Source organism: Lycorma delicatula, chromosome 1, assembly GCF_047948215.1.
Source record: "Lycorma delicatula isolate Av1 chromosome 1, ASM4794821v1, whole genome shotgun sequence".
NCBI classification, from domain to species: domain Eukaryota; kingdom Metazoa; phylum Arthropoda; class Insecta; order Hemiptera; family Fulgoridae; genus Lycorma; species Lycorma delicatula.
The window spans coordinates 27,657,903-27,729,991 of record NC_134455.1 but is presented as its reverse complement, the minus strand read 5'-3'; the positions used below and the strand labels follow the sequence as shown (position 1 = coordinate 27,729,991).

General features: G+C 33.1%; 1 protein-coding gene across 1 annotated transcript; it reads right to left on the bottom strand.

The window, feature by feature from the left end:
• Positions 1-14,960: 14,960 nt before the first annotated feature.
• LOC142334184 (uncharacterized) lies at positions 14,961-53,111 on the bottom strand. The gene is made up of 3 exons (XM_075382001.1): positions 52,945-53,111; positions 29,321-29,551; positions 14,961-15,849 (listed from the first exon to the last, which is right to left on the bottom strand). Exons 1-3 carry the CDS (start codon positions 52,997-52,999, stop codon positions 15,632-15,634), a joined length of 504 nt encoding a protein of 167 aa, XP_075238116.1. The 5' UTR covers positions 53,000-53,111; the 3' UTR covers positions 14,961-15,631.
• Between the last annotated feature and the right edge of the window lie 18,978 nt (positions 53,112-72,089).

The following is a 72,089-nucleotide window of genomic DNA, read 5'->3' as shown; positions in this document are numbered from 1 at the left end:
ATTTATCAATAAACAAAATTTTTTAGTATGCCTAGCAGAAGCCTTATGTGTCAGGATACATTGCATAACAAAAAGGTCACTGTGTGGTGTCTTTGTCATTTTATAGCATAACTGACCAAAACTTCCTTTGAATGAGGATGGTCTTGCAATTGCTGCATTGTTGGCTAAGTATGTCATCATGCTGGAATCCTTTGTTGAGCAAAACCTACAAACATTTTCACAAATGACTGAAAACCCCTAGTTTCAACAAAATAGATCAACATATCAAATTACATGAATATTGGATAGCAACTGTACTCCAGTTTCTTTTTAGATGGAAACAAATCATATCTTCCATGATACTCGATCTTACCACATCACCCTAATGCAAGCTGTTAACCAGCAGTTGGGTTGACCAACCCAAGCACACATTGGGTTGGCCTAGTGAACTTGTCATCGCAAATCAGCTGATTTCAAAGTGGATAGTTCTAAGGTTCAAATCCTAGTAAAGGCAACTGCCTTTAGTAACTACTTTCATATGGATTTGAATATTAGATTATTGGTGTTCTTTGGTGGTTGGGTTTCAATTAACCACACATCTCATGAACGGTCGACCTGAGACTGAACAAGACTTCACTTCATTTACATTCACACATGTCATCCTCACTCATCCTCTGAAGTAATACCTTACAGTGATTCTGGAGCCTAAACAGAAAAAGAAAGTTAACCTGCTATGACGAAAGGGGAGAAATTTAAGGTTAGAGGGGAAATTGCCTACATCCTTTCTGATTATTTCAGTATCTTTGTAATTTAAACTGGTTGCCCTTTTAATACTTATCACTTTCCAAACCTTACAAGGTTTTTGATCAAAGAAAAAAGTCTGTAGACATTTTTTTTTGCACTATTAACAATCAAATTATACCTTTTAAGGGGGGATTGTACATCTCATATAAATAATGCTAATTTTTGTCTTGTTCATGCACATTTTTCTCAGCTCCTGAAACAGATAGAGCTATGGGTTTTTTTTATTGTTTTCACTGCACTTTTTTCTATCTACTTAAACAGAATTATTTATTTTAATAGTACCTCACTATTTTATTGTATTTTTGAAAATTTTCTAAAATTGAACTATTTTTTTTTAACACAAAATATTTTGTTTAGATCTTTCAATACAGTTATATGCAAAAGTCTGTTTATGTAATGTTAAAATAGAGCTGTGAATACCTGGTAAAAATTTCAAGTCTTTATCATTTATAGTTTTGAGAAAAAGGTATGTGAAGATTGAAAAATGAGGTTTCCTAGAAATGGCATTAAAAGTTAGAATAACTATTCAGAAAGAAGTTCTTTGTATTTCAATTTCTTAAAACAATCCTGGCCAAATGTTTTATCATCTTGCATCTTCTTTTTTCCTCTTCTCTTTTTTCTTCTGAAGAATGCATTTTAATTTCTGCAGCAGCTATTCTTTTGCGATCAATGTCTTTTAGAACAGCAACAGTATTTTCACTAACTTTTAATTTCATATCATTTAGCACATCAATTTTCCCTAAGCCCCTATGTTAAATGCAATCACAGCATCATACACACCAATCTTTAGAATCACTAATCCTACATAAGCAGTTTTTAGAATTCTCTTCTAAATCAACGGATTGAATGACTCGCATTGCATTCTGAGTTTTTCTTGGAATGCATTTCCATAACAAAACTTCATTAGCTAGATCTGCAAAAACTGGCTTTACTCTATGACTGCCTTTGGAAGTGAATGCTTGTGAATAAGTCTTATCGATTACTAGAGCTCTGAAACTGAAGAGTTTAATTTAAACGAAAAAGATTAAATTCCAGAATTATTCGGGTCAGTCACATTATCACATTCATTGCTGGTCAAATTATGTTCTGTTGTAGCATTTGAAACTAAAATTTTTATGTTGGTTTCCAAGAAATTTCCTTTCTTAAATGATTTTGAACTGCTACATATCTCTTTATATATAACTAGCAGACCTGACAATGCTTAGCTATTGCTAGATTTAAGTATATATATAGATTAAATGAACACAATTGAAAGTTTGATAAAACATTAAAAAACTGAAAAATCTACAGATCTTCACAAAATTTAATCTTTCACTTTATAAAAGTCAGAATGTAAATAAATCCAATTGTCAAAACAGCACTACATATTGGATTTAATTCAAACTACTCTCTAAACACAGTAGTTGATTCAAAATACCCTAACTTTCTTTCTAATAGTCAGATCGAGGTTTTCAATACCTTCTCTGGACAATGTAGACCATTTTGCAAAAACCCGCATGTAAATCTGTGTATAGCATTTTTTTAGTCTATAGTGGACACACATATGAACATTGCCTTTTACATAAATAGAAGAAAGTCTGTTTGTATATTTGTTTGTTTTTTTTCATAAATATCTGAACAGATGTAATACAAATAAAAAACTAAATACTATAATATTATAGTATATCTGTTCATGGATGGGGATATTTCTTTGGTTGGTTAAGATTCATGCTGCTTTTAACTTTCTTGCAATGAGCTTTATCCAACCTTCAAAAGAGGAATACACTAAATTGTAACAGTGAGTAAATTGTAAGTCTGGAGTAGGGATTTAAATGATGGTTTAGGAATTTTTAAGCTAAATTTGAGCTTAGTACCAGGATTAATCAGGAATAAGTTTTTTTCCAAAAAAGCCAGTTACAAATATTAGTTTTGTAGTGTTCTGTAAATACTGTTTGTCAATATTTTTTATTACTTTGTTTTTATTTATTTATTTTTTTCTTTCCGTAGCGCAGGGAAAAGCTCTGCCAGCTGGCGGCAATGCGGGGCTCTCAACCGCTAAAAAACCTCCCCTTCTACCATGCAGGGGTCGGATCTAAGCCATATGGTATGTACAGCCCCTGCATGATCACCCAGGCACTCTACTATCCGAATCCCGTGTGACTGGAAGGCGTCCCCAGGGGGCGATCGACGAACGATGACTCCGAGGAGCCCCCGCCGCCCACCCCCAGAAGCTGGCCTCCCTTGATCACCAGTCATCGAACTCCAAGCCTCCATAGATTCGCATCAACTCAGCCTGCCGTCGCCTCTCTTCATTGGCCTTCTCTCGTATCATTGATGTGATCGTAGTCGAGACACACCCCCACTTGTTGCCATTGCTGAGCATAACCTCGATTATATTGTTGGCCCCCACCACACCCTGACCCTCGAGCACTATGCGGAAGTTGCACCATCTAGTTTTTATTTCTGCTTACTTTTTTTATGGATATATTTTTTACATACACTTTTCTATAGCATAGTGTCTACTGATTACGATTGTTTAACAACTGGTTACGATTGTTTAACAACTGATTACGATTGTTTAACAACTGAAATTGAAATAGTTATCTAAATTTTAATAATCTTTTTGTAAATGTTTTTTGAAGGATAATTTTGTTTTTCAGTTTACTTTTAAAATCTAAAAATAACTTAAGAGAAAGATCTTTGTAGTCCTTAAATCCATTCTTCGTACAACAGGTGTAAATGTGCATAATTATATACTCATACATATATCAGGCACTATATTAATATATAACAATTATAAAAACTAATAACATACAAACATTAAACATATCTTCTATGTATAAAAAAAATATATATATATATATAATACAATATATATATATTATATATATATAATATATCTTACATTAATTACATTTTATATATATATTTTTTTTAGGTCCAAAAAGATAATTAGGATATATTTTTGAAATTACTTAAAAGTCTTAACAGTTTACTGAAATATTAAACTTTATTTATTCAGTTGTATTTTTCACTAGACATAGCTTTTTTCAGAAATGATCTGTTTGTTTTAATTACATAATAAAATTTACAAGAAGGTTGTGAATTAATTTTAACATTTAGCAGATGTTTAACAGCAGGTTCTGAAAGTCTACCCCTTTCTGCAGACCAAATTTTCCCTGTAATCGTAAAAACTTTCTCAACTGGAGCAAATGTCCTAGGCAAAGACATCGCAAACTCAACCATTTTAGAAATATTGCAATATAAAATATCAGTTTTTTGAAACATCTTAAAAATTGCTTTCCACGTCTCTTCAATAGTATCTATTATTTTTTCTATTTTAATCTATTAATTTTCTTTAATAATATCTATAGTTTCAGAACTTTAACCATAATCTACCCTTTGGTTTTGAATTACCTGGTTCAACAATGTACGTTCATCAAATAGGTCATTAATATTTATTAAATCTTTTAAAATTTCATTAACAACTTGTGCACTCGCTTCTAAATTAGACCAGGCAATTTCAGTTTATAAATTTATCCTCTTAAACTTACTAACTTTATCACAGCTGGTTCTCCACAACTCTAAGTACTGTATACTAGAATTATAAAAATTGTCTACGCTTGAGAAAAATATTTGTTCCTGAACATCATTATTTTGTTTTAGAGTGCATAGCAATTCTTTGGCAGAAAATGGTATAAATTTGTGGCTTTTTCTTTCCTGAAGTTGACAAATTAATTCAGAGTATGTTTAAAATGCTTCTGTTGCTGTGATAGAATTAGCTTCCAATTTCAGAACTACAGTATTAAATAACTGTAGAGTACCATATAAAAATTTTTAAAAACATTTCAATTTTAGATTTTGAAAATAATCAAATAATAATTTTTGGGCATTTGTCACAAGATAAGAAGTATGATTTTAGGGTATCAAAAATGGAAAAAATGCTTTCTATTGCAAGTAACAAACTAAGGAACCTTGTACTGCTATGAAATAAACTTTCTTGTAATCTGTTTCCACAGATTTACAGAACTCTTTAAGTTTTGTTACTGTTATTAAATATATCTGAAAGTATTTATAAATTTTTATAACAACAACTTCGATGTCCAGGGGTAGAGAATCACATGCTGTTTGTACTTAATTGTGCACAATGTGGGCTGAACAACCAATTCCTAAAATAGGTCTATTTAAAACACTTTGAACTTTTCAGAATATATTTTCATTTCCCTTTTTCTTCACACCACCAGAATTACTGTTAATGTTATCAGCAGTATAACATACCAACTTTTCAAGTTCGTATTTTTTCAAACACTGCAAAAGATACCAAATCAAAATTTGAGTAGTTTCACCTGACACTTCATTGAAATGTAAAAGTTTAACTTGAATTCCCTCCTCCAGACTGAAATATCTTACAACAATTGGAACAAGTTTTACTTCCCTTCAGTTTGAGCTATGCATTGTTACTGTTATGTAATTAATGTTTTCCAAAGAATACAACACATTATCAAATATAAATGGGGAAATAACGTTAACAATAATTGCATCAGTTTTGGTTCTAGCATATGAAAATTTTGGGCCATATAACTTTTCAACCAGTTTAGATGTGCAGTCTGATGTTTGAAACTGAGTTTGTGTCTAGCAGTGTGGTATGAAAATGTAGCTTCTTTAGCAGCACACTCCAGATTACTGTTATTGTTATTCCTATTTTTGGCTTTAAAAAAACCTCTTATGTTTGCTGAAGCAGTAGCATTAATAGCAGTCCTATGTTTAGCTGTTTTCACATGTTCTTCAATATCACCATTTCCTTTATGTGCAACAGAAAATTCTCCAGTACATGATGTGCAATAAACACATTCACTGTTACTGTCATTACACAATCTCAAAAATTTTTATTCCTGTTGCAGGTTAACAATAAACACACATTTTCTTTTATCCGTTGCTAAATGATGAGAAAAAACGAATAGAGATAAAATGATCAAAAACATGTAGACGAGCTACTACACACACGAAAACAACATAAACATTTCCCCTGATGTATTGCCAAATGACCAAGTAAAAAGTTGTGGCGAGATCGGTAGCCACGGCTCCGTCAAAATTGACGTCAGCGCTTGCACCAAGGTCGGCTGAGAGATGCACGCCCATAAGAGAATTTTTAAAAATTAACATATAGATCTAAAATTAAAAAAAAACTCCTCGCCAGTCATAAAATTCTCAAACCCCGGATAGCACTAAAAAACCAGGACTGTCCGGGTTAATCCCGGACGTATGGTAAGCCTACACATATAAGCTGTAACACATATTCTGATTATCAGGCATTTGGACCATAAATACAATGTTTCGAAGGTAGAAAAGCTAATTACATTTTTACTATTAAATATGTAATAATAAAACACAACACGCATAAAAATAATTCGCAAACAAAAAGTGAAATTCGAGAGAATGATATCATTTTCTTAAAAAATTAATAAAAATATTTCTAGCTGACATAGAGACGTAATTTTAGTGGCATTTGAACAGGAAATTTTAAACAATATTATAATCTTAAAACCAAAATAATAATTTTTTAAAGTTTTTCCTGTACAACCCCTCTGTAATATTTTTATAAAATTTTACATATTCATACCAACTGACAACTTTTGTAATTTCACGCATATGTCTAATTTTATGTCTTACATTGAGTTTTACAATAAACCAATTAAGCACTATTTTATTTCTACTTTTTTTTTTTTTTAAATATGCAAAATTATAGTACAGATCTGTAGCCTGGAGGTAAAGCACACCTCCATTTTTACAATTTTACGATTATGGCAGTTTGAAGTTCTGAAATTCACCTTTCCTAATTTCCTTTGTTCATCATCATACCATCATAACTTTTTCTACTAAAATATCCTACTTTAATAGATACTATTATATAGTTATTAATTTTTATTTTATATTTTAAAAATATGAACATGGTGTCTTGTAATTCTACGTTTTTAACATTTTTTAAAATGAATTCTAATATCATGTTCAGTCATTTGTTAAAGAAAAGCAAGCAAGCTTTTGGACGGCTGGAGACTCCTTAATGACATGGACAGTCTTCTTATTTTCAGCAACAACTACCCTTTGCTGGTCTCCTTTTTGTCCCTGATCTTCAGCTGCTTCCGGGGTTGTCACGAAGGACAACCTGGAAGTCCTGCTTGAGGTCCTTGCTCCTGGTCTACGAGCTCTCCGCCTTATTGACAAATAAAACTTCTGGCTTCTTAGCCATCTTGCTGGCCTCCCGCTTAAGACTTGAGGACATCAACGTAGCCCCTGGGCTGCGCTGGGGCCTGTACCACCTTTGGAAGGGCCTTCCCAAGGCCCTTGAGCTGAAAGGCCAAGGTCTCAAAGCCTTTTGCCACACCAGAAAACGCCTCTTACAACTTAGTCAGGCGGGGAAAAATGGTTTTCCTCATCCCCACGCTGACGCCGCCGGGAAGCGCCAAGAAGTCAAATAAGTAGTCCAGGTCCTGCTGGACTGCTTTAGCCAGCGAGGCAGAACTGCCATCCATGTCTGCCCTTCACTTTTTTGAAGGCCTCGACCACAGGGGTCTGCTTAACTCGGGTGGGTGTTCCTGTGTCTATCTCACTCGTCTCATCCTCCGAGAAAGTCGAAGGTACAGGCTCCGGCTTCCATCTGCCTGGGCTTCTTCGCTACCTCCTGGAAACCTTCCATGGCCGAAGATTCCCTACCGACTAGACCTAATGAGATTCTCGCTGTCTTCCTCCTACTTCTACAATGGGCAAGCCAACAAATGTGACTACTGCCCGCAGTAGGTACAGGCAGCTGGGGACCTTCTGTATTCCCCTGTCATTCTTTGTAGCTCTTGGTTGCTACTGGATTGGTTCGAAAACCATAGATTACGGCTCTCGTTCTGAAAAGAATGCAAACAGCACTAGGGAGTATTCCCTTGCTTGTCACATGGTCTTACAACCAGGAGTCGTTGCCACCTTTCAGCCGCGATGAGGCTGGTATGCGTCACAGAAATCTACACCTTATAACACCGCAAAAATCCACAAGTAATTAGTTTATAACGAGAAGTGCTAATTGTAGTCGCAGTCTAAGAATCAGAAAAGCCTTGATACTGCTAGACGGAACACACTCTACCAGCAGCCAAAAAATGACTGACAATAGATGTAATCCACAGTCCTCTGGATGCACTCAAGGAGACCAGAGATTACTACTACCAAAGAACACCAGTATCCATGATCCAGTACTCAAATCTGTATAAAAATAATATTTACTAGGATTTGAACCTTAGAACTCGACTTCGAAATCAGCTGATTTGCAACAAGTTCACCGCTAGATCAACCTGGTAGATTAGTTTTAAAGATCTGTTTTGTTTAAGAAATAATGTATAAAAAATTTAATATGTGTGTGTGTGTGCGTGCGCGCGTTTTCTTCAGCTGTATGAAAGCTAATATGGCCGACCATGATAATCTAATTTAAATTTATTGAGAAAAATTGAAAACTTTCAAAATATTATTAAATATCTCAGCCTCCATTACCATTACCAATCTAGATTGGTAGTGATACTGACATCTCAAATCATTTCAGTTTCATTCCACTCATATTTTACAATAAATATTTGTTTTTACTCCTGTAAATATTTTGATATAATATTTGCTGTATGATATTTTAATAAAAATAATGATAACAAAGCCAGTGAATGGAAACTATCTGCTATAAGCAGAATTCCTACAACCAGAAAAATATCAAATTCATCAAAGAATATTTCAGACAAAAGTTGTGAAATGTTTTACCTATTAAATTATATTCTTATAATTATTTATTACAAATTATTTTTCATTTTTAAATGACATTTAATGTCATTGTTACAAGAAAGTGCTAAAACCTACTTATGACCAAACAGGGGATAGCACTAACATAATTTTTTTTCAAATATTACACATCCTAATTTAAACAATCCAGAAACTATAAACAATATAAAAAATTAATAAAAACTCAGAAGTAATCTTCTAACAAATGGACTTTTACAATTAAAAATTTTCTACATAAAAAAAATTCTATAATATAAGAATTGCAACTAAATTTTGGGCTTAATATAGCTACACAAACTAGCAAATGCAGAATTTTTTAATATCAGGCTTTTAGAGAGAACTCTTTTACAAAATAATACCTTATGGTAACTGATTATTTAAGAGAATTTTAAAAAATTCCAACCACTTGTATGAAGAATTGTGTTTTCAGAACAAAGGTTTCATGAAATCTAATGACTCTCTCTTAATGGTGGTCGCGTTAGATCGTGCTTTTTTTTAGTGCGTATTCAATTACTATTTTTGTGTGTTTTGTGGCTTGTTTGTGCCGGTTTTTGTGTTTATAGTGTTCCTTTTGTGTTGCTTTTTGTTGTTGTTTGTTTTGTTATCTTTTATTGTTTTTATTTAATTTATTTTCGGTTTTGTGTGTTTGGCTTTGGCCTAACCTTTTTGAGGTTAGCCCCCCTTTTTTCTACTACTCTTTTGATTTTTGTGTGTTTGTGTTTTTGTTTGTCATTTTTTCCCTTTGTTTTATTGAGTGTTTTCTTTGTTTTGTTTTATTTTTTTTTTTATTTAGTTAGAAATTGTTATAAGTTTTTGTTTTCCTTGGTTGCTAAGGGTTGTTTCCTTGGTTGCCAGGGATACTTTGTTTACATTTTCGTTGCTTTTTTTGGTTATATTTCTTTTTTTCTGTTATGGCCTTCTTTTCTGGTGGTTCCCCTGACCCTGGCGGTTTTTTGAGTGATTGTAAGCGGCTTTTGGGGGAGTTGGAAGGGCGTTGTGGTCTTCTTTAGATCATGGACTGTCCCTATTGCGGGGCTGTCATGCGGCTATGGGCGACTGGGTTCGATGTCGGGGAGCTCGTGACCGTGGTGGCTCCGTGCAGGATTTTGAGGGTCTCCTGCGCGATTTCGGTGAGGCCATTCTTGAATGTGCCTCTGGCAAGGCCTTTTTGGAGGGCCGTTTAATGGAGCAAGACCGGCTTTCCACTGTTGTGGACGACGCCGTTACTCGTGTTCTCGTCCTGCCGATTTCGCTTCCGCTGTCCGTCGTCCCTCGAGTCCGCCCCCATTGAATGTTCCGTCCACTTCTGCGTTGCGTCCTCCGACCGTTTCCGGTAACGTTGTTTTTGTTCGGCCGACCCAGCCTTCGTCTGCGGATCCTCGGGTTGCCTCTCGCCTCTTTGAAGAAGGTTGTCAAGCCGCGTGAGGGTGCCATTGGAGTACGTAGTTTACGTCAACTTCCTCGGGGCGATGTTTTGAACGAGGCCGCAGATAAAGCAGGCGTGGACAAGATTGTTGATTGTGCGGTCTTGCGAGACGAGGGTTTGGTCCTTTCGCGTCCTCGCCCTTTGAAACCCAAGGTGATGATTTACGATGTTCCCTTGGATCTTTCTCGTAATGATATTTTGGACTGTATTTTTTCCCAAAATGAGCCCGGTCGACCCTCTCGTCAAGAATTTGAGTCTGGTTTTAAATTGCTGAAGGTGGTCACTTCCCGTGCTGGTGAGACTCATTGGTTGGGGGAATGTTCCCCCGTTGTACGTAATTGGCTGCGACTTCGTGACCGGCTTTTCATTGACTGGAGTTGTTGCAGGGTCAACGACTATGGCGACTTTACCAGATGTTTTCGTTGCCAAGGTTATGGGCATATTTCTAAATATTGTCGTGAGCCTGAAGTTTGCGGGCACTGTGGTGGGCCCCATGATTTAAAGGCCTGTGCTGCTCGGGCGGATTCTTTCTCTTGCCCTGCCTGTCTGCGATTTGGGAGGTCTTTGCAACATGCAGTCACCAATCGGGAGTGTCCGGCCTATCAGCGGACACTCCCGCGCGTGAAACGTGCTGATTATGGAGGTGCGCGTGAAACGTGCTGATTATGGCCGGTAGTTTTTTTGCTGTTTCTCCTATTCGTCCGGTCTCTTATTTTATTCCTCGGGTTGCTGGGTCGTGCTCCCTTTGTACGGGGTGGTTTGCCAGGTCGGGGGATCTTTTTCGTCATCACGGATTGTTTCATTCTGATGTGGTAATGGAGTTTTCTTGTCGGCGGTGTGGTAAGGGGTTTTCTCGTCCCCATGCCGCCTCTTGCCATTATAGCAAGTGCCCTGGGCCTTCTTCGGTTGAGCTGCTTCACCGGTGTGCTCACTGTTTGCGGGCTTTTGGGAGTTCTCGGGGCCTCACGCAGCATGTGCGTCATTGTCACCCTTCCGTTCGCTTGGCTGAGCGACGCTCTCTTTCATCTTCGGGTAGACGTGCTGGTCGTGGGGTCTGGACTGACAATGAAACATCAGTGTTAGTTGATTTTACTCGTAGCGCTGCGGTTGGGCGTTTATACACTTCTGACGCTCTTCCTGGCAAGTCCGCCAAGGGATAAGGTTGCCCTTCTGCGCAGGAGTGGTGTTCTTCCCTATTTGCGGTCTCCCTCCGAGTCTCCGTTAAGCTCCCCTATGTCTCCGGGTTCTCCCCCTTTGTCTTCTCCGGGTGGGGTTGAGATTGCCGCCCCTCCCGATCTTTCTCCTCTTGCGGGTTGGACCAGCTGTCCGCGTGACTTCTGGTAGTCCCTTGAACACGTTCACCCCCTTGCGGTTGACCTTGAGGTCATGTGGGGTGCCGTTGCTGTTCCCCCTCCTGGCTGGATTGATGAGTTTGTGGGGGGGCGGCTTACGGAGGCCTGATTGCTCGTTTCCATGCGGTTCATCATATTGTTCGGCCTCGCCTGAATTTTCCGGGTTCTCGGGGTTCTGATAAGCATCGTCGTTATGCGGCGACGCAGAACTTGTTCCGTTCGAACCCATCTAAGCTTGCGGATCTTGTTCGCCGGACCTGCTTCATGCTTTGTTGCCTGGGCCTGTTGCGCGTCCCCCTGCGGCTTCTGTGTATCGGGCTTTATGCACTCCCTCTATGAATCATTAGACCTTCGATGGTGAGTGGGCTTGAGTGCTCAGTGATACAGATTAGCTGGAACAAAGGTGAAACCCCAACAAAGAGGTATCTGTTGAGAGCCAGACTAAGGAATGATTCTTGAAAGAGGGCAGTAGCTCTTTTGGTAGTTGTTAAGGCCGTAGATCAGGAGGACTTAACGGCCATATCAACATCACTCAATCTTCAGAGTTCTGAGCAGCTAAAAGCAATGGAAAACTACAGCTGTTTTTCCCCAAAAGAATGTAGGTCTCTGCATTTTCATGTAACAAAGGTGGAGGCGCTTTCCTTGGTAAAATATTCCATAGGTAAACTAATCCCCCATTCAGATCTTCAGTTGGGAATAACTAAGGGGTCACCAGAAAATTAGAAAATAACATTCTACGAGTCTAAGCATGGAGTGTTAGAAGTATAAAAAAGATTGCTAGATTAGAAAATTTTAAGAGGGAAATGGGTATGTTAAATGTAGATGTAAGAATTATCAAGATTTGATGGGAAGAGGGAAACGAGTTTTGGATTAGGTTATTTTACAATAATTAACACAGTGACAAATACACGGGCAAGCAGAAGTAGGTTTTATAATGAACAAGAAAATAGGGAAGAGAGTAGGGGTATTTAAAAAAGCTTAGCAATAGAATCATTGTAATAAGGATATAATCAAAACCTAAACCGAAAGCAATTGTTAACCTATAAGTGCCCATGATGATCGTGAAGTAGTGTGTGTATATGAAGAAATTGACAAAGCAATTAAACACATAAAAGGGGATGAAAATTTAATAATAGTTAGGGATTGGAATGCAAGCATCAGAAAAGGCACGGAAGGAAATATTGTGGGTGAATACAGGTTGGACAAAAGTAATGAAAGAGGGGACCAACTTATTTAGTTTTGCACAAAGTATAATTTAGTAATTGCCAACACCCAGTTTAAAAATCTCAATAGAAGTATAAACACATGGAAAAAGCTGAGTGATACTACAAGGTATCAATCAGATAGATTATATCATGGTTAAGCACTAATTTAGAAATCAACTTGTCAACTGCAAAGCATATCCAACAGTAGACATCAATAGGGCCCTAATTTAGTGATAATGCAATGTAGATTGTGGTTTAAAAACCTGAGGAAAAGTATCAGATGAATCAGTGGAAGTTAGAGAAGCTTAAAGAAGATTTTTGAGGAGGGCAACGCAAGAGTTCTGAGTAAACACGATAAGGTAGAAAATATAGAAGAAGAGTGGGAGAATGTTAAAAAGGAAATTCTTAAATCAGTAGAAGTGAACTTAGGTGGAACAAAGAGAACTGGTAGGAAACCTTGGATATCAGAGGATATCCAAGCAGCTAATGAATGAACGTATGCATGAGCTAATGCAGCTAATGGATGAACGTAGAAAGTATAAGAATGCTACTAATGAAGAAGGTAAAAGGAACTATCAACAATTAAGAAATACTATTAACACAAAGTGAAAATTAGTGAAAGAAGAATGGATTAAAGAATAGTGTTCAGAAATGGAAAGAGACATGATCATTGGTAAAACAGACGGAGCATATAAGAAAGTAAAGGAAAATTTTGGGGTACATAAATTGAAATCTAATAATGTCTTAAACAAAGATGGTACACCAATATATAATACAAAAGGTAAAGTCAATAGATGGAGGGAATATATTGAGAAGTTATACGGAGGAAACAAATTAGAAAATGGTGTTATAGAGGAAGAAGAGGAAGTTAAGAAGGATGAAATGGGAGAAACAATACTGAGATCTGAATTTAAGAGAGCATTAAAAGATTTAAATGGCAGAAAGGCTCCTGGAATAGACGGAATACCTGTAGAATTACTGCGCAGTGCAGGTGAGGAAGCGATTGATAGATTATACAAGCTGGTGTGTAATATTTATGAAAAAGAGGAAGCATCATCAGACTTCAAAAAGAGTGTTATTTTCATGATATCAAAGAAAGCAGGAGCAGATACACAATAATACAAGAATACACAACAATTAGCTTAACTACTCATGTATCAAAACTTTTAACTGGAATTCTGTACAGAAGAATTGAGAGGAGTGTAGAAGAAATGTTAAGAGAAGAACAATATGATTTAAAGAAAAGTATAGGGACAAGGCAAGAATTTTTTGCAATCAGATTAATAGTAGAATGAAGATTAAAAAAAATATGGCATTTAGAGACTTTGTTAAGGAATTTGGTAACGTAGACTGGAATAAAATTTAGCATTTAAAAAAAATTAGGGTTCAAGTGTAGAGATGGAAGAACAATTGCTAAAATTTATAAGAAACAAAGTGCAACAGTAACAATTGAAGAGCATAAAAAAGAAGCAATAATAAAAAAGGGAGTTTAAGAAGGAGCTTCCTTATTCCCGTTACTTTTTAATCTTTACATAAAACAAGCAGTTAATGACATTAAAGAATAATTTAGATCCAATGTAACAGTGTGCAAGGTGAAAAGGTAAAAATGCTATGATTTTCTGATGATATAGTAATTCTAGTTGAGAGTAAAAATGATTTAGAAGAAGCAATGAATGGCTTGGATTAAGTCCTATGCAAGAAATATCAGATGAAAACAACCAAGAACAAAATGAAATTAATGTAATGTAGCAGAAATAAACTAGATGAACCACTGACTATAAAAATAGGATGAAAAAAGACTAAATATTTTATTATTTGGGAAGTAGAATTACTAAAGATGGATGAAGCAGGTGCGATATAAAATAGCGAATAGCACAGGTGAAACTAGCTTTCAGTCAGAAATATTATTTCCATACATCAAAGATTAATTTAAACATCAGAAAAACATTTTTGAAAGTATATGTTTGGAGGTATAGCTTTATATGGAAATTAAACTTGGATGATCGGAGTACCTGAATAGAAAAAAATTAGAAGCTTTTGAAATGTGGTCCTTTAGGAGAATGTTAAAAATCAGATGGGTGGATAAAGTGACAAATGAAGAGATGTTGCGGCAAATTGGTGAAGAAAGAAGCATTTGGAAACATATAGCTACAAGAAGAGACAGACATATAGGCCATATTTTAAGGCATCCTGGAATAGTCGCTTTGATATTGGAGGGACAGGTAGATGGGAAAAATTGTGCAGGCAGGCAACATTTGGAATATGAAAAATAAATTGTTAGGGATTTAGGGGGTACACTGAAATGAAATGATTGGCACCAGATAGGGAATCTTGGAGAGCTGCATTAAATCAGTCAAATGACCGAAGACAAAAAAAAATTTGTCGACAAGTACTTTAACATTAACACACAAGGAAGATGGTTAAAAACCATTTATTGACTAACAGAAAATATTTAATACATTGCATATTGTTGTTTATGAGATATTTACAAATATACCTTTACATTTACATAATTAACATAATTTATGTAGCTAACACAATTCATAAAAACATAAAATATTGTATTAAAAAGACAAATATAGAAATCACAAATCAAGTAAAAAATAATTACTTAGAACTATTGGTGTAGTAAAGTACCTTTACCATTAACTTACGTTGTTACTGCATTGATCAAATTAAATAAAAAGTAAAAAGTCAAAAATATTCATAAACATTTGATATTTTACAGTTTAAAAGCACTTTGTTTCATATTTCTGATAATGTCAAATACAAGGAAGCAAATTAAATTATTTTTTACATTCAATTTTTGTAATTAAATGTAATTTTATCCACTGAATATAAAAAGAAAGAATACAAAATCTACTCGCAATGTAGAATAGTGAAATTTTTAAATGTTCAAGCATTTTTATAATGATACAGTTTATTACATATAGCAACAACAGTAAGAAACTATGCGATTCACACACAGAATCAGCTATGGTTTCAGTATTGGTTTGGCAGTATTTGCAAAACAAAATACTTTCAGTTAAGAAAGTGCAAGGCACTCAGTATAAGTGAACTACGAAAAATATACTCAACACTGAATTCTACAGGCTGAAAAAGGCAGAAAAAACCACCAAAATGATCAATGCAAATGTTGAAGGCAACAAATTCATTGAGGAATTACAAAGATCACTTTTACATTGAGTGCAAGAAATTTTTGTTTTTGAATTACCGAGTTTACTTTCAAGGTAGGAACATGTATCTTCTGAATTCATGACATCAAGAGAGCAAGTACGAATTACAGTCTTTTTATCCTCACTATCTGTAAATAAAAATACAATGAATGAGAATATTAGTACACAAAATTATACATACTACTACTTCTACTACTATTATTACTTACTATAAAGTCACCTACCACAACTACTATTGCATTTTCTACAATTACAAGTATATGATTTGTTTGAACCTGTTTGAGGCAATGACAATTTAATGAATATAAAACTCAGAGAACTGTTTGAAGAAGGCATCCCTGGACATCTGAGAAGAGTGCTAAGTACAGTGCATATGTCAAAAAGGAAGGATAGAAGGAGGGGTTGAAGTCAAAGAACAATATGCTTTCTATGCAATTTTATTAGTGAACTCTCTTATTGAGTGTGATTCTGATTATTACTGTTCAAATTGCTGTTGTAGTTTTAGAAATTACAGCTAGTGACAATGTTCATTTTAAGGTTAAACATTTTAGTTGACTAAAAATATTTACTTTCTTCTGCCTTAATTAATTTTTTTTTCTTCTTTTATGGATAATGAACTACTATTTTCTATTATATTCTCAGACTCTTGAATAAGAAAATATTTAAATAAGAAAATTCTTATATTTTTTTTATCGGTTATGTTCTGATAACTTTTGATATTAAAAATAATATTCTACATTATTGTACTATAAAGAAGATTGGATATTTTATTAATTAAAAAAATAATTTGTAGAGGAAGAGACAGAAAATTACTAAAAAAAACTGAATCATATCTTGTATGGTGGTAATGCACATATAAGAGTAAAAATGTGTCAATCCCCTGCATCAATTATGCTGATTTTGAGTTTTGTCAGTGATAGCACTTTTAATGGTGAATGTTTTTATCCATGAGAGTACTGCATGAATATCTTACACCAATAAGCCAGGGAACAGAAGTATTATGATTGTGTGATTATTTTTTTGTAATGAATATTTTTTCAAAAATACATCAAATAAGTTGCAGTTTGTCAATAATGAAAGAAGGCTGTCAGATAATGCCTCATTTGTACCTACAAAAGTTTTTACATCAAAGGTAAGACTATTTCTCTTTTTTTTTATTACGTTGTATCTTTATTTATCTCATTACTCAAATTTTATTAACATTAATTTTGGAAATAAGTAATTTTTTTTTTTTTTTTTTTTTGAGGGCGAAAAACGCCTGTGCGTTATCAACGCCCGGAATATTTTTTTTTTATATAAAAAATAAATTAAAGCTAATCAAAAAGATGAATAAAACTTACAACTAATATCACAGATAAAATCTAAAATAAAACCAAAAGTAAATAGAATTTTAGAAAGTCTGAGATGGCTGTAAAGGGCTCATTCTCGGGTAACAAAAAGACTAAAAAGGAAACTAAAAACCATAAAGGATCTAACATAAAACTTAAAAGTAGGTTAAAAACAAAAATTAAAAAAGTGACAAAAACTTAAAACTAAAATCACTAAAATCTTACAACTAATATAACAGACAGTCTTTAAAACATAAAAGTAAAAATAACTATATAAAATTTAACAAATTCTTATAGGCAGTGTAAGAGGCTCCCTAATCGGAAAACAAAATCAAAATCACAGAACCAAAAAAATTAAGAGTAAAAGTAAAATTAAAAAAAATAATAAAAACTTATTAAAAACTCTTCCAGCATTAAAAAATATACGCAACAATATTACATTTTTTGTATTAACCCAGCACTACGCAAAAATAGAAACATCCGGGTTAAAATTTCATTATCATTGCACAAGACATCATGGATGTTTCTGGGTAGATCAAATTTACGACGCAACGCCGCATAGCATATGCAATCCACGAGTATGTGGGCACAGTCATGCGGCAGTTGCATAATGCGCATAGGGGTGTGTGTCCTCCTATCATCAGGTACTCGTGTGTGATCCTCGTATGTCCTATCTGCAATTGACAGAGACTACTTCCTCACGCCAACTTTTTCTGCATGAGGAGTCCCATGGGAACAGAAAATCTTTAATCTGCCGGAGTCTGCATGTTCATTACCTGGAATCCCTACGTGGCTAGGGACCCAGCAAAAACTTACTTCTGTGTTGCGATTATTCAATTCGGCGATTGCGTTGTAAATTTCAATGACGATAGGATGTTTGGAATAAAAGTTTTTTAAGGCTTGAAGAGCACTACACGAGTCACTGCAAATAAGAATGTTTCTATATTAAGGGTTAATGATATTTAGAGCCTTATTTATAGCGTATGGTTCAGCGGTAAACACACTCGTAATACCGGGTAGACCAAACATACACGTTTTTTCATTGACAACAAACGCACAACCAACGGTATTAACACAACCATAATCTAAACGGGAACGAACAAAGGAATAGTAAAAACGTATCATACATGACCAATCGGCTCCCCAGTTGGTGTTACTAAGGACTCGCATCATATCTAAAAGTTTGGAACATTTTGTTTTTAATCCTTTTATATGTTTGACCCAAGTAAGATGGCTATCAAAAAATAAACCTAAAAACTTGACGTAAGTAGAGGTAGCAATAATCTCTCCGTTCAGAAAAACTTACAGAATAGAAGGGTTTTGTAGCCGAGAAAAGACTATACATTTTGTTTTGTCGGATGAAAATGTGAAACCAGTAATCCTGGACCAAGCTTCAAGGTGAGATATAGTGTTCTGTAGTAGTCTCTGCTGTGGGTGTTTAACCGCTCGCAATGTAAAAAGCAAAATCTTCAACAAATGGAGAACATGAAACAGGAGCCTGCACACAATTGGTAATACTGTTTATGGCTACAGAAAATAAGGTGGCACTTAATACACTACCTTGAGGTACTCCATTCTCCAAGATGACACTACCCGAGAGCGAATCGTCCACACGAACTCAAGACGTTCAGTGATTTAAGAATCTCCAGATAAAAGCAAGCATATTACCCTTGATTTCCCATTCTTTGAGGGTGTTAAGCATACCATGTCACCAGACCGTGTCGTACGCCTTTTTTATATCAAAGAAGATAGCGACGAGGTGCTGGCGATTTAGGAAAGCGTTTTGTATGACTGTTTCCAATACACTAAATGGTCAATGGAAGATCGTCCTTGCCGGAAACCACACTGTTCTAGAGATAGAAAGCCATGTTTCTCCAAGCACCATGTAAGCCTGCGGTTTACCATTCTCTCCATTATTTTACACAAAACGCTTATTAAATAAATAGGGCTGTAGCTTGAGGGGTTGGTTTTGTCTTTAGAGGTTTTAGTACTGGTATAATAGATGCTTCTGACCAGCCAGGTGGAAAGACTTGTTCAGAGAATAAACCGTTGTAAATATTCAAAAGATGTTGTAGTGCCGAATTAGGAAGGTGTGAAAGCATGGCAAGGCGAATGTTGTCTGGTCCAGGGAAAGTGTTACATGAATTTTTAAGTGCATGTAACAATTCCTTATATATGAATTAGGTGTTTAATTCACTAACCGAATTACCAATGTTTAACGATAATACTTCTATCTGTATCTTGTACCTTTGAAAATCAATATTATAAGATGAAGTGAGAGACACCGAGCGGAAAGAATTTGCTACAGTATTTGCCACAGCCGAAGGTGATGAAAGGAGTTCTCCTTCATCAATAAGACCGAGAACAGATTGTTTCGGTGATCCGAAAATTGCACGGATATTTTCCACACAGTAGACGTGGGAGTAGTGCGTGAGATAGTGTTCATGTATTTCGTTCATGAACTCCTCTTAGCGTTCAAGAATACCCGACGACATACCGCTCTAGCCCTGTGGTATAAATTTGGATATTCAGCTGTAGGCTTACGATTAAATTCGCATAGTCCCTGCCGTCGATTCCTAATAGCATATTTGCAATCATTATTTCACCATGGAACGAAAGGACGTCTAGGATTACCCGATGTTTGTGGGATATATCTGTTGGCATTCTCAAGTATCATGGACGTAAAAGAGGAATATTGGTCAAGGATGTTCGCACCATCGTCATACTGTGATTGAAAGGCTTTATGGTATCCATTCCAATCCGCCTTTTCAACAATCCATCTCCGTGGTCTTTTTAATCTTGCAGTCTATATCAAAACCAATAATAATTGGTCTGTGATCACTGCTGTGAAAGACATCACAAACAGACCAATTAAGATGAGGGAGTAAATTCGGTGAGCATATGGAGAGATCGCTGTTAGATACAGTACCATATGATAAGGACATGAATGTGTGTAATCCATCATTCAGTAGACAAAGGTACAAGTTTTGTCTCACTCTGTCCATCATATTTCCTCGAGTGGAGCAGAAAGTTTAGCCTCAGGAAATATAGTGGGCATTGAAGTCTCCTACTATTAACGATGGAGATGGTATTTGCGTGAGGAGATTTGAGACATCTAGAGCACTGAACTCAGTGTTCAGTGAGAGATACAGATTGCAGATATGCAATTTGAAGAGGATAGAAACCTTTACTGCAACAGCAGGAATGAGAGTGGTTAGTTGAATCCTTGTAGACAACACCCCATTCTTCGTGAAAATAGCCACTCCACCACTCTCTCTACTGTCTACTAGACAGTCATATCTCTCACAGAAGTATCGTTTGAGTGTTATTGTGTCATGTTGTAGAATGTGAGCTTCATGGAAACACATGATTAGTGGATCATGTGCGTGTGTCAGTACTCTTATATAATATCTTTAATGATATTATAATATCTTCAATGCAGGACCGAAGACCTCTAACATTCCACTGAATATGTTCAAAGTGTAAAAAAAAAAAAAAATAAATAAAAAAAAAATTAAATAAATAAATTTAGGAAACTATATAAAATTAGTTGTACGTAATTCGGTTTTTATTTTTTGTATTTTTTTATTTTAAAGAACTCTGATGCCCTGGGGTTGGGTGGTTCTTCAACCATATTCTCCAGTATATGAGGTGATGATGGAGGAGATTTATTTGAATGGGATGCTGCAGTTGACATCCCAGATGGGGTGGTTATGTGGATTTCCTTTACGGGGAGCTTATTAGGTGGCTTACTGCCAGCTGTGATAGTTCCTACTCGTACCAGTAAGACTTTGGGAACAGGGGCTTTCGTATGAATCACACAGTTAGATTCACTAACTGCGACGAAAGATTCATCTTTGTCAGCTCTGAAATAGTGGCTGTAAGTGAAGTTACTTGATCAGAAAGCATCTGAACAAGTTTTTTAAGTTCATTGCAGGATCCGCACTGCTGATTACTAACATTTGTAAGAGTTTGTTTCGATGTTGCGGTGGCAAAACATACATCTGGTTTAACCAGGTTCCGTGAATTATTTATCTTTTTATATTATCTGCATGCAGCCGGGAAAGATAGTTTCTGCGCAGTACAGATCTTGAGAATTGCCTTCTCTTCCTTAAAGGTTGGGCAATCTTGGAAGCGGGCTGTATGTGAACCACTGCAGTTCGCACATTTTTCACCTTCTTTGTAGTTAGTGTCATTGTGACCTTCTTTAGCACATAGAGCACAGATCTCCATTTTCGAGCAAGATGTTGTAGTGTGACCATATCCTTGGCATCTGAAATATCACCGTGGGTTGGGTATGAATGATCGTACCTGAACTGAGAGGTAACCCACTTTAATCTTCTCTGGTGGAACAGGGAGATTGAATGTTAGTATAAGAGACGGTGTCGGTTCTTCTGTTCCGCTCTGCCGTTTCATTATACGCTTCACTTCAACAACATCTTGGTGGCGAAGCTCATTAACTATTTCAGTGATATCTATATCTAAAAGGTCTCGACAAAAAATTACTCCCTGGCTCGTATTTAACGTTTTGTGGCATTCTGCACTGATATTTATACCACCCATATCACGGAGACATAAGATAGAGCGACTCTGTTTATCATTGAATGTTTCAATCAGAATCGATCAGTCACGTAATTTCCGATGTTCTTCGGGAAACCACTTGCACCTGTTATAGTTTTGTTTATTAAGAAAGGTGAAACCTTTTGGAGGGAGCCACCTTCCTGACTATTTCGGAGAACAACGAATCTAATATTTTTAGAATTCAAGTCTAATGATCTGTGGTTCTCTTCAGTAGGACTTTTATCCTCATCAGACAAAGCTGACCAAGGTCTTTTCACAAGACTAGATTTCGTGGTTTTTTCAGATGGACCACCAACCATCATTGTATTTACTATTGGAACTGAAATTTTGGTCCCACGAGTACCGGCGAAAATGGACCACTCCAGCACAGCGCACGCGTACTGGAGCTAGAGCTAAATACAACTGGGTTCGCCCTGGTGGCCAGAGGACATCATTCGAGACTCACTACGTAGAGCCATTCACCTATCGGAACGATTTGTTCCCACCTTGGGTTACGATTTGCTTTTCATAAGATGTTGCAACACCACCGAGTGTAAATGTAAGAAATATCAGTGTAGGATGTTGTTGTGTAATTGTGTATGTTGTAATTTATGTATTGTTCTTGGTGTAGTATATGTGTATAATGTAAAGTGTTCTGCAGCTCACTGTATAGTGGGAAGAAAAGCTGAAGAGGCTAGGCCAGTGGGGACGCCAACCACCAAAGTCTTAAAGAATAAGACTTTCCGTCGGGGGGAAATAAGTAATGACAGATCTTGAAATACGACAGTGTTAATATTTAAATCACTAACAAATATTGTTATCAATCTATCTATCAGTTTTGAGTTAGGACAGAAATAATAGATCAATTCTTCTTTTTACATAAAATTCAATAATGAAATCTGTCACTATGTATGGTAGCTTTAAATTATATTATTTTAAAACAATATACATAATTGATTAACGGTATTTCATGATGATGTTTTGTCAATTTTGTGATATTGACTCGTCAGAACAACTCTGCAAAAAAAGCAGTATAGTTAAAACCTGATTTTAGTTACAGGTTTAATATTTTAATAATTTATTTTTGAATATTAAAGAAAACGTTAAGACTTGGTATTACATGGTACTTATTTCAGTGTCTTTTAAAAAATAGTAAACCAAGAGAAAAACATAACAAATCATCTATAGTTGAGATGGCAAGAATGGAAGCGCAAAAAAATTTAATTTCTGAATAAAGGAGCGATGGCTATCAGGCAAATTACCTATGTTTTCTTAATATTCATTGTTGCATAACTAACTTCAACTGCAGAGAAACTGAAAGCGAGAAACAACATTACACATAACCTCTGTGGAACAACGTGGGGAGCATCGGCTTTGAACCTGGTCTTCTTAGCTGTGTGGTCTTCTTGGCTTATTGTGTGCCAGTGTGGCTTAACAACCCTCATGTTCATAGAATTGATGCTCAACTTAATAACATTATGAGAATGATTGCCGGGGTTACCAGGTCTACTTCCGTGGACCGGCTCCCGGTATTGAGCCACATACCACCCCCAAACCTGCGCTCTCGTGAGAGTGCAGGTAATGTATGAACGCTCTCGTAAGAGAGTACAAGAAGATTATGGACAATCGAAACCCAGCAATACATGAGGACATTGAGGGTCCAATCTTGGTCGCCTTCAATCTAGAAAGCCACCTATCAAAACAACAATTGCTGCCACAGAGGACGGATTTAACCTAACTGGCTTCAAGAATGGACCATAAAGCAGAATAACCAAATCCCATGTATTACTCAAAGGCCGCCGGGTTTTGATTTGCCACGTAAGCCATGGTCAACGTTAAACAGAATACGAACTCAGCATGGTAGGTGTGCCTATATCCTGTATAAATGTGTTAAAACACCAACATCCCTTTGTGAATCTGGTGAAAATCAAACTGTTAAACACATCATAGAAGTTTGCCCTAGGACAGCTTATGAAGGGAATCCTGAAGATTTCCTGATGGCAACTACAGAATCAGTAGCATATGTTAATTTGTTAAATCTTTGTTTGTAATTTTTGACTGTAATTGGTGTTGCGTTTTGGTGCCATACGCTAAATAAATAAATAATCTTCATTTTCAAACTATTTTTTATTTATCTGTTTAATTGTTTTTCTTTTCAGCTTCTAGTAATGAATTTTAAATCAAGATCTTACAAATTTAAGCGGGAATAGAGTAAAAGAAACAGATGTAGTGCAAAAAACTGCCTCTGGGCAGCTAACCGTATGATGATAATAAGGGGTTATTATATTGTAACTTGAAATTTAAGGTGATTATTTTTGTCTATTTACTTTTGGCTCTTTTTTATTAGCAAAGTAATGATTACTGTTTTTTTATATATTTATCTACATCTGACACTTTTTGTCAGTGTTTACATTTTTTTTTTAACATATCCTTTTTATACTATTTAAAACAATTTTGTAATAGATTATTTTTTTGTACTGCATGACACTTTTTTCATTATCTCTACTGTATTGTACAACATTTTTATTATACTGAAGTTATTTTTTTTTGTGTTGATTCAATTTTATAGTTTTTTTTTTGTTTGTGTAGTATTTTATTGTTAATGTATCTCTTTTACATTATTTTTGTATTTTGCACAATTTTAGATTTAGATTTAGACTTTGATCTAAAAAATATAATTTTATTATCTTCCTAACAATAATTATTATTATGATGACATTAATACCTTTTTTTTGTGATTTTCACATTGATAATGAAAAAATTCAGTATTTTTTGTTTATCATATTCATAATTAATATAATATATATACTGTTGTGTTGTGCAGAAAAACATTTTATTTTAAATGCCTACAAAGTGAATTACCGAGTAATTCAATGGCATTGATTTGGATGTCATTAATAAAAAACTAACATAAGTGGAAGTTGCGCTGCTTCAGTGAACAATGTAATTCACAATTATGACTCTACTAATGAATTATGGTTTCCTAAAAATAAAAAACCCTGAAGCAGGTCAACTGAAGAAAAAGTTGATCATTTTATTAACAACAGAATTCATAAAAAAAGTACACAAATTTTATTTATTGAGAAAAGGTTTAATGACATGTTACCTCCTAAGATAATTTGGTTATTGTCTTAGACAACGTCCCCTATCATTCATGTAAAAAGGAAAAAATTACAGTGTGTCTTGGAAAAAGATTGATATGAAAATGTGGCTTGGTTCAAAAAGAGTGATTTTTGAAGAGGATGAACTAAAGGTCCAATTATTGCAAAGTTTTCACATATTGGAAATTATTTTAATGTACGAGTTGTAAATGACAATAACAATTTACCAGATTTCCAAAGAACTTTCTATAAATCTTTAAAAAGTATGATTTTAAATACAAGAAAGGAGGTTGGAAAAATGCTGAAATTGACAGGTATATCATTATTATATTGACAGATATACTTCATTAAAGATATTACTTCATTAAAATGAAGAAAATGAGGCAAGAAGGCTGTAAAATATAATATATGGATGAAACTTGGGTCAACGAAGGCCACATGAAAAGTTTTGTTTGAAAGATAAAGCTGTGAATTCATCAAAAGATGTGGCTTATCAACTGGTAATAAGGCTCCATCAGGTAAAGTTAGGCATCTCACTCATAATTATGCATATTGGCAGTAATAGCGGGTTTGTCAATGGTGGTCTTTGGATTTTGAATCTAAATGTACAGGAGACTATCATAATGAGATGGGCTATTTTTAGAAATGGTTTAGCAATGTGTTTCCTACCTCTTCTGGAAGATAATTCAGTTATTGTCAGATAACGCCCCTTACCATTCATGTAAAAAGGAAAACTTCCAGCCATGTCTTGGAAAAAGGATTATATCAAAGTGTGGTTTAATTTTAAAAAAGTGATTTTTGAAGATGATGACTTAAGGTCCAATCATCGCAAAGAGTTTTGCATATTAAAAGTAATTTTAATGTGCATAAAATTGATGAGTTAGCAAGATCCAATGGTAAAACCATGCTTTGATTACCTCCCTATCATTGTGAACTCAATCCAATTGAGTTAATTTGGGGGCAATTCAAAAGTTATGTAGCATCAGAAAATACTACCTTTAAAATAAATGTTAAAAATGTATGCTTAAAAGCCTTTGATAAAATGGGCCAGCAAGAATGGAAGAACTGTATAAAACATGTTAACGAATACTGTTAACAAAATTGAACCTCTGATAGTATGTCTTAATACTGACAGAACTACGGTTTTCTTGCAATTAGATGACGATAACTGAATTGTATTTATTATTTACTTATTATCATACAAATTTTATCTAAAATATTAATGAACTTCTATTGTTAGAGTACAATTGACAATTTCATAAGTTTTAAAAAACTCAAGGAAACTACGTAAAAATAAAAAGATTTAATGAATAATATACTCATGGGTTATCAGATGTGCTGAACAAGGTAAGAAATATTTATTGATCATTTAACATCTATTTAAATTAAAAATATATGTATAATTTTTGTAAAATATATAGCGCTTGGTTACTGAATATTAACGTTGAGTAGTTTCTTTTATATGCAGGAGATACTGGTGAATTGGCTACCTGAACACTCATATGTGCAGTTTGTTTACTTCAACTCAATAAGCTAACTGAATTTGATATCGTGAAAGGAATATGGTAATATGGTATACATACACATACTTCATCTCTTATTGCAAAGTAAATTAGTTACTTTATAGCTTGAAGGAAGTATGCAGATAAAATAATAAAGTTAAGAAAATAAAAATATGTGAAACATATAAACATATTTGAAACATATAGGTTTTGAAGCTGAAAATGGAATTAATGTTTTATTTACCACTCGTATTTACTGCAGTAAGTAGGAATATGCATTTAAAAAAGCCCTGTCACATCATATTTTTAAATATCATAATCACATTTGATGCATCATTATAATGGTATTGAATAATTTCATATAATAATGGCGCTATACAGAATATTGCTGTAAAGTATACATAGGGCTGCAACAACACTATAGTACACAGCTATGATAAAATTACAAAAGAAGATTTTTAAAAACACATTTCATGCATTGTGTGTAAATCTGAGTAATGATGAAACACAACGTCTTTTAATGAGACCAATTATGTGACCCTTGTATAAGGAAACGAAGAATAAGCAATCCTGACTGAGATATGTCTGACGATGGAAATGTAACAATAAAGACACCTTTATTCTGATTAAAGAGATTAGATTGATGATGTAAAACATGGAAACAATTTTTGGAGACTAGTATTTTGTTATTTTAAAGTTGAAGTTGTTCTGATTCCATTATTTAAAACCATGGTTTTTTGGTCATAATCAATATGTTGGCTAGGAAAAACAGCAAATCTTGTATTGATAACTCAATATTTATAATCTATGGGAAGATGTTTTATAAAAAGAAAACTCCAGAGGATGTAAAAGAAAAATAACTATTTAGTTAAGATAGTCTTAAAATAATTAAAACAGAATAACAATACAATTTAAGCACTATTTATTCATTTTAATTTCGAAGTTGTGCTAAGTATGTACAAACTCCGGTATGTATTTTACGTAATACTACCATGAAGTTGAAGATTTCATTCTTTGTTTAATGTTGATTCTACAAAGTAAGTTTTCTTATTACCTTTTAAGAAACACAAAAGAAATCTGTGATATAGAGAAAAATTAGTTTGATTTTCAGATTCAGTTTGAAAAACGGATAAAATCCACTTATTTTTTTTTAAAAAACCCCTTTACACATTTTCAGACTTGAGTAATCAGGGATTTAGATGATTTAAAATGTATATTTAAATAAATATTTGAAATGTAAATTTAAGGATAAAAAGTATACTTCAAGAAAAATTTAACAAGAATTGAAGGATTTGCAGAGGATCAGACTGGCCAACTGGGTGATGTGTAAATGATCTTATTGTTTTTAATCATGTAAGAAACTGAATCACTCAATTTTTCAAAAGATTAATTTTGTATTCAGTCAAGTCTTATAAGTGTACAACCTAGACCTCACATTAACTACTCATATCACACTATTTACTAACCATCATGAAAATATCAGTTGCTCTCTGCTTGTAAATTTCCCCATTATTTAAAACAAAACTTAACATTTTTTACAAACTAATGACCTTAACTTAAAAATAACTAACAAAAATAAAATTAAAATGAAAAAAGAAATGAGATCATTAAAATTAATTATATAAATAATAAACAATGAGCTGTATTAATGTTTCATAGTATAATACTAGAAGTTATGCTATCACTTGATTATTTTAAATTAATGAAGAAAAGTATGTGCTACTGTAGTTATAATGTACATATTATTGTACCTTTGAAGTTATACTTTTAGATTTAAGGATGTTTTTAAATGTTTTTATTTTGTGATGCTTACAGAATTAATCAAGAATAAAGTATGACAAAAATTGTCAACTGAAGTGACTGCTGTTTCAAAAAACAAAATCTATGATCCATTAAGAATTTTGATTGGTATGTTGAATTGTAACAACAGAACTTTTATTATATCTTTAAAAATATATTTCCCAACAAAAATTTCAGTTCATACAAAAAACTCATTTATTAATTTTTATCAATTTTAATGTAATACAATTAGTCAATACATAAGATGCCCTAAAAAAATAAATAATGAAAAGGCTATGTGCATCTTAATAAAAAATTGTTGTCCTAAAGTCGTAATCATAAATATTGTATATTAGTAAAAATAAATATTGAAGTGCAGATATTATAATTCCCAGCCTCTTGTAAAGCTATACATTCTTTTTTCACATGGAAATGGACAATTGTTTGAAGTTCACGACAGAAAAAATGATTGCATATTAAAAAAGGAATTATAATACTGAGAACGGAAATTTCTTTAAGTCCTTCAGATTGTGTAAATTTCAAACATATCTACGAATGCCACTGATTTTTCAACAAATAAGAACTTATGTTTTTCTAGAATAAACTTAATAAACACTATATTAATAGTGAATTTAAAACAAATCTATTGTTTACAAAGTGGAAGCTTCGAAATTAAAAAAATAACATTAATTTATAAGAAACAGATGTCTTCCTACCAATCATTATTTATTGTTTTCATTATCTACTGTTCAAACAAGACCAAATAGTAGCTCAAACATAAATAGTTAACAGTTGTAACAGTTTGTAACTTATAGCAAAAAATACAAGAATAAAATCTTAAATCATACAAGATTAAAAATTATATCGTTTTCAGCAAAGAAAGTAAAAGATGCAAAAAAGTACGATAATTTTTATAAATAAAACTTGATAAATTGCTACACATATTATACATCATTAAATTTCATAAAATAATAATTTTTAGGTATTAACATTTTTATCTCATAGAAAAATTCCACGATTAAAGTAAATAAAAATTTTCTTTCCAAAGTAAATTTTAACAACGTATGATTTATTTTTTTATATTCAATATACAAATCCACTGTTAAATACTTGAAGAAAAATTTATGGTTCATTTAAAAGCGAATGATACAACTTGATCCAAATCAAGTTGATGTTATTAAATTTACCATTAATGAAATACATTTGTGGTAATAAGAAACTTTCACTAAACTTAATTCTTTAATTTCCTTTTATCAGAGATAAAAACTGATAAAAATTATTCATTAATTACAAAATTTTTTTTCTATTTATTAAATTAATAATAAGTACCTGTGATTTCAACCTTCTGACAAGTAACGTGTTCAGGGTCAATCTTTGGAGCATCAAATTTGACACCAAAAGCACTGGTTATATCAGAAATACCACCAGAAACTGTATTAAACACATCAGCAGCATTTTTCAGTGTACTGCAGTCGGCTTCATATTTTTTGTTAAGATTTTCACCGTCTAAGCAGTCATTATTACTATCTGATTTGCAGTCATAGCATTTCAAACTTTCTCCTAGAAACAGAAAATTATACTTATTTAGTAATAACATAATTTATGAATCTTGGTAAATAAAATTGAAATACTACATTTATGAAATGGCAACAACTTTGAAAAAAAAAGTATCATTTAATTACAGTAGAATATGAGCCTCAAAACTTTGTATATGCTAAGAAAAAATTTGGTGGTTTGTCAACAAATATGCAATCTTTGTTTTATGTATTTTGAAAAAATTTATCACAACAGAACATATTATCAAAATAATGTATTTTATCTTGCAGGTTACAAAGATTCTTTTCATAAAACAATGTGAAGAGAATTTGTTTTAGTTATAATCAAACCTCAGTGAATTTAATTTCAATCTAGAATATTACAAATAAAATTGCAAAAGTTTTCATTTTACAATCATATCTATAAGAATTTAAACATTTTGCAAGGGTATATAATTATTCCCAAAGTATATTACAAATTGTAGGCTTAGTAAATTAGACACATTAGTTCACGCTATTAGAATACTGAAATTAAAAGCTATAAAACATAGAGTATAAATACACTGTTTCAACTTAAAAAGAAGCCCCAACACTTAGTTGAGTCTTAATACTTTATTGGCAAACACTTACATAATAATTTACACAAGGTGTTGAAATTGATGTCTATCCACTTCTGTGCACTATCAACATGTTTGACCAAGCTATTCTTGTTAGCTATAATCCTGTCTATTTCCTGGATGGCATTGGGAATGTTTGTCATCAATTCCTGCTGACTATATGGATTGCATCTATAAACAATTTTCTCTAACCCTACAGAAAGAAGTCTGGACTTGTCACATCAGGGTATCTTGGTGGCTACAATCCTTTAGAAATGATTCTTCCTCTGAAAAAATTCTGTAGCATCTCCATTGTATAACAAGCTGTATGGCAAGTGGCACACTGTCCAGTTGCAACAAACAGTAATGCTCATCCTTTTGCAGTAAGACTATGAACTGTTGGATAATTTTTTAGTAAACAGCAGCATCTACAGCTTTTTCAAAAAACAATGGTTTTATTATTTGTCATCTTGAAACCACACCTATACACCTATTTTTTGTAGATGCAGAGGAGATTCAAAGAAAATGTGTGGGTTTTCAGTATCCCAAGTCTGGTAGTTCTGACTATTAACATACCCAACAAGGTGAAACAACACTTCATCTGTGTTGATCTAAAACAACAATGTTATCTCTAATGAAGTTCTTGAACTACTGACAATAGTGTGATCCCTTTTGGCATATTCAGTATTAGTTAGCTCATAGAAAATCTACATTCAATATGCATAATATTCAGCAATTTTCTCACTACAGTGTGAGCTGAACCTAGTGAAATGTTCTTTTCCCAGCTTAAGTCTCCGCAAATATTTATGAGGAGATCTTGTAACAACTGCTGCTCTAATATCCTGTATGACTTGTGTCATTAAAAATGACCTGTGTTGGGCACATTTATGGTCAACTCTGAACCTGTGTCATGAAATTTTTTAACTAATTTCTGAGTAACACTTTTCACTGATGTTTCCTTTTCAAATTTCTCCCTGAACTTTCGCAGACACACAACATTAAATTTTGTATCTATATAACTTTTCATCATGAATACTTGTTTTTCATCAGTTAACTGTATTCTAAAAATAACACATGATTACAACACAGCCTTGTTCAAAAGCCAATGCTTGAGACAGATTTTCAGTACTCAAATATACAGGCAATCAATAGTTTTCCCCTCTCCAGCTCCAGTTGTAATCCACATTATTTTACCCATCTCACACCAATATACAAATTTTAACAAAAATATACATTTATTATAAACTACTGTGTAATGGGGCCTCTTTCAACTTGAACACCTTGTATGTTTACACAGAAAATAAAAGTCATTAAGAAGTTATTTAAACAGAAAGAAGACTGTCATTTATATTTTTAGAAACAAAAAAAATAATGAGTTTTTCACCCTTTTTTATACACACAAAATTTCTCTACTGTAAAATATTTTTAAAATTTTCTTTCCTTGAACAAATGTTTAAATTAGATTTCTACCTTTATCGACAAAAAATTTCAAGTCAATTCATTTATAGTGGAGCTTTAAAAAAAGATCCTAAATTATTTTATTGAAATGATAGTTCAACAATAAATTATTTTGTAACACAAGTCAAAAAGTGATAGATATAAAATTAAGATGTTTAAATACTTGTTTAAATCTTAAATACATTTGAGCAATCTTATATATGTTTTAAATGTTTAAATTTTATAATTTCCAAATTTTGTTCATGTGAGGTAAACATTCAAGTATAATGAAGAAGGCACTACATTCTTCGCCACTATAGCCTGTAACATCCAACTAAAACCATGTTCAATCTGCAATAACGATTTTCAAATGATACAGCAATGATTGGAACAACAATTATTTTACTGCTAGAGATTCAATTTTTTCATTTTTCATTATGTAACATAACAAAATATTACAACCATAATCAAGTATAGTAATGATACAAATCAATTACCTAAATAATAATAGTACATGTATTTTAAGTCATGCAGTTGCTGGGGATTATCTATCTGGTGGCTCTAATAAAAGTCATTTTGCTCACCATTGAACAATATAGCATTTTGGTAAGAAACTATTAACTTAATTCCTAACACTAATAGTTCTTGAGGTATTATAGAATGAAAAAAGATGGCCACAGCTTTGAAATTTACAAACACAATATTTCCATATTTATTTATTTTGTCAAGAATATTAGTTTAAAAAGGTGTCAGATTTCATTAAAGTAACTAAGTCCGTTAGGAGATATTAGTTTCTATTTAGAAAACACAAAATAGTGAATAGGCAGATAAAATGGCGTTTCCAGATAAATTTTTATAGCTTATTATATATATTTATACATATATAATAATAATATATATATATATATATTTTTATAGTTACCTATTATATTAGGAACTCACTACCTAAGTACATATATTTTTGTCTGTTACTTCTCCTTGGGGTTGGACCTGCTTTGATGACGAACACAGCCTCCAGGGAAAATCAAGGAAAATCCACCCCTGTAATTCTTTCAACTTTGTACCGACATCTATACAAATATTTTCACCATCCCACGCCATGCCCATTCAATCTGCAGCATAGTCTCCATGATATTATCGGGGGTTAACATGCTGAATTCTCTCAGGCATGCTAACCTGTGATGCAAGAATTTGTTGCATTTTAATGTAGTGTGTTCTTTGGATCTTCTCTTCTGAAATAATCACACTCAGTGAAAGGTCTCAATCCCTGCATGCACAGGCAATTTTAAAACAACTGTGTCTGATGAGAAACTGGATGAACTAGATGAGAAACTAATCTGACGGTCCAGCCATCTCCTGGAGGTCTGGGATGAATTTGTAGGAAAGTTAGAACAAGTTTTTAAGACACGAAAATGTACTGTCATGTCATTATCTGATTCCCAAACGTATAAATCGTGGGGACCGATATTTAGAAATGAAATTTATTAACTTATCCTTTTGTTTATATTTATGAATGTACAATTTTGTTAAGAATGGTCACTTATTGTTAAAAAATAACAATACCCATCTTTGCCAAACTACACATAGAAACTGTTTTCATATTACTCAACACAATACTTTGGCATAAAGAAGGGCCTTATTCTGCTTCATTTTTTTTAATAAATTGCTAAACCATTTGAAGAAAACTTCCTATCAATTTTTTTAAAATAAAATTAAAAGAATAACTTTTTCTAAAAAATTATTACACTGTCGATGAATTTTTAAATAATATAATTAAAAAAAGATGATTTATCTGCATCCAGTTCTACATATACATAATATGCGCTAAAACTAATTTTCAATATGGACTTATGAATTATTATGTGGTAATATTAGGTTTATTTTATTAATATTAACTATTTCATATGTTTGTATTTAAATAATTTATTTGTAGTTAAATCATATTTTTTTATCTTTTATATATTACATTCCTGTCTAGACAGCTCTGTAGTTCTAGAAGGGAAAGTATTGTAATCAATCCAGTTTGGACATATCTCCAGATCTTGATGTTTTAACACCTAAAGGAACCCAAAAAACCAAAAACAACCGCACGGAAATTTGGCCCAGTAGGGAATCCTACTGGACCAATTTTGACCAGACTTTGTCAGATTACTTCTATGTACAGGGCGTTGACGCTATTACATTTTCAAATTAAAAGATCAAAGGGGTGAGACCGTAGAGTAAGGTCACCCTCAGTATCTCGCCTAATTAAGTCATATTTTTCCTAGGCACATTTGTTAACAATTGAAAAATAACAATATTTCAAAAATATTTTGCAAAATCGCACCCCGACCCCAAAAAATTCTGTGGTAGACGTATGCTATGTTGTGACATCACAGGTGAGCGATAGAATTAAATAAATAAGTAATATTTAAAGTTTAAAAAACTAACTGGGTCTGGCTGGGTCTCAAACTAGATTGCCCGGTTGATTCGATACCTAGTACGTTAAACCTCGTGGCTACAACAGTCTACCAACAATACGTTCGAAATTTATTCTATGCAAGTTGTGAAATTATATTAGTTTAGTTAGTACCGACCATCGCCGCTAGTACTGCCACACCCGCGTGAATTAAATACGGTATGCGCGAGTTTTAGTAAGACTCGTGAATATATGAAATAAAATTTCGCTGTTTAACGGACTTTTTAATAACGCAGCGTCTAAAATAGAACAAGATTTAATTTTTTATAAATAATTTAATATAGAAAAAAAACAGTAACCTAATTTAACAGTCAAACTCACAACTCGCATGCCTTTTCTTTCATCAACCGACTATAATACGATATTCGAGTAGGTATTTTCATCAGCTCACTGATCGGTTAACTTTAGATTTACCTCTCATTTTTTCTCTTTAAAGCGGAGTTAAATTTGCAGTTATGTGTTTTGGATTTGAATGTTGTGTCCTGTGTTTTACAACCGGATTTCCGTTAACAGCGTAGCATCAACAATCTCTGGACTAAACAATAAGAACCCACCGGGTTGGTCTAGTGGTTAACGTGATTTGGAAGTCGAAAGTTCCAGCGTTCAAGTCCTAGTAAAGCCAGATATTGTTACATGGATTTGAATACTAGATCGTGGATACCGGTGTTCTTTGGTGCTTGGGTTTCAATTAACCACACATCTCAGGAATGGTCGAACTGAGAATGTACAAGACTAACACTTCATTTACACTCATACATATCATTCTCATTCATCCTCTGAAGAATTATCTAAACGGTAGTTACCGGAGGCTAAACAGGAAAAAGAAGAGAGAGAGAGAGAGAGAGAGAGAGAGAGAGAGAGGACTAAACAATAAGATAATACGAGCATCAAAGTTCAGTTTAGATAATGCTTTGTTTTATCTTTATATTATTCAGATAAGAAAATAAGAAACAATATCGGTAACATTTGCTTTGTAATACGAGATTATAGTCGATCGTAAAATGAAACCGTTCTGTATCACAAGACTTTAATAACTTCGTGCAATGAGCAATCTCATTGAAAATAATCATGGGAACTTTTGCGTCTCTCAGGTGCTTTGTAAGTGTTACAGCCATAAGAAAAATTGGAAAAGATAATGTCGACTGACAAACTAATGTATCCCTTTCGGTCTATCCCACTTTTTTCAAAACTTTTACACCCGTTTAGTTTTATAAACACAAAGGAGGTTGTAGGTTCTTTTCTGGCAATTAAATATTTTAACGACGCGCTAAATGAATTTTTTTATTTACTTCTGTTGTTTCGATTAACAGCAATGCACGATAAAAAAAATTAAAACATTTTTTAGCATCAAGAAGAATTTCAATTTCACGAAGGAACAAAGAATTAAATAAGATAATGTTTACGTTTTTATTTTGATCCAAATTTATTATTAATACATATACAATTTTAGTTACACTAAACTTGCAGTCTTATAAAATTACACGTGTATTTCTGAATAGTTGAGAGTATAATTTCCAGCGGTCATCTTCTTTTTTCTTTTTTTTTTTTTAACCTCCGGGACCACCGTTAGGTATTGTTTCAGAGGATGAGATGAACGATCATAATCTTCTTGATGAGCGGTCATCTTCTTAATGATCAATTGCATCACTTCCTATATTATTACAGTAATCTCTCTGTAAACTTCAACTTATATATGAAAGGAAAGTATCCTACTTCCTTATTACGATTGAATTTACCGCACAAGTTTGACGGGTTGGTAAGTTAAACACTGATGGTACAGGAGATAAAAAGAATAAGAAATGAATAAACATGAGAATAATTGAATTAGATTAACAAAAAAAAGTTTGTAAAAGAGGAGAATGACATAATGAATAAAAAACGTTGAATGTTGTTACTTTGGTTTACAGGTAAGCTTTATAATTAATATAATTAGCAATTGTAAAATTTGTAAATAAATAAAATTTATCTTGGTTTACAGAGAAACACTTCAATTTAATTATTTGTGTTTAACCCCAAAAATATAATAAAAAAAATATAAGACATATTTTATATATATATATTACAAATATTCTTTGAAACAACAAAAATATAATCTTAAGGATTGCAAATTCTTCATAAATTATGTGCACATAATAACTACATAGTATAATCCAATTTAAAGGACTTATATGAAATAACCAGTTATCCATTGTCATAAATCATGGGATTAAAAAGTAGACCGTTTAACGTATGTAAATATCAAATAATAATTTTAATCATAAACAATGATGAATGATAAATTAGATGTGCTGATCAAATATTGCATAAAACAATTACAAAATAAACCGATAAATAAGCAGAAGACGTGTTATAATGAAATACACAAGTTGGTAAGACTGGTAAATGCTAACGTAACAGCTACACAAAAACCTTTTGGAATTTCAATAATACCAAGGAGCAGTATTACAACTGACGTTGAGCAAAATTACTATTTCTAGCGGTTTTTTTTTTAATTATTTGGTCGATAAATAAGGTCTTAAAGCGCTATCTTAAACTGTATTCGTGGTGGTACTCAAAAAATTTTTGTAATAACATATGAAAGGAACCACAAATTGAAGTGCTTGAAAAATTAATATACATAAAAACAATTTAAATCGCCTCATTCATTACAGTATCTCTAGAACCTTTGGCCCTCAGAAAGAGAAATTTTAAAATGGATTTTCCAAACTTCTAAGATCTTCATTTTTTACATTGATAATGTACTCTCAAGATTTAAGATCATATGACATTTTTACCAAGCTAATTTGATTTTACTTAAATTAAGATAAACGATCGTTATCATTTAGAAAAAATAACAGTACTTTTAAATAATCGTATATTATAGGCCTAAAGAAGTCAAGATTAGTACAAATTAAGATTTGGGCTACTTTGTGTGCTTAGTACGTTCATGTTGTACGAAACGTTGACCGACCTAAATTGAGCCTCTGGATTCAAACAAACATAGGTACTTCCCAACTTTTATTTCTGTTTTTATGATATAAATTTATAAAACAAAAAAAAATGGCTTAGTGAATTCCGATGATATGTTAGTAAATTATAATTTACAAATTGATATGATTTCAGCAAAGATTTATAAGGAAAAAACAAACAAATTAACTCGCTGGAAGTAAAAAAAATGAAATTAAAAATTTTAATGACAAATAAATAAAATTAGAACGACAAAAATCACTAACAAAACTCTAAAAATTCAAACTTTACGCTTAGATTTAAAAAATATACATTTTTCAAAATGGAAAAACCGCGAAAATAAATCCCAGTAAAGTTATAGAATGTTTTTTTGTGAATCTGATGTAGGTTTCTCTAAAACCTTGAACCGTATTAATCTACAGCAATAAGAATAAAATACTGCACAATTATTTACGCTATCGATAATAATGCGTCACAGAACCTACCAAGGCCAAAAGTAAAAAAAAAACCTGTTTCTGTGTCGGTATCGTCAAGGAAGAATGAATGTTATTATGTGCTAGCCTACGAACAGCTTATTCAATGTTTTATACTGCGTTAGGAAAGAATATTATATGCTTCGTAAGATAAAACCACCGGGTTGGTCTAGTGGTGAACGCGTCTTCCCAAATCAGCTGATTTGGAAGTCGAGAGTTCCAGCGTTCAAGTCCTAGTAAAGCCAGTTATTTTTACACGGATTTGAATAGTAGATCTTGGATACCGGTGTTCTTTGGTGGTTGGGTTTCAATTAACCACACATCTCAGGAATGGTCAAACTGAGACTACACTTCATTTACACTCATACATATCTCATCCTCATTCATCCTCTGAAGTATTATCTAAACGGTAGTTACCGGAGGCTAAACAGGAAAAAGAAAAAAAGGCTTCGTAAAATATCCCGGTCAGATATAGCATTTTTCATACATACACATCTTTAATCTCATCCTCTGAAGCAATACCTAACAGTGGTCCTGGAGGTTAAACAAGAAGAAGAAAAAGTTTCGTAAAATAGAAATCCTTTTTTTTTGGCAAGTTGTATTCTACGTACGACGTGATAAAATATATCGACATCAAATTTATATCAAAGCGTATGCTGCTCTGCATGGACTCATAGTGTTGAAATTTATTGTAACATTCAAGGAAATAAAGGATTACAAATATAAAATAAAGTCTACCTCTCTTCGTTTATTATTTTTATATTATTTTCTATGTATGTAATATTTATAATAAAAAAATAAGAAAAATACAATTAACATTTAATGTAACTGTGACAACAAGAATCTAAAATGGCTAAGTATCTCGGCATTTCTTGTGGTGGTCCTGGGTTCTAATCCCGGTCAGGCATGGCATTTTTCATATGCTACCAATTTCCATCGGGCTAATGACCGTAGATGTTGATGCCTGATCTTTCATAAAATTAAAAAATTAAAATCCAAATAATTAAATTGCTTTTAATCAAAACAATCCGCAATTTTATGATATTGTTAAAAATAATAAACTTTCAAGGCATCCTTATTGAAAATTGATAAAGCGAGAGAAATAGGGAAGGATACAAACGAATCATGCGGCCTTTATTACGATGGATAAATAATAATCGTAAATACAATTAACAAAAAAGACTGATTTTGTACGCAGTAGTCGATTGGTATTCTCAGCTTAACGGTATTAGTTTTAAACTTCAGTTAACTTTACTGGTAATTCAATTGCTAATAAAATTCATTTTATCGAGTTACATGATAAGTTGTTGAAGCACAGGTCAAAATTTAAACCACCTGCATCTCAAAATACGATTGCCATCATAAAATACTACCTCGATAAAGTAATAAAATTCTAATTCTAATAAAAATTAATAGACAAAATAATTATTCGCGTTTTAGCAAAAAAATCTCTTTTAATAAATTATAATAATTTTACCTCCATTTTGTATCTTATAGATTAACCTTATCAGATACGAATTTACTAAATGTACTCGTCCAGAAAAATTTGTTAACCAAAGTTTAATAGAAGGATTCAGGAAAAAAGAAACCATAGATATTGTTGAATTTTAATTAAAAATTAATATATTTTAAGAAATTAAAATAAGAGAGATCGCCAAAAAGCAAAGAAATATCCAACGGATTTGTAAAGATTACGAAAAAGAGGAAAAGATATAATGGGAACCACGTTTAGAAATTTATCTGCTACATAGATAATGCGACAAGCTGTAAAACTAGATAAAGAGATCGGCATAGAAGAGGAAGAGAGAATGTAGGTTCTCATATGACAGTCCTTTTAGGAAATAAAGCACAAGATTTTCAACGGATAATATCAAATATATTATGACAGTATGTAATATTAAAAAAGACAGTAGTGAGAGTAGAAGAAAATAAGCCGGTGTCAGACCATTTGTATTAGCGACTTTCCTTTCATATTTAGATTACAGTTAAAAATAGTTTAGATTACTTTATCAAGGAAATATAAATGAAAAGTTATGGAGACCAACGTGAAATCTTAATTTACATTAAATGGCGGTTTTTCGCATTATCGTTTAACCTATCATCTCTACTATAAGATACATTTTTCAGAATTATAACTATTAACATTCAACTAGTCATTTATTCCGTATCCAACAAATAATTTATGGAAAAAATGTAGTTTATTCATATCAAATATAATTAATTCGGTTAGAAAATTATTAGGCCAAATCGAACTTTTAATTTTTAATAACTTTTTATATCCGTATCAACTACTTTCCAGAATTATACGATTACTTAAATGAACGACGATCTTAACCATTAGTAAAGTACAAACATCCCAACTATAATTTTTCACAATACTAAATTTAACTGTAATGGTAAATTTTATATTATTTTAATAAAATCTATTCTACATGGGAAAATAAAAAATCATAAAAACGTGTTCATAAAACATCAATTAAAATAAAACGTTAATTTAAATACACCTGTTAAACTTGTAATTATAGGGATCATCGTAGAAGAACGTAACATTATGTGTTAGAAGAAAAGAGTACGTCAAATCGATTTGGAAGTCCAACCCTTGTGAAAGTTTAATTTAAAATTTTAATTTATAATCCGTTTCAACTTTGTAGTATTCTCATTAAAAAATGTAAAAAAATAATTTTTCTACACGAAAAGGATGGAACCTCCAATGAAAATTTTATTACAAATATAACTAGAGTTAATGTGGTTAAAATATCCACTAATATTTCGTTAAAATTGGTCACCCGTTTTTGTGGAACTTAAACATAAAATAAATTAATTAGTATAACAGTAACACACAGCGAGAAACGATATAACGAAAAATATTTCGTATATACATACACAGACACCAAATAAGATAAGTTGTTTTTTTGCCAGTACAGATATTTTTATTTACAATCAGTCCCAATTAATCGAAACCGTAAGTAAATTTGATAACCGTAAACGAATAACACGCAAAGAGAGGTCTCATTGAAACCTTTAAAGAATTATAAGTGCATTACACATGTATACATACGTGTATATATGTAGCAGCATTGATCAAGTCCATAACATAAAAATTCAGCGAAGAAAGCACCAAGATGTATATCTCAAAGTTACACAAAGAATAAAAAAAAAACAAACCAAACGAAGAAACATTAAAAGAAAAACATAAATAAAAAATTATGAAAACGAATTAACGGGGAAACAAAACGAGATATCGCACACTCCTAAGAAAACTGTCGTAACTCAAAAAAAAAAATTTGTATTATTTCATAATTATGTGCTTAATACGGTACTTTATGTCCCAGAAGAAACGTATTAATAACAGCTGATTCGTTAGCCAGTAGAACGCGCATGTCTTTTCTTCTAACCTAGTAAGCACGGAGTATCCGATCAAGATGGTATCATTTTGTACTGCTATATGAGAATGCCGAAAATTTCCGATGAAAATCGTGTTATTCTGTTATGGAACTATATTTTGTGGTACGTTTTCCTAATTTCTTTACTACTCTTCCGTAATAAATAGTATTATTTTCTATTGCTACATTATTCCTAGGAATGTTAACGCATTTTTTTAACAGATTTGGACGAATAATGTATTATTTTGGATTATTACTGTATTTGCTGGAGACAATCTTTTATGTAACAACACCTTCCGAATAACAATGCATTATTCTGTCTTAATATTCATCGGCAAACTTACAGTACATTTTAGAAATGACTTCGATTGATAGTGTATTATTTTGAAATAACACGATGTTCATCGGAATATTAACAGTATATGTTTTGTAATAATTAACTGGCATTTATCCCGCCACCACCCCATTCCGTCGCCCTAAAGCATATAACCAAATGTCCGTGCCAAAAACGGCCACTGTGCCTCAAAAACAGTTTAACGACCAATAATCTAATAGCTCCTAGTGAGCTAATCTAATAGCTCCTAGTGAGCTTATCTAATAACGTGAGCGGACTAAGCGAGTTGCCATACACCACCTGCTTACGTGTCCCAACCGTTCACTTACAATACAATAAACAAAACCGGGAAGGCACACCACTTGTTATTATATTAAAAAGACAGTAATTTCCTGTCACGCCTTGGTCGCTGAATGCCAGCTAGTACCTGTCCACCATTTAAAGCGCTTGGAACTTTATCTGGCTGGTGGTCAGCCATTATCTCTGGATTAGCTTCCCACAGCAGCACGGTAGGAGTCATTATACTTTACCCCCTTAACTAATCTACCGATGTCGGTTGAACAACACAACCTCATCGAGGAACTCCCACACAGTCCGACAATGCGCCTCTCGCCACACTGACTCGCCGTTTATGAGCGGCCAATTTTCCCTTGACTACTAAGTTCCAGGGCCCGGTCTCTGCCCCCCCCCCCCCCAAGAGCAGGGCAGTCAAACATTATATGCTCATTTGACTGGACCTCCCCGCAGACGCACAGCTCATCAGCTGCCAGGTGGAACCGAAACAAATATTGGTTTAAATTTACATGGTTGGAGAGCACTCGGGCTCTCGTTGCTCTTAAAAACGAATGAGAGGCAAACCATTCCCCAGATACTGTATAAATCTATACAAGGACCTTCCCTTAGTTGTGGCGTGCCATTCTTGCTGCCATGCTTCCATCGCGAGGTTGTAAAACCTCCTCCGAAGGCGGGAGATGGGCAACTGTGTTCGAAATTTAGAACCGGTGTATTGAGATCACCATTCCGCTCCGGTACTGGCCCAGCTCGAAACCGCATTCCAAATACCTCGGCCTCCCTGCCTCTTCGCAATTTCCACATGGCCGCCCGAACTTTCACCACTAAATAGATTGGGAGAGCCTTTCCCAATACAGTAGTAGCCTCGTAGGAGGTTGTTTTAAAAGCACCAGTACATACAATTAAGGCTCTGCGCTGGACACTCCTTAAATTTTAAATAAGTGCTCGATTTCTATCCAACCTATGCGCCCAAACGGACGCCGCGTAAGAGGTCATACTATCGAAGACAGCTCGATACACCTTGTACAAATGACGGCCCGGCAGTCTGTAATCCTTTCGAGCAATTCTCCTAAGCTTGTGCATCACAGAGACGGCATCCGCCGCTACTTGCCTAATGTGATTGCTAAACAGTTGTCACAATAATTATTTTTTTGGCATTATTAAACGTAACATATATATTTATTTATAATAAAAATTATTTAGGATAACGGTAGGTAAGCAGTCTCAAAAAGAATTTGAATTGTTTGTTCAAGAAATTCTGATAAGCAATTTTTTATTGTAGAAAATGAGTTCCGAGTAAACAAATGTTAAAAACGGTTACTGGTAATGAAGACATACATAGTCCTGAAAAGAATAAATCTGATTTATGTACATCTAGTAACTTTGCAGAAGAGAATCTTAATATTTATTACATTAATTACCGCAATAATATTGAAGATTTCACAAGTATTTCTAATTTCAGTAATCTGATTGTTGCAAGTGACTTGGAAAATCAAAGTGACCCTGAAAATAATTCATATTCAACATGCGATAATGAAGGTAGAGACCCAGATTATATATCAACATCATCATCATTATCATGTTCCTTACGCTCAAGTAGTAGTAGTAAATTTGCTAGTGATGATGATAATACTGAAGACAATGTGCTGACTGAGAAATCTATATCTCAGAATAATCAGTTAAACAGAAATAATATTATAGTTAATGAAGCAGCTGCTGTCATTTTAAATGCAAATAATCCACAAATTTTGAAAAAGAGAACAAGAAAACCGCCTGAAGAAAAACAAAAAAATACTCGCAAACATCTTCGCAAAGAATCCGAATAGATTAAAACAAAGGCGAAATTTTAAAGAAATCATGGGAAAGAATATGTAACAGTTGGAAAAACAAAACAAATTTTTCCAGAAAAAAAATTAAAGAACCAAGTGGAGAGAAATGCAAGTTGAAATTCTTAGATAAAATAAATGAAAATGAAAGGCAACGCACGTATTTTCCATCACTACTACAATTTATCTGACATCAATCGGAAAAGAGATTTTATTTACAAACATCTGCAAACTGTTCAACCAAAATACAGATACACTAAAAATAATCTGAGAAATCTGTTTTTTTTCTGTTTCTTTTTTTACCACTTGAGAGCAACCGGTAAACGCCTAGAAGACGTTACTTCCGTCGGTCCCAAGTGACGTGGTCGAAGACTAGCCCCCCCCCCTTTGTGCAGCTTGAAGAGCTGATATTCCGACGGGGTCTCTCTTAATTCATTACGACATCCCTCCCGGTTGCCATAGTGCTCTCCCCAAGAGGGCTACCCTTCCCTTCCCTATCACTTAGTTTGGGTCCAGGTATGCACCCCACGCATACCCCCTAAATCGCGCACCCACTTCACAAACCTCGAGGGTCCTCAATGCGTCATCAAAACGTCCTGATTCAGCCATCTGCTGGACCCGAACGGCCTCAGCAAAGAGGCTGCCTCCCTGGCCCTGTACGTGTCCACGAGTCGACCTCCTGGCGGCAGAATCTTTTTCGCCAGTTCCCCCCGATTTTTTTTTTAAATTCACATTAGTGAAGTTTTACATCCACACAGTATACTTTCATTAGCTCCACTCAGTCGAAGATATATATCGTTGCCCTTCAGTGAGTTGAGGTATAGCACCTCACTTATATGTTTAGCAAGATTTATTTACCAACACAATTCAGTATACATACAACCAAGTCACTTAACATTACAAAAGAGATAAAATACAATTATTAAATTTATTATACATATTTAAAATAATGCAGCTCTATTAGTAGTTCATACTACAACACATATAGTAATGAGTTTGCACCATGCAAGAAATCTAAATCATGCATTTTATTTTATCGTTCATTATCACAAAATTCACGTATGCAAACACTTTTCCAAAGCGATGCTTGATATTAATGAGCGTTATCAACACTGCACATAGTAAAAGCTCAAAGAATGGTATGGTCGTAGAGAACAAAAGGGGAAAACACAATTCTCATAAGAAAATTTGCGGTAACGTAAAAAATGATGTCACAAATCACATAAATTCGATACCAAAAAATGAAGCCACTACCTTCGAAAACAAACATCTAAAATTTTACTGGAGGGAAAACAATTGTGGAATGCAATGAAAAGGGAAAAACCGTAGCTACAAACCACATGTACAATGACGTATTTAACACGGAATTCAACATTTCATTTTACACACCTCTTGAAGACCAACGTAATTTATGCTTCAAATATAATCAGAGCAGCGACGAAGAAAAATCACTAATAGAATTGGAGTACGATAATCACCAAAAAGAAGAAGTTCTATGAAGAACGGAAAAGGAAGAAGATAAAAAGAAAAGTGGCACGAACTTTATCGTAGCTGTCTATGATTTGCAAGCAGTTCCACAGATACCAAAAGGAAATTCTTCTATATTTTACTACAAATCAAAATTTAACTGCATGTATTTTACTGTAACAGATATTGATCACGATGATACTAGTTTCTATGTATGGCATGAAGGCGACGGTAAAATATTAATATTCTATTATTTTTTTTTTTACTTTGTTTCAGGGGAAGCGACCGCTGAGATAGGAATCAATTTTTGTACCTAATATAGCACTCACGAGGACAGCAAAAAAGGCATGACATACAAAGTAAAGGAATGATGACTTTTTAAATTTGAAGCAGAGAGAGACCAGTTTTTGTCAAAATTATGTAAACTCTGAGGGAAAAAGTGTTGTTTAATGATATTCAGGTACCGAAATCTGAGAAAAACAGTCACAGTTTTCATACAAAAGTTCTTTTGCTGACAAAGGTTTCCAAACAATTACTTTAGAACACAAGTCGATCAGAAAAAGGGGAACAATTTCAGATGTCAGAAGTCATTGGTAAAGCTTATAAAATTAAACTACGATTACAGGATAATAAAGCAGACCTTATATTTTTGCTTGAAAAGGGATTTATCCCAACATATTACAGCTTATTTTAATTTCAGAATTTTTTAATACCTTTTTAATATGGTTTGAATTTATTTAAAAAACTTTAATTTTTGGAGTTTTGAAATGTATTTTGTATTACTTAGTAGAAGTTTTTTCGTCTTCAATAATTTTTGTCATTTTATTATTAATAATTCATCTAAATTTTTTTTTTAATTTTAGAATTTTATGCTGTTTGCATTTTTTAAGTGAATTCACTTAGAATATGCACATATTCACTTAGAAAATGCAAATGTTTGGATGTTTTATATTATTTTCCAGAAAAGATCGATTTTTTGTTTTTATTGTTTCAAAAACATACTAAACATTTACATAAAACAACGTGCTGCACAACAGTTAATTATTATTTAAGGCGCTTTGTATTTGTAAAGATTTTTTTCTGTTATCTGATATTTTTCGAATCGATTAAAGAATTTTGAATAAAAATATTGCAGAGTTATTTTTATCAAAATTTATTAACCTTGTACAACTGGTTTATTATGAAGTGTACTGGCTTTAAAAAAACGTTTTCCGGAAAATCCGCTTCAGTAGCAGATACAGTATATGCCAGAAACATGTTATTATTACAGAGTAATAACATATCTTTATTCTTTACAGAGAAAGTAATTATAACCATGTACGAAAATGTGGAAAAAAGTAATTTACAAATTAAAGAAGTTAAACTTTCATAACTTACAGCTTAGACCCAAATTTATATGCATCAAGAATCTTTATTTTCTCCTGAAAAATTCACTACTTTTGAGTTATGACAGTTTTCTTAGGATATTTAAAAGAACGGTCCCATTGTAGTGGATTCACCCAAATCTCGAAGAGACTCATAAATCCAATACGTGTAGCCACTTTAGCTGCCAAACGTCCTCGTTATTATTCAGGAGGTTAATTTCGAGGCAGCTCACATAAGAGCTGGCTATAAATAATATAGATGAGAAAACATCATTAACACGACACACCTCCGGGAACACCGTTGGGTATTACTTCAGAGGATGAGATGAAAATGCCATGCCTGACCGGGATTCGAACTCGGGACCTCCGGATGAAAGGCCGAGACGCTGCCAGTCGCGCCACAGAAGTCTTTTATTAACTTAACTTAACATTATTATTATTATCTTCTACTCTTCAATAGATGTAGTTGATAATAAATTAATCAAACATTTTTTTGAAAAGTAAATAATACTTTTTATTTCATCGGACTCATGAACGGATCCAAAATTTTATAGGGACATCAAAATGTCAGTTAAATTTCGTCAGTATTTAAAGTATTAGAGGTATGTATATGAAGTACTAAACTACTTCAAGATTAATCAATAAAATCTAATTACGATATCATCACTCTAAACAACATTTTCATTAAGCGGCTATAATTACAGTACAATAATAATTTAGTAGTCACAAGGCTACCTTCAAGCTCATCAACTTAATTATCCGATGCCATTCAATACCAAACATAATGATTTTTGAGAAAATAAATTAGAAACAATTAATTAAATTGACACATACACACATCCAGTTAAATTAAAGATTTCGTTATATTATTAAAAGTAAACTAGCCTAGCCTCAGCGGAAATGTGGAAATTTAATAACGGAAAGGTGTCAATTTTTTACTTTTACATCGGAAATGTTGATGTTATATCTTTGTAACCAATTTTCCGATTTTAAAAATTCAAACGGGGTATTTGCTAGTATAATAAAAAATCACGATGGAACCAAACTAGAACAAAAAAAAAAAAACAATGTTTGTCAGCAATGTTTTTTTCGCCAATCGTGGTTTTTTTTTTAATAATTATCTATTGTTTTATTTTTTATTAATAAAAATAATCTTTAATTATCGCTGTTATTTTTTCATGATTAGATTGCATTATTAAATTAGATTTGGATTCTCTTTAGGACAAATAAATAAAAATTTTAACTTCAGTTTTTGTTTTTTGAACAATTCTTTACCGTTAATTATCACTGTTATTAATCTATAAGACTTATGAATTGTACTGATTTGTAATTAGTAAGTCGTATGATTTTACGAATCTTCAAAATCATTGTTCAATCGATTGTTGTATGATTCGTAAATAATTATAATTATCATTATTTAGTTAAGTATTTTGATAATTAAAATATTTTCAAAAGTAATGAGTAGTTAATATTGAAATTAGCGATTAGTTGGTTTAATATTACCCTGACATAATTAAAATATACTTTTTTAGGTTTAAATTAATTATGCCACTAATAATAACGGAATATAACCGGAAGATCATTTTTATTTTATCTTTTATAATTTTATTTTGTATTCAGAAATAAGGCATCGATCTTGTGAATAAAACTAGATTTAAAGTTAACCCTAACAACTTCTAAAGAAACATTATCTAGTATTCCAGTCTTCCGCCCCACCGAGTAATTCTTAAGTTGCAGCATTAATTTCCTCGATCGGACCTATTTTGAATTTTTTTCAGGCAGAATGAAATTCTTAGCAGAAACAGATGAAACTACAAGTACCAAGGCAAAATCATTTATTACATAGTAAAAGCACAGTGCGGTGACCGATTTATTACTGAGATTTGGCTTATGGTGACTTTAATTGCAAAAGCTATTATTTCCGATTTTTTCTGATTGTGAATAATTTATTAATGGATTAAAATAGACATATAATAATAACTGTTATAGTAAAATAACAGTTTAGAAACAATATAATTACCCACGAAAGATTCTTCGCAAGTAAAGATCACAATATAATTAATTTTATCAGATTGTCAGTTTAATTATATGCAAAATAAATAAATTTAATAATAGAACAATTATTATGTAGTTATAAGCATCGACTGAGACTTAATAAACATTAAGAATGAATATTATAGCTACAGATAAACAAATTATATTCTGAATAAACCTCAAAAATTCCATTAAATAAAAATTGGAATTTAAGAAGAAAATTCAAAATTAACAAAAATAATCGGCATAATTTTTTTTTCTGTTGTTTGACAGATGGCACACACTAAGTGCAGTTATTCCAAATTTATCTATTGAAATAGGGTTAGGTGTTCATGTTTATACACTAATATTTTAGTAACATTGATATTAAACCTCTGACAGATAATTCATAACGAAACATCAATGACGGCTTTTAGATAAAAAGGTCTGCTGTTAGTTCAGCTGGTATTATAAAGTCCGGTCCAATAATAGTACTAATTCAGCTGAATTCAATTACATTTTAAAATAGGAAAATAAATATTAAACTTCAAGCAAAAATTGTAAGAAAGAGTGGTTGTTTGAATGGAAGACTGTTTATATACATTTTGAAAAGAACAGTATACAAACTTTATTTTTTTAATTTTGTTTAACACAATCAAACAGAGTAACATATAAAAGGAAATTGATTATAATAATTACCGATTCTCTTTACAATGTATAGAAATTGTGGTTCTACAGTAAATAGTATTAATTGTTAATATTCATGAATCATCATCTGAATGTATTTCTGCACGAGTAATATAGTAAGTTGGTATTTCACAGAATAGCTTGCCTAATTTTAATCTAATATGAGATCTGAGTTGAGTCATGCTTTATTTAACAACATTATTCAAACAAAGATCACAGTTTTAAATATTATCGAGTGAAATTTTAAAACTTCAAATGTTTTAAACAGCGAGTTATTTCACGTCCGTTCTAAACAAGAAATGTTGTCCGTTTAAAAAAGGTTACTGTATTTTTTGGAACCTGTAATTTCTTTCCGATTAAGGTAATAACACAGTAAAAAATATTAATTTACAGCTGTATTCATGCATGAAATAAAACTTTAACATGCAATAATTATAATAATTTAACTGCAATTTCTAATACAAAGAACAAAGAATATTTGTTTTTATCAGTAATAACATGTCTACAAATTACGTAATGCTTATAAATACTCGCCGCCTATCGTAAACTTTTTCTATATAATTCTATGACTCACGCGTCTCTGTTCATATCATTACTTAAAAAATACTGATCCAGAAAGTTTTATTTATTCATTTGTATATTATTTTAATGCGACATATTTTCGTCATGCTTGTGTTTTATGTTTACCGGTACATTTACAGTTACACTCCAGTCGCTAATGACTATTTGCGATACGACTATAAATAAAAAATAAAATTAAAAAAAAAATTATTTTTAAATTTTATTTAAAAATAAAATTAGCCGATTTTAGTTGCGGTTTTGTTTTTGATACACATTAATCTGATTACAATGATCTTCATTCTACCTTATTCAGATATACATTCTATACCTTAAATAAAAATCCGGCTTGAAACAAATTCAAACTTTTTAGAAAAACTTTTAAAATATGCATTTATGTTGTATAAGAGTAAATAAACGGAAAGGCCAAACAAACACAGAAAGGAGGCGGCAGTTTTTTTCGGTAGTTGCTGAGAGCATCGAATGATAAATGGATAGTCGGCCTGTTTAGTTTAATAAGAACTTAATCGTGTGCCAGCCTTTGAATTCTAATTAAATGATAGCAATGGGGAAGTAAAGATGAATTTTCATTCTTCTTCATTTTAGTAAACTATGACAGTGTTCTTTTGAACCATGATATTATTTGAGTCGCAGTATGGAATATGAGAATTTTAAACAAGAACATGAGGCTGGACAGCTTAATAAGGGTATTATATCTTTATCAACACAAAATCAATCAGACTATGAGAAATGTAGACGTACAATAATAATACGACAGAGACAATGAATATCCTACTATTAACTACATAAGGGAATTATTTTATTAGGGATAGATTTAAAACCCAACACCTACTTAACGACGTCTTACAAATTTATACGTGTACAATTTCAGCAAATGATAGTGGGATATAAAAGATGTATGAAAAAACAAATAACTTATATTTCAACATCGTGATAATACTTTTGAATTATTGAGACTTACTTTCAAAATTAATGGAGCTGTATTTCCCACAATTCTTAGTTAATTATTACTTCCTTCTTTAGAGTAGGTTTAGGAATTTTATGTTCCTATTTAAACAGGAAATTTTACATTATTATTTATCATTAACAGCAAGGCTGTCAGGAAATCTATAAAAAGAGGTAGTGATAATTAGCTTCAAAAGATCTTTGGAGGAAAATTGAACATTCATTATTAAATAATATAATCATGCGTGCTATAAATGATGGCAAGTTAAGAATAATAGAATACTGGAGTAAAGTAATAAGGGAAAGATGGGACAAAAATAAGAGTTTGGGATTGGTGAAAAAATAAAAGAGATCTTAAGTATTCAGGAATTTGTAAAAAGCGTTAAACACTCTTTTTAAAATTCATGAATGATAGAGATATAGATGGGTGTACCCAAATTAAATGGGGTGATATCTGATAAATAACAAAATTACAACATAAAAAATGGATTATGAAATACATCCAGAAGTAGACACCAATCTTACAATTATCTAGTCATAAAAAATTATGTAGGTCACAATTTTATGATATAAAAAAGTAGACTGGGACCAAACAGTTGAACTATACAAAATTAAATAATATTGATGTAAAGGCAATGCTTGAGCAAACCATAGCAATGAATAAGGAAATTGCAACAAGAGATGCTACTGTAGAAAATTAACAAAAAAGATTCAAAAAGGACATAACTAAGGTAGAATAAAATAAATAATTATAGGAGTAGATTAGTGTAGCAGCTACCACACAACCACTTTATGTATTGGGTTACAAACACATTCATACACAACACCTCTAATAACCCAATTTCACTTAAAGATCTGTTTTTAGAATTATATTTCAGGCTATTCAACTAATCCATACCACCTGAAAATCACACAGAAGAACTGATCGTTATAGAATACCAAACATGTACAAATTCGTATAACAGTATAATTAATGATAGATTTCTACACAAAATAAAGTAAATAAAAAGTATCAGCAAAGTTAACAAAAACAAGAAATATATATAAGTAATATAAACAAAGATTTACAGAAAATAAATTTGGAAATTTTAAAAAACTGTGCTTAATTTGATATTCAGAAGAAATCAAACCATGTCATTACACAGAAAACACAATTATTTAACAAACAATATTCCTGAAGTATACAAACTGAATAATAGTTCAGTTTACATATTTCCAAATGCACAATGTTTTACAATATACAAATATGCAGCTTCAATAAAGTTATAATAAACAATTAAGAGTCCTCAATGTAGTAAACACTTACCTACCAGCTCATAGATCTAATCACAAATTCACTAACATTAATATTGTTGACATATATCTAATATTAAGAACATGAAATACAAAAATATATAAAAATAATTACATTAAATGATGTAACACAATCAAATCTAATAAAATTTACAACATTCTATGTATGTATTTTTACAACTTAATAAACTTTCTACCCCTAACACCAGCTAACATCAGGGTTGAATAGCAACACCATTCACTAAGATGTATTGCAGTAACTGAAGTAACTGATACTGATGATGTGAGGTTTAAAATGTTACATTTAATAAATTTGGCCCAGTTTGTTGTTAAATCATGTTAGTTCTATGTAAATTTTAATATGTCATACGTAGAAGATAATTAATAAATGCATAAAAATATGAGGTACAAGGTATACCGCATAACATGCAATTAATGTAGGTACAGAATTGGCCTATGTATAAAGGAATCAATTATAACTCTGATTAATCTTGTAAGTCAAGATGAAAAAAATTAAAGCATGATATTTGTAAATTTTGAGACATTTGTTAATGTGAAGAGAAACAGAAGCTTTAAAAATTAAAAATTTTTGGGTTGAAACACAGAAAATAACGAGTTATTAATAATAAAGGTGGCAGTGATCGGTAACAAGTAGAATACCAAAAAAGAAAAAGCCCTAATTTAAAAAGAAATGAAGAAGTTTATTTTCATTAAAAGAGGAAACAAAAATTTGAAAGAAAAGTTTAAGAATTGATTTGTTAACCGTTATTTTATCATATGAAAGAGAGCCACAGGTACTATTGGGAATGCAATTAATTTTTTTTTTTTATTTTTTTTTATTGTTATACACTGTGTGAAAGTTAAGTTCAACAGGCATAATGGTAGCAGGTGACCTACCATGACTCATAAGATTAATAGCCATCTTAAGGCATATGAATCGGTTCTTTCAAAAAATGACGTAATTTTTAAAATTAATATAATTTCGATGAAAACATTACAGACTAATATTAAAGTTATTCTACGATTTGACTCATACACCATTGTTTGCCTCGTTACTTCTTCGTAGTGCGGTTAATTTAATGTTTGATAATAATAAAAAATAAATATATGTATTTTTAAAAATACATATAGTAAAGAGAAAATATGTTCTACATTTTGTGATGACTAAATATACTATACGAAAATATAATTATATTTATAAAAAAAAACAACAAATAATATGTTCGGTTAAAGTAAAAATTAAGCATCAGTAATGTAATTAACGATTTACGTGTAAAAACATTAAGTAAATAAAACAACAGTGTATTTTAAATTGCCATAGCTTACCTGAACGACAAACTGTGAGGAAAATTAAACACAAAATTGCATTGTGAATCTCCATTGCGGAAGTGTTACAATAAAGAGAGGTAATCTGAACCTGTAAAATTCACCAGACAACGACCAGAACTCAACGACGTTTGCCTAACCTTTGTTGTCATCTGGCTTGATTACTGCGCACGCACAATGTCCTTCACTCCTACCACCACCACCACTACAACCCCTTCCACAGAATACGCCGATTTTTTAACAGCTCGGAGCTAAAGAAATTTTTTTTAAAAATCAAGGAAAACTGTTACTAAAATCGTAAGTTTGTTAAAATAATTATTTTAAAGTTTCTGTACTCTAGGGGACGGGATCTATACTATATATATATATATATAAAACAATAATAACATAAACATATTTATTTGGGATGATCAAACTGATTTCGTTTGTAACAAAATCAAACCATAGTCTCTGCTTAGAAGCGTCTTAATGAAACGCTAAGCATACCTTCACTCTTAAACATTTATTATGACTACGTATACTCCCGTTTAAAGTATAATATCGTCTCTTGGGGTTCCCTCAAAAAATCACTAAGGTCTACAGGATCATTTTTTGGCTCCCATAATTGTGTAGAACAGTATTTAGAAATTTTAATACCCAATCCTTCCAAAACAGACAGTAAAACTACTTCAACGGGTATAACTAAACAGAATTCTTTGGCCTACCAGAAAGAAAGAGCTTTATCACCTTTCCGCATATATTTTTAATAAATTTATATAATATATTTCTATAATAGCAGTAATATCTAAGCTGATTTGTTGCTTATTTGTATTGTATTTTAGGAATTTTAATACAACATGACTCTCAAATTGTCCACTGAAATAGTTATCAAGTTAATGAACAGTTCTAATCTTGAAATGCTGTACTGATCTTTATTGGATATGTGCCTCACTAAACATAAATGAGAAATATAAAAATTACATATTCCTTGGTACAAAGAATGAGTTGTACCAACTTTACTGAAATAAAGTGGGATGAATTAAAAAAAAAACACTAATTTTTTACACTGTCAGCTGCTTTAGGGGTTTTACAGTTGATTTTTTCATTGCTCCTGTTTTGATTTCCTTGAAATATGTAAGAGATTTTTTTAAATAGATATAAAAAAATATTTCTATGTATTACTAACCTACTAAAACGTTTTATTTTTATCTCAATATTAAAAAATTTGTGACATTTCTCATATATAGTTTACAGTAAACAGCATCATCAATAACAGCGTTCTTTACTTCGTTCAAGGAAGTAAAAACGTAACAAAGGAAATTTTGTGCCATTTTAGACAAGGTTTTATTTTGTAGTTTTCTTCTGTTTGGTAAGCTGCTGACATTCCCAAATTGAAAAATTTAAGATAATTTGCTTTTATTTACTTATTTCTCTTCTTTTTTTTAATTTCTTTTAAAGAGGTGGAGGAACCCCATTTACGGGCGCCTAAGCTGTGTTGGGCTCGCTAACAGATTCCGCCAGTTATAACCAAGGGCGTATGTACACCTGCGCACTACCGACTAAACCTCTACCCCTAGCTTCCCCTTTCCTGGGACTACTTATAAAACATTTCATCAGAAGAAGGGGGGGAACCGCACTCACACACAGTCATAACAATCCAACAATGACACATACCACACAAAGAACATTACTGGAAGCAACACAAACAGCACATCAAATACATATACCGACAACAAGAACATGTAGAAAACAGGACAAGCTACTAACATCCACAACACCCACGCGTTACACACCCACACAGCCGTCAAGACAAAAATCTTAAATAGTCACACCACTTACCATCTGATAGTGGCTACTGCCACTATCAGACACACGAGCAGAGTGCCCCAGCCTCATCGCACTCAGGCAACCCCCATACGTACGGGGGGGCCCCCTAGGCACAGCCAAGGGCCTGTCCGCTCTCGCACCCTCCGGCGCCATTCTTTTCTGCAGGACTCCTCATATAATTGGAGCTTCCTCATGACCGTCCTGACAAATCTTTCCACAGTCTTCCACTGTGCCTCACCTTGTAATAGGACTCGTAGGGTATCTTAAGGATGAAACATGTGCTCACGTCTCAGGTTGCCGAGCATCTCTCTACCCTCTATGGCGAATCGCGGACACAAAAAGAAAACATGTTGGGGGCTCTTCCACCTCGCACTTCAGACATTTTTCAGAGTGATCGAGGCCAAATCTATACAAATAAGACCTGAATGTAATTAAACGTGTTTCGTACGTCCAGTGTAACTAGGACGCAGATCCTACCATCCCCTCTCCTCAAGGCTCTTCCCGCCAGGTCGCAGACAGCAGCCACAGCATCGACGGCGGACTTACCCCGGCGAAATTCATACTGATTCGCGGAGAGCCCGCCCTGCTCTTCCAGTACACCAACTATCCTTTGCTGAACCATACGTTCCAGTACCTTCGCTAGCGCATCAATCATCGCCAGCAGCCGGTACGAGGAGGGAAGTGCCAAATCCCTCGCCGATTTAGGAACTAGCACCAACCGCTGACGTTTCCATCTGCCAGCAAAAACTGCCTCGTTAAGACAGGCGTGGTACGTCTCTAAAAACGCTTCTGACTCAGTCCGTGCCGCCACCTTGATAACCATAATAGGTAGGAATCCGGGCCAGGAGCCCTGGCCGACGATATTCGTGTGATCGCGGCCTCCAGTTCTGCATCGGTAAACAGCAGTGCAGTCCCAGCTGCGCCTCTTACCTCTGAGAGTAATTCGTCCCCCGAGGGGAAGAGCCCATCAACTATGTTCAGTACTTCTTGCGGACACTTCATTACTGTAGCTCTAGGTCTTACTGCTTTCTTCACTAGAACCACAGAGGGCGTCCCCCACGGGTTCGTCTCCACTTCCTCAATTAATTGAGTCCAACATTTTCTCTTTGACTGTACGATGAACTTAGCAAGCTATCTTCTCTTTTTCTTATACAGCTCAGCGTATACGACTTTCACTGAATACAATACGCCCTTGTCATACGCCTTCTAGCCCGGTGACATTCTTCTCGCTTCCTTGCTATATCGGCAGTCCACTAATATGCAGGTGGACAACCCCAGCAGACGTACTTACGTGGGAGTACTTCGCAGGCTTCTTCAAGACAATCGGCAAGACATGTGGCCTTCCCCTCCGCCGTGGAGACCCCGACGTACTGCACATAGGTCAAGCCTTCGGTAAAAACCCCAGGGTCGAAGTCCCTGGTCCTCCAGCCCGTTAATATAGGTGGTCCGTCATCACCAGCTCCGGTGCCAGCGATCGTAATCAAAATCGCTTGATAATCTCTGGTCGTGTGGCCTTCCCACACTCTCCAGTCTGCAATGCGGGCAGCAAGCTCAGGGGAGGCAAAAGTCACGTCGATTATAGAGCCCAAGGGTCCTCTCCGAAATGTATATGCATCGCCAACATTTAGCACTACTAAATCCAGTGCCGCAGTCATGTCCATAAGCACCGAACCTCTTGCGTTTGTCCTGGCAGATCCCCACTCGGTCGACCAGGCATTAAAATCGTCTGCCACCAGCACTGGTCGACGTGTAGACATATCCCTCAGCATAGTAGTTAAAATCTCTTTATAACATTCCATGCTGATGTTTACTTCTCATAGGATTAAAATTAAAAAACCCACCGGGTTGGTCTAGTGGTTAACGCGTCTTCCCAAATCAGCTGATTTGGAAGTCGAGAGTTACAACGTTCAAGTCCTAGTAAAGCCAGTTATTTTTACACGGATTTGAATACTAGATCGTGGATACCGGTGTTCTTTGGTGGTTGGGTTTTAATTAACCACACATCTCAGGAACAGTCGAACTGGGAATGTACAAGACTACACTTCATTTACACTCATACATATCATCCTCATTCATCCTCTCAAGAATTATCTAAACGGTAGTTACCGGAGACTAAACAGGAAAAAAAATGATTAAAATTAAAAGAATAAAAAAATAATTGCATAAATCTATTTAAATTGTGTTTATTACGTGGCATTAGTTTTATTATTATTTAATTGTTTCATTTTTCCTTGTTAAAAATTTGATAGAAATTTTATAAAAAAATAACTAGTAAGGAATGAGAAACATTAGGGCAGAGGCAATGAGAAAAAGTTGTACTCGGATATCATGATTTGTACTCGGTAGCGATGGGGTATCAAAATCTAGTGGGACACTACGATTTTACGAGATTGCCTCCCTGCTGAAACAGGGGAAGACTATTCAGTAAAACAATTCATTCCAGACCAAAACAGAAAACCGGACAGAGTAGGGGATAGAAAAAACGGCACACGACCAAGACAATGCCTACGAAAAAATGAAAATAACAATTATCGAAATTGTTATTATTTTTTTTTTTTTTAATTCAAAGACTTGGCAAACTAAATCAAGAAATAATAATTTTAATTAAAGATAAGCAGAAGCAAGTCTTGTGTCTGTTTTATTGTAATCCATCAGTAAGGATGAATTTCAGTTATGTTTTCCAACAATTCTTTAACTTACATTCCTTCCTTCATTGAAAAACATCTATTCTCTTGAAATTGTCTACTACTTATTTAGCGTGTGGCCCCAAAACACAACACCAATTTCAGTCAAAAATTATAAACAAAGATTTAACAAATTAATATATGCTATTGATTCTGGAGTCGCCATCAAGAAATCTTCAGGATTTCCTTCATAAGCTGTCCTAGGGCAAACTTCTGTGATGTGTTTAACAGTTTGATTTTCAGCACACTCACAAACGGGCATCGGTGTTTTACCGCATTTATACAGGAAATAGGCGCACCTACCATGCTGAGTTCGTATTCTGTTTAACGTTGACCATGTCTTACGTGGCATGTCAAAACCCGGCGGCCTTAGAGTATATTTCACTAAACATTGAACCTATCCAGAATAACTTTTAGGCTTAGCTTTCTCATAAATGTCATTTTCAACATCTCGACAAACATTTACAGTCAATTTATCATCTCATACATGTCGCAAAGAATACTTTGATGTACTTTTTTCATTAAGTATTACATTTGTATAATCCTGTGCCAGATGAAGTACATTTTACAATACGCCATCTATTTCACCGACAGACAGAAGTATTATTACAGTAGTAGACAATAGAATTATCTACTACTTATCTACAACAGAATTTGTCAGAGGATATATGATGTTACCCCAATTGAACAAGCAGGCTTTAGACCAAAACGAAGTTGCACCGACCAAGTTCTTTCGCTCTCAACGTACATTGAAGCGGGATTCCAAAGAAATCTTAAAACCTCTGCTGCATTCGTTGATTTATCGGCCACTTACGACACTGTCTGGAGAGAAGGCATGATTTGTGAGGTACTCCGTGTAATTCCATGTAAACTAACAGCTCGCCTTCTTAATAACATGTTGAACGACAAAATGTTCCAAGTTATTATGGGATCCGACATAAGCTCACCAAGGAAACTCAAGAAAAGCCTGCCACAAGGGTCGGTACTTGCGCATCTCCTTTTCAGCCTCTATGTTGCAAATATGCCAGAGACAAGATCTAAAAAGCATAGCTACGCCTATGACTGGGTGCTAACAGTAAAATGTAGATCATTTGAAGAGTCGGAGGAGGTCCTGATGGCTGACCTGGAGAAACTGTGAAGGTACTTCCGGAGATGGCGCCTCCAACCAAATGCTAATAAAACAGAGGTGTCATGCTTCCATCTGAATAATAAGTTCGCTAATAGGGAGCTTAAAATTCTATTCGAGAATACAAGGCTCTACAGACAGTAACTCACAGACCCATGTTGCTGTGTGACATGCGTGTAGTTTTTGGACGGTGACGGACAGTACGGAGTCGGCTTAGTTTACACTCACATCAGCGTATGCGACGACTGGAACGGGGAACATGTTTTGGTATTTATTAAACGATAATGTATGTAGCATACCATTCTTATTATGTTGCGGCATTTTAACATTAGCCGGTTCGTTCATCAAACAGCGTCGGAGGTGAGCCTGCATTTCCTGTAACAATCGCCTTCGTTTTGGAAGAAGGTGAAGCATCGTTTGCATATTTCTATTGCTTTTTTATGTTTTGTTAATTGCGGTCGAGCTGACATGATAGATTTGATGTGTAGCAGTAGTAACTGGTAATTGGTGATTGGAACAAATCGAATCGATCGGATTTTTCCTCTTCGCACACTTTTATAGATTTTATTTCATTGTTTTTCTGTAGTGCGTATACGTCCACCAATACCTTACTAGCTTTTTCAGGCTTCTCTTTGTCTTTTATTTCAGTTGGATATTTAACTATGCCTAAGTCATATTCATCTTCCAAAACAAAGCATCGTCATTTAACCGCTAACGATCCCCTCCGGTTTCATGTTTAGGTAGTATAGCCCGTTTTAAGCAGTAGTTATCTTCATTTTGAACGTTTATCACAGCTTCCTTTTCTTTAATTTCTTTAGGGAGATCGATGTATGTCGAACCGTATAAGGGGAAGTGTTTGTTTATGCAAACTAATAGACGTCTATGCTCAACAAAGACCAACCGCTCCCTTTAGTTAGAAATTCCTTCTCTTCGTTTATTTTTTTATCGAAGTCCTTATCTAGCCCCTTGGCAATATTGACTTTGCTGTTTAGTAGTATCAATTCTGTTTTAAAGTTTGTCTTTGATTTCATACTCTTCGTTGTTCTTAGCCATTTTTCTTTGTCTTTCATTTTTTTCTTCTTCTTTTTTTGTGGGCGAAAAGGCCTGGGCGTTATCATGGCCCGGAATTTCAATTATAAAAGGGTAAAACAACTCTAAAATAACAAAATTTATAAGATGTAAAATTAATATTAAACATATAATAAAAAAGTGACTAAAAATACTTAACTGTTACGGGAACAATATGATTTCTATCATGGCATAGATAGAACAATACAGATACAAAATATTTATTAGAATTTTAAGTAGGAATTTTTTATTCTATTTATATTATACTACGTAAGCATACACAATAAAGAAAAACATAATAATTACGGTATTTAATAATAATAATTACGGAATTTAATAATTACGGATGAAGGCCAATCGAGATACAACACAGTCGATAACAGCGTAATGTGTAAGATACCGTTCAGTTCTGAAACGAAAAAGGTTAGAGACCATTGCTACTTTACTGAGCGGCGCTGTGTAACAGTTGCAACCTGCGCAGGACTACGTAAACCAGTATACTCGTTTTCATCCACAGTCTATTAGGCAATGATTCTCACTTCCTTTCTTTTTCCTGTTTAGCCTCCGGTAACTACCGTTTAGGTAATTCTTCAGAGGATGAATGAGGATGATCTATATGAGTGTAAATGAAGTGTAGTCTTGAACATTTTCAGTTCGACGATTCCTGAGATGTGTGGTTAATTGAAACCCAACCACCAAAGAACACCGGTATCACGATCTAGTATTCAAATCCATGTAAAAATATCTGGCTTTACTAGGTATCTACTCGGTATCTTACACATTACGCTGTTATCGACTGAGTTGTATCTCGATTGGCTTTCATCCGTAATGATTCTCACTTCATCATAAGAGAACTGGACTATGATGGCAAAATGATATACGCGATACCGAAAACCACTGAAAAGTTCATCACGTACTAAGAACATCAGCGAAAACTTGTCGTTAAAGTACGTGGACACATTCCAGTTTATGAAGGCATGCTTAGACAAACTGGTGTCCCAACTTACCGAAAGACGCATTCCAGCATATCCGGAAGTACTTCCGGATAACTCTTACGAGATAACTTAGCGAAAGTATATAAAAAAACTAAACTTTTTTTAACGGCTTACTTCATTATATTTATGTTTTTCGTGTGACGGTGGGCGCGCGCATATTAAAATTTCACTCTCATTTTTTTCCCTTAATCGCGTAAAAGAAGTATAACTTCAAAAAATACAAATAATCTATAACATGTCATGACAACAGCACGCGGTGACAACTAATACCATGCTACTAATACAATAAAGATGTCGTTGGAGGCATGATTACAATAGGCGGTTAGTGTGTCCAGTTTAGCGAATTTCTCACTAGCAAGATTTTAAAAACTAAAGAAACTTTTGATTTATTTTCTTTAATTTTACAATTTAATTTTTTCATTATTTCAACACTTTGTCGAGAGCGCATGTGCGCCCGTGGACACAAGGTTGAGAATCCCTGATCTACACGAACATCATTGAAAAACTTTGTTAATCTACCATATGGTGATCAGAAATTTTATAATAAATTACAGGAGTATTTAACTCGAAATGAATGTTCCAATTTTTAATAAAAATACGATCGATATTAGACTGAACGAAAATGCCATTTCTAATTTCCTCTCGTGAAGTACAAAAAATACTTTGCCATTTAGAATAGGCAAATTCTCATAATTAACACAAATATTATTTTTTTCATTATTATCGTTCGTATCAATGTTGATATATCCAAGAAAATTAGTAATCATTATAAAAAAAACTGCTAAAGAAAAGTTCCAGTTCATTTAAAAACGTATTAGTCTATAAAAATTGGTAAAATTATGAAAGAATTGGCTCCTACAATAAGGATTCCCAATAAAAATTCAAAAGATACATATGAATATGTACTTTTACAAATAAATTGAAGTTTCTCTTTATAAAACATAATTAAACGCCCATCTGACCTATTTTCCCTTAGTAATATTTATGGTAATTTGGAGTAGAAAATAGGTGTATCCCGCTTACGTCACAGATACTTCAGTTGGATTTATTACATCAAGGTCAGCTTTATTTAATAATAATTCTGATTAAGCCCAATGTTTTTTAATTTATCTTAAGATAAACAATAGATAAAAAGTTGTTATATTTATCGTCAGTACGTGTACATTTTCCCCAGTGGTTTAGATCATTACACACCTCGAAATTCAATTCATCAAACAGTGAGTCATTCGTAAACTATTTATCAACAGACGTAACAATACTGACAGACAAATATAAAATTAGAATATGAATAAAAGAAGACATAAGAACAAAAGACAAAATAAGATATATAAAGTAGTAAATTTCAGGATATCATTGAAGTTATTTATACGCAAAACCTTTTCATTTGATCGATCGGTCGTTTTACAAAATGTTATATTTGAATACCATACAAATTTGTATGATTGTTTATTAGCTTTCAGTCTTGTTTTCTTAGAAAGTGATCAGAAAAACGGCGTCATGTTTCTATTGAGATGTACGTTAAGATTCCCGTTTACATAAGTTGCATCTTGAAAAATGTCACTGTTTTTCAAGGAAGAATTAATTTTTCTAAATTTGTTTGCAGAATTAATTTGTCTCTTTAAATTCTTGAATGATACTGCACCAAAACTTTAGGAATTATCAACGACAATAACAAGGCTAATTCAAGATCCACTAATTCATTCATTAATTTCGTTTTCTTACATGTTCTAAAAAAATTTGATATAAAAGAATGTTTTTAAATTTTATATTTCTAATGTGTAAGTAGCAATCTATTCAACTTGTGAGCAATAAGGGACCCCCATAGACAGATGAAATAAGAATGATATATATAAAATGTAAGTGAGGTGTAGTCTTGTCTCACGTTGATCATTCCAGAGATCTGTGGTTAATTGAACCCCAACCACCAGAGACCGGTATCGATTGTCTAATATTGAAATCCGTATAAAAATTTCATAAATAAATCAATTATCATAAACAAATAAATTACAAGAGTTAATTTTAATTAACAGGTAATCCGTTAAAATAAAACATATTAACAAATCTCAAACAAAACAAATAAAAGAGCGTGCAAGAGAGTCAATTTTTAATTCATCGTCGACCACCACCTGGAGAAGACCAAGAAGAACATGGAAGAAGACAAAAAAAGTTCCCTGTCCGCCTCAACGTGGGACCTCCTCTCTCTTTTTCCTGTTTAGCCTCCGGTAACTACCGTTTAGATAATACTTCAGAGGATGAATGAGGATGATATGTATGAGTGTAAATGAAGTGTAGTCTTGTACATTCTCAGTACGACTATTCCTGAGATGTGTGGTTAATTGAAACCCAACCACCAAAGAACACCGGTATCCACAACCTAGTATTCAAATCCGTGTAAAAATAACTGGCTTTACTAGGACTTGAACGCTTGGCTTCCAAATCAGCTGATTTGGGAAGACGCGTTCACCACTAGACCAACCCGGTGGGTTAACGTGGGACCTCCTGGCGGATGCCAAGATCCCCGCCGGAGCAGCAGGCCTGGCCGGCTCGCCGAGGGAGCCGCTGGACGCTACCTTCTCGCCGGGCTTCAATCGCCCTGACCGGCGGACTCAGAAGTAGGAGCCGGTCCAACGTGGGATCACTCGGGGAGAATCGCCTCGGCCGCGCCGGCGAAAGACGACCGACGCCGACCCGACACTGCGGGGCTCTTCTTCTTTTTCCTGTTTAGCCTCCGGTAACTACCGTTTAGATAATTCTTCAGAGGATGATTGAGGATGATATGTATGAGTGTAAATGAAATGTTAGTCTTGTACATTCTCAGTTCGACCATTCCTGAGATATGTGGTTAATTGAAACCCAACCACCAAAGAACACCGGTATCCACGATCTAGTATTCAAATCCATGTAAAAATATCTGGCTTTACTAGGAATTGAACGCTATAACTTTCGACTTTATAATCAACTGATTTGGGAAGACGCGTTCACCACTAGACCAACCCGGTGGGTTACTGCGGGGCTCTGGGGACCACCACTGTCACGCTGTAGTAAGTGGAAGCCAGGTCTGATTTCAATGGACAAGCAGCAACTCCCCGACTACAGCCAAGTCGACTTCACCGGAGACCAGCTTCCAGACCCAACAGCTCTTCTCAGAGCTAACGACAAAAACTGCCCTTTTCAACGCTACCAGAAGGCTATTAAATGTCACGTGCCGTCGAAGCCATTCGGCGGCAATACATATTTGCTGTTGAAACATAAAACCACTAAATGTATATCTTTTGTATAATTTTTTAGATGTAATTGACATCTATAAAAGCATTGACCATAATTATTATGTTTTTCTTTATTGTGTGTGCTTACGTAGTATAATATAAATAGAATAAATAATTCCTACTTAAAATTCTAATAAATATTTTTTATCTGTATTGTTCTATCTGTGCCATTATAGAAATCATATTGTTCCCGTAACATTTAGGTATTTTTAGTAGAAGTTCCGACTCTCCTGGTAGAATATTTTTCGACACGTTCGCTGAGATAAAATAATCGATTTAAAAAAATTCAATGGTTAAAAATTAATTTAAAAAAATTTTTCATCAGCATCTGTAGGAAACATTTTTGATATTTTTATAATCAGAAGCTTCTATTTTTCAGTCAGATATATTTTGTGATTTATAAGTTTATGTTGAGTTTTAAAAGATTTCAAGGAATGAAATACAATTTTATTTAATCTAAACAAATTTTCCTAGATAAATTTTTCAGAGATTTAAAGCTTTTGGGTTTGATACCCTCTAAAGAAACTGTTTTTATGATTTACTTCCTGAAGTTGTGCTTTTGCGAAAATCTCAGTCGACAAATATGAAAACAAAAACCGAAATAATTTTTCTAAGAACCAATTTCGGTAATTTTAATTGACAATAGGTAAGAACTGGTGCTCTAACATATTCACAGAAATTTAGTAATATTAATAAAAGATAAATTTCTTTGTATATTTTCAGCGATACAGATTAACTAATATATCCTAAGTGTAATTTTTAACAGTATGGGTGACTCCAAATAAATTAAGCAACCCCATACTAAAGAATTAAAGAATCTAATAATTACCTCAACGTAGGAAAAAATAGGATAATTCTACATAATAAATCCCAGTAATTTATTTGAGGTATTAGTCACCGATATTAATATCGTTCTTAAGGTGAATCATCGAAAAATTCCATTTCTCATAATTAAAAATGGTTGCAAAAATTAATTATAGATTATTCTAAATTAACTTTTAGTTTACATTTGAAATCATATTAGTTATAAGAAAATTAAATGAAAATTTTTAAAAACTTCCTGCAGGGTACTAATAATATATATCTATATATATAAAAATGTTAAGTTCGTTTGTGTACGGCTTCAAAAACTCAAAATGTTCTGCACCGATTGAGCTCAAATTTTAGCACGATATATAACCCGCATCAAAGATTGTTTTCATCTATTTTTAATAAATCTATCTATTTTTTTTTAAGTTTTACAGTTTTTTAATAAATAAGAGGCTAATAAATTAGACGGAAATGAAAAACAAAGGAAAACCAATCAGATCAATGCAAGATGGCCGCTGTCAAACACAACGACCAAATTTATTTGAATTATATTTAACAGCTAAAACATCTGTATTATATTTTTTTTTAAAACACGATAAAAAAAAAATTTTAGCACGATATATAACCCGCATCAAAGATTGTTTTCATCTATTTTTAATAAATCTATCTATCTATTTTTAATTTGTACAGTTTTTTAATAAATAAGAGACTAATAAATCAGATGGAAATGTAAACAAAGGTAAACCAATCAGATAAATGCAAGATGGCCGCTGTCAAACACAACGACCAATAACAAAGAGCCCGTATGGCCGTTGCCAATGTAAACAAAATCACAACTGATTAAGTAACAAATTTCTTTGAATTATATTTAACAGCTAAAACATCTGTATTTTATTAAAAAAAAAAAAACACCAAAACAAAAAGAAAAGTCACCAAGAAGGATGACTTACAGTAAATAAATTAAAACACCCAACTTTCTTATAGCCCAGATAGACTTAAGACTATGCAAACAAAAAAAGTCGAAATAACCAAATACACAGAAAATAATATCCCTACATAATGACCAAATAATCCTTTGTTAGGTTATTTTTTTACATATATATGACCAAACAATCGTTTTTTGGTCATTTAGCGTTCTTTGTTATATAAAAGCAAAGAACAAAAATTCACAAATAGTAACACTGAAACCACACAACTAAGAATTCGTTTTTTTTTGTTTTTTCTAACCTCCGAAACCACCGTTATGCATTGCTTCAGATGATGATATGAATGATTTATAGCGTATGAAAATGCCATTCCTGACTCGGGATTCCAACTCGGAACCACCGGATTAAAGTCCGAGACGATACCATTCGCGCCACGGAGGCCGGCAAACATATTCGTTAGGAGCCGAATAAAAACACGACTTATCAATATGGCGTTGTATGTCAAACCAATTTTATACGGAGTATAATTACTTTTAATACGCGAAACCCTTTGCAGTGATTGAACATTAACTTAAACCTCTTCAAAAATTATTCCTTTTGAACTAAGCCACATTTTGATATCATTGTTTTTCTATAACACGGCTGGAATTCTTTTCGTTTAATGATAAGAAGCGTTGTCGAAGACAATAACCGAATTCTCTTCCAAAGGACATAATACACCGCTAAACTATTTCTAAATAATTCAAATTCGTGTAATTTTTTTACGAATCGCGTTTTTTCAACGCGATTGAATCGACCTTTTTCTCAATTGACCTGCGGGGTTTTGTTTTCTTTGGAGACTTTGATTTCTTTCTAATTCATTAGTAGATTCATACTCGAGAATCACGTTGTACACTGAAGCAGCACAACTTCTACCTACGTTAGCAGTTTATTAACATCTGAGATCAACGCCGTTTGATTATTCTGTAATTTGTAAAACTCAGAATGTTCTGCACTGATTGAGCTCAAATTTTAGCACGATATATAACCCGCATCAAAGATTGGTTTTATCTATTTTTCACATCAGTCACATACCCGCTACCGCGAGAAAACAGTTTTTTTAACGGTGAGCTGTGTACCAGTGACCGCACCATCTGCTGGAAGCGAGGGGAACACTCGCCATACTAGCTAACGACAACCGCAGTCACATGTGAAACAATACCTGTTCCCAATTACATTGTTTATTAACAAGAAAAAAAAAACGTATCCACTTGCATCTGATTCAGATTACTGTACAATCTGAATTAAATATTCACTTTAATCGAAGTACTTTTGCGTGATCGTGTCGTGATTGAGCTGCGCCTTTCACCAAGCTCTGAATTTATTAGAAAACGACCAACAGTGGGATATATGTATTAATGACGCGTGCAACACTGCACATCCAAACCAAATTCGCGCATTATTCGCAATTATATTGACCGCTTGCTTCCCCATCTCCCACAGAGTTATGGGAAAGATATCGATCGCATATGGCTGAGGATATTTTGCATAGAGTACGCCTAGAAAATACCAATATGACCATGGAAGTTACAGAAGGCATTTACAACGAAGCATTGATAAATATTGAAGACAAGTGCTTAGCTATTGCAAATAAATTTCTTAGTCAATTGGGAATGCCAGCACCCACCCGAGCTGCGATTGCTTCATTTGATGTGGATTTACACCGTGAACAGAGTTACAACATTGGTGATCTTCAGTCAAACATTCCCAAATTAACGTGTGAACAGAAATGCATTTATGATCGCATAATGCAAATGATAAGTGACGGAGTTGGGGGGACCTTCTTCTTGGATGCGCCAGGAGGAACTGGGAAAACATTCCTCATTAGATTGATTATAGCAACGCTTCGATCAAAAAATGACAATTATCCTGTTGCGGAATATTAATCAGCCAAAACTCTGCAACGGCACGCGACTTGCAGTTAAGAAATTGATAAATAACGTAGTGGAAGCAACGATTTTAACGGGGCTTTTCAAAGGTGAAGATGTCCTCATTCCTCGGATACCCATAATCCCGACCGATATACCATTTAATTTAAAAGATTGCAATTCCCAATTCGATTGGCATTTACAATCACAATCACTAAAGCTCAAGGTCAATCTTTAGAATTGTGTGGTTTAGATTTAGATGCGGATTGCTTCTCACATGGGCAACTGTATGTTGCGTGTTCCCGAGTCGGCAAACCAGATAGCCTTTATATCTACGCAGACAGTGGAAAAACAAAAAATATTGTATATCCACAAGTATTGCAAAATTAAAATTCTATGAAACGTATGCTTTGTTTTGTCCCTCATTTCTCATCCATGTAACCATAATGTGCCACAGCGAAGCGTGGCGGGTAGAGCTAGTATATATATATATATATAAATATAAATAATATATATATTGTACCTATCATTTTAAGCTTCTGTTATAAGTAAACGTTTCGTTTTTTATGAACAAAGGAGATCTTCGCCATTACCAAGTTACTTCTTTGCAAAACATCTTATCAGTTGTATAGAATTTAGAATGTGCAGTTTAATAAAATAAATAAATTTAATTTTTTTTAGAAATCTTTAAAAATGTCATCACACTGACATAAAATTAAAATTAGAAGAAAATAAGTATTAATATAAATATAACAATAACAAATATTAAAAGAGTACAAAAATATAGAACTAATTTTATAAGCTATAAAAAAGTAATTTGTATAATAAATTAAAAAATAAATACCAATGTCCGTTTCAAATGTATTTACGGTACCTCAAAAAACAAACCTTATAAGCTAATTTAACATATTACCATCATTACATTATATTTCTTAGCATTATTATGCTAATGGTAATAAATGTTTATTATAAAAGCAGAGCATAATGGGTTTCCAGAAATTCGTAGAATGAATAGAAAACCTTTTCAATTTAGAGCTTCTTATTTATATTTTTTCCTGTATATTTCTTGTTTGAGAACATTCTTCTTTCTGACTACCGTGAGTTTGTTGAAATTTGTAAATGTACATTCGATCGCAGTGTCGTAAATTTACTTGATAGAGCTGTAATTGTAAATTTACCAGCTAAAAGCGTTGTTTTCTGGTTTATTCAGAATATTTATAACAATGTTATGACATTGAAAAAAAAAACAATGGTTGGTTTTCATTGAAAAAAATAAAATAATCTGGTAGTGGTTCTGAAAATTGATCTAATTGATTATGATCTTAATTTAGCATTAGATTATATTGACAAAAATAATATACAATCAAAATATTTTTTATTTAGCCACATATTAAAAGAAAAATGAATTATGAACTGACAGAAATATAAGTTCTATTTTTAAGTTAAATTATATATTTCATTTATACATTACAAAAAGTATATAATTTATTATGGCTATGTGTTAATTGGTAATTTGATCTGCTGACTGAGTAATTCATATGAGAACATAATATTTAAAATTGCACATTTATTATTGTGTACCCAATTAAATATACAATTCCTACATAAAATTATTTAATAATACAGAATTTTTTTGTTATGTCTTAATTTATTCCATGGTTTTATTTAAACAAATTTTTTCACATAGTTTCTACAAATTTAGGAAGTTAACTATTTATTTATAATTTGTCTTTAATTTAGAATAAAAGCATATAATTATATTTTAGCTTTAATTTGACAACTTCATCAATATTTTTAGATAATATCTATCTTTTTCCTTGGAATAGATAAACAAAAACTGTATTATTAGGTACTTAATATTTTATTTTTTTTTTAAATTAATTTCTAACTTACTTTGTGAACTGTAATGGAACACAAAGTTAAACAAACATATAAATATTCGTTTTAAAACGCAAAAGGAATGCGCAAGGAAAAAATTGTAGTGTGCGGGAATATTTGGATTTTTTTTTGTAGACGCATTTTGAAATGAAAAAATCAATAGAACTGCCTTGCCCACTAAAATGTGTCAGCATGTTTCCAGACTTGGAGCCAGAGCGGCGCCTGATACAATTACCATGGTAACTACAAACGGAAGAAGGGACGAAGATAAGGAAACGGTGAGAGAGGAAGGGGTCGATCTAGCTATAGCCAGACAGCTGCTAATAGGGATAATTCAAGAAAGTTTACCGTCTAGTCGGGACCAAATCGTCAAATTATCTAATTTTGAGTTCAAATTACGAATAATATAAATTAAAAAATATTAATAACGTAACTTATGTGTTCGAAAAATATATTACACTAAAAATAATGCAACGCAACTCTGATTGTTCAACGAATTAACGCAGAGATGTATTTTGTGTTGCTCTTGAAAAATACGTTGCTTCTTTTTTTTTAGTAGTATGAAGTTGAACTGATATTAAGAGTAGCGTGCAAATTAATCCGAACGCGAGAGATTTTTTGTTTATTTCAATGTTGCGGCTACAGTTTGACTACTACACCCATTCTTTAAGTTGTCTGAGTAATGTAAGGTTATTATTCTTTGGTTATTCAGCAATTTTCATGTTTTAAATAGTGTTTTGTGAAATTTTATTTCATTTTTTATTAAGAAATCATACTTTCGTATTTTTTGTCCTGTGTCTCTTGAATGTACGTACGTGTATAATAATATTACATAACCCCAAGAACATACAGAACCCCAAGAAAACGTTCTAAAATTGTTTCTCTTTTGAATATACCTGTATGATACAAGGACAAACAGCTTCTGAGTGTGGTGTTGGTCTGAGAGTGAATGCTATTTTAAAACAATTTAAATTAACAAATTTTCACCTAAACGGAAAGGCAAATGTGGTAAATGAAAAACTATTCCAATGGTTATTAATGAGAAAAAGTAAACTTCATCCAAAATTATCGGCTGTGGACTTAAATTGAGAATTTAGCGACCAATGAAAGATTTTTACACGACAACTGTTAGACGCCGACTTCTTGCAGCTGGATGGAAAGTTCGTTAGCCACTTAAATAGCAGCTTTTAACACCAGCAATTTGCAAAAAAAAAGCTTCTTGTGAGCTGAAGTATATGCTAACTGGACCAAAGAAGACTGGAAAATGTTGTGTTTTCCTAAGAGTGACACTTGTACGGTCAGGGGCAAAGGGTCTCAGACGTAAACATCAGATAAAAATGTAATGTTTCACATCTGAAGGCTCTTGTTCATTACTTCCAGCAGATGGTATATTGAAAAAAGATGGATATATATTGAGTCTGAGTCGTTGATAGAAGCGGACGTGTTGGTGGCGTATGTTGTTAGTGCTTATTTGCTATTTACATTTCTAATTTCTATAGTAACGGCTAAAGTAAATTAATATTATACGCTGCTTTACGATGATTTATAAGTATGTATACGTGCAGTGTATGTGGTAATACTGAATTGGATAAAAGCATTGTAGGGCAGTGTTCTAAATGTAAAAATTATATCCACGTTCTGTGTTGAAGAGTTACAATACAAAATTTCAAAAAACTTCTCAGCGGAGAGGAACTCCTAGTGATACTGTGACGATTGCTAAAAAATTATCTCTGAATTAAATTTTAAATAATCTAATAAAGAATTTTTATTAGTAAATTTGATTAGTAATTAGTAATTTTTATTAGTTGTTAATAAAGGAAAAGTCGAAATAGTCGCTGAAAACTAAAATAAAATGGAAGATTTTGAGGTCGCTCTAAATTTCTGCTCAAATACAATCAATGATTTTAAAGCAAAAATAAATATTTATAATGAAAATTTTAAAGAAATTAAAATAGAAAATGAACTGTTGAAAACCGAGAACTGTGTTGTGTTGTATATTCGGATCTCCCTTTCTGTCGGTTTTACAAGAAATGAAAATTACGTGATTTAATCTCGTTAAAACTGATTTGTCTTTTGCCTAGGATAATCCAGTGCCACCGGTCGATGCTTAAAAAGGGACTCATCCATAAAAATCTCTTTTTGCTAGATATTAATTTAATTTTATCAAGAGTCGGGATTCAAACTAAAATTACTTTTAAAACTATTCGGATGAGTTGACAATGATCTCAAAAAACAGTATAAATAGTTTTAAAACTTGATGTGAAAATTTTAATTTACCACTAGAAATTCTTTCTGGAGATAATTATTTTTTTAGATGTATTTTCCAGTTACTCGAAATACATCAGAAATTCTTCAGCCGGTTCCAGTTTTTTTTTTAAATTTTTTATTTATATCTTTCTAATATTCTTTTTAGTGCCGTTTAATAACCTTAATCCAAAAGCGCGTAATTTTTTTTCGCTTCTTCTTATGGCATTTTGTTTATGGTTTTTACTTTACTGCATTTTTTCTTAGTATTTATGACGAAGGATGTTATTAATTAATAATTCATGTATTACTCTGAATTCCTTTTTGTAATTAGGCGTATGTCTGTTTCTTTTTTCCATTATACGTATAAATTTCTATCGTCTGAATTTAAGTACCAGCTAGGAGACAGGCTGAGACAAAAATATACTTTTAAAA

Coding starts and splice junctions, on each gene's coding strand:
- LOC142334184 (XM_075382001.1), bottom strand. CDS start 52,999: ATGGAGATTCACAATGCAATTTTGTGTTTAATTTTCCTCACAGTTTGT. Junction 29,552..52,944: donor CCTCACAGTTTGTCGTTCAG/GTAAGCTATGGC, acceptor TTCTGTTTCTAG/GAGAAAGTTTGAAATGCTAT. Junction 15,850..29,320: donor TCAGAAGGTTGAAATCACAG/GTACTTATTATT, acceptor TTTTATTTACAG/ATAGTGAGGATAAAAAGACT.